Source organism: Oryzias latipes, chromosome 10, assembly GCF_053564925.1.
Source record: "Oryzias latipes strain Hd-rR chromosome 10, Olatipes_Hd-rR_3.1".
Classification (NCBI taxonomy): Eukaryota; Metazoa; Chordata; class Actinopteri; order Beloniformes; family Adrianichthyidae; genus Oryzias; species Oryzias latipes.
Window position 1 is genome coordinate 19,863,122 of NC_136246.1, and position 71,551 is coordinate 19,934,672.

The 71,551-nt window shown below is 39.1% G+C and overlaps 3 protein-coding genes and 1 long non-coding RNA gene across 5 annotated transcripts; 2 read left to right on the plus strand and 2 right to left on the minus strand.

Annotated features, from left to right (window-relative positions):
• Positions 1 to 2,146: 2,146 nt before the first annotated feature.
• adra2db (adrenergic, alpha-2D-, receptor b) lies at positions 2,147 to 6,192 on the minus strand. The gene has a single exon (XM_004073313.4). The coding sequence runs from the start codon at positions 5,757 to 5,759 to the stop codon at positions 4,491 to 4,493; it is 1,269 nt and encodes a 422-aa protein (XP_004073361.1). The 5' UTR covers positions 5,760 to 6,192; the 3' UTR covers positions 2,147 to 4,490.
• Positions 6,193 to 18,664: 12,472 nt separating this feature from the next.
• Positions 18,665 to 20,961, minus strand: LOC144994890 (uncharacterized). The gene is made up of 3 exons (XR_013658571.1): positions 20,832 to 20,961; positions 18,887 to 18,940; positions 18,665 to 18,803 (listed from the first exon to the last, which is right to left on the minus strand). It is a non-coding gene; the product is annotated as an uncharacterized LOC144994890 (long non-coding RNA).
• Positions 20,962 to 21,365: 404 nt separating this feature from the next.
• On the plus strand, positions 21,366 to 34,165 carry simc1 (SUMO interacting motifs containing 1). Its single transcript, XM_004073475.5, has 10 exons — positions 21,366 to 24,801; positions 26,630 to 27,745; positions 27,827 to 28,074; positions 28,185 to 28,254; positions 28,371 to 28,531; positions 29,922 to 30,014; positions 30,126 to 30,257; positions 30,957 to 31,113; positions 31,257 to 31,341; positions 33,607 to 34,165. Exons 1-10 carry the CDS (start codon positions 24,544 to 24,546, stop codon positions 33,816 to 33,818), a joined length of 2,532 nt encoding a protein of 843 aa, XP_004073523.1. The 5' UTR covers positions 21,366 to 24,543; the 3' UTR covers positions 33,819 to 34,165.
• Positions 34,166 to 34,226: 61 nt separating this feature from the next.
• On the plus strand, positions 34,227 to 51,235 carry LOC101160421 (CCR4-NOT transcription complex subunit 6). Of its 2 annotated transcripts, none has more exons than XM_023959230.2 (12): positions 34,227 to 34,553; positions 35,512 to 35,633; positions 40,106 to 40,292; positions 40,507 to 40,592; positions 40,706 to 40,810; positions 40,995 to 41,063; positions 41,852 to 42,009; positions 42,436 to 42,590; positions 43,650 to 43,804; positions 45,244 to 45,477; positions 47,829 to 48,031; positions 48,125 to 51,235. In XM_023959230.2, the coding sequence occupies exons 2-12, from the start codon at positions 35,522 to 35,524 to the stop codon at positions 48,338 to 48,340; spliced, it is 1,680 nt and encodes a 559-aa protein (XP_023814998.1). In that variant the 5' UTR covers positions 34,227 to 34,553; positions 35,512 to 35,521; the 3' UTR covers positions 48,341 to 51,235. The 2 variants fall into 2 exon arrangements, with proteins under 2 accessions (XP_023814998.1, XP_078810378.1); XM_078954252.1 differs by lacking the exon at positions 34,227 to 34,553 and adding an exon at positions 34,619 to 34,800.
• The last annotated feature ends 20,316 nt before the right edge of the window (positions 51,236 to 71,551 follow it).

Here is a 71,551-nt window from a genome sequence, read left to right on the forward strand (position 1 = left end):
ACTAGAATAAAAGTCTTGTTTTTATTTATAAGTAAATGTACATTTATATTTTGATCTGAAACATAGATACTAAAGCAAACTCTGGCTTCCTTCATTGCATTTTTTATAATTATTAGAAAGCTAATATGCTTCTGATTTACCCCAAATTTGAGAAACACAGAGACATCTTTGCAACATGTATATGGAAAATTATTTTGAATGGAGTTTAAGTTTGAATAGTTTGATGAAGCAGCTCTGTTAGTGTTTTGATGCGTATTAAGAATATACGTAACCATTGAGACGGCTCGTCTCGCGCCCCCAGCCATCCCCCAAACTAAATCTGGATGAAGATCATTTGCTGGACTTTGAATATGTGGTAGTAGAGTTAGATAAGCTAATTCTCTCTATGAGTTCTGGAACATCGCCTGTCCGTCCTGGGGGAGGATCCCTCCTTCATGTGGGCACCCCTAAGGTTTCTTCTTTTTTTCAGGATTCCGTTTTTTTTAGGAGTTTTTTCCTTACCGTGTAGGGTCTAAAGGCACGGATGTCCAGTTTAGCTTAGTCTGTTTAGTTAAAGTTTTAGTATTATCCTATTGAATTCTTTGCATTTATTATCCTTTTTGATTTACCTTACAATTACCGGCACGAAGCCCACTGGGATAACTGTTGTTGTGAATTTTGGCTGTATAAATAAAATTGAATTGAATTGAATTGAAAATTTGTGTTATGCTTTGTTCTTATTCCAGACCTGAAAAAACCCAGATAACAGTCTTATTCTTTCTTCTTCTAAAATGTCTGACAATGTTTGAAAACCAAAAAATTATGATTTTATTCCTTAAATAACTGTAAATATTATTTTGTGTTTGCGTGTTTTTAAAAGATTACACAACGCTATACATTTTAAAAAAACTTTGCTCATTTTCTGATGCCCCCATTACTTAAATTGTTGATTCGCTTATCGCTCGGGACATTTTTCATGTTGTTTATTTTTTTTACTTTTTAACTTTCTCACAACAAGCATAACACATAAATAACAGGTCACAAAGTTTACACATCCAGAATTATTTCAGATTTAACAAACAAAATGTTCATTCTTTTTAGTTTAAATACAAATACTGACTATTTTAATAAATGCACCTTTTTGACCTTTTTTGTTGATTTTTTAATGTGTACAGTCTTTAAAAGTGACTATATTGTTAATGTGAAGCGAGAAAGCTTCTCTAAATCATTTAGGTATTTTAAGTGTCTTTACCAACTGCTTCCCTTTGTTTTCAGAATATTAAATATTTAGGTCTTTTTGTAAGGCTGAGAAAAAATATAAGATCGCCAAGTTTGGAGGAGGAAACTACAGAATGTGAGCACAAACTGTATTTTCTTGGATACAGCTTCAAATCCTCAGCGCCGTGGATCGCCCGCCCACAGAACCTGACTGACGGAACATTAAATCTTTGTTTCATAATAATTCTGTTTCCAAAACACAAAGAAAATGTCGTTTGTCAAGACATGTGCAGGATGTAAACATGCACGTTCAAGCGCAAAACCTTGTTATGTAACTGGGGTCTTCACCTTTGTACCTGTCTGGTTCACTTTGACACAGCTGCAGTGAGAAAGAGAAAAGACAAAGAAAGCTGAAGTGGGGGAGCTGCCGTTCCACCCTGACTTGACACCAGCAGATTTACACTAATAACAAAACGGCTCTTCTCTCTGAATCTTGGCCTTGTTCTCCATCAGCGCCTTATCTTGCTTCAGACAATTGAAAAAAAGCAATTATCCGCAGATACGGCAGCAAGCGACAAAGTAATGGAGCAGACAAGTAGAAACTGTTTCTTTCATCTTTGTGCTGCACTCATCACTAAACATTAACAAGCGTTTATTTTCTAACAGTTGGTAGCACAAATAGGCTTTCTCTTCCCTGACCTTAAGGACCTCTAACTCGTCACTCTTCTGCCATAAAGAAAGCGTTTTTCCTTCATCATCCCACTCCTGCAACATTTCAATTTCAGCTCAATCTGCTGATAAAAGCTTTGGACGAGAGTTTAGGACCATTGGAAAGGTACTGTATCCTCCATGAGGATCTCTACATTTGTTTACCGATCGGGATCAATGGAAGACAGGTGGAAGTGTCGACTGCAAAGCGACAGCGTCAAAACGGCCTTGAGTCAGAAAGTAAATATGAGAGTGTTTATTTGATGAACATCAAGGCGACGTGACAATTTGTCTGCTGGAACTCTGACTACAAGGTAAAACTCTAAGGAAGTTGTAAAATTACACACAATACATACATGTAGCAACACTGCACAACCTCCAGGTTCAGCACAGATCCATACAGGAGATCATCTCACTAACTTTCATTTATATTTATATTTTTGGGGTGGATCAACACAGTGTGTACCCTTACTCTTGTTCATTGACATCTGGCGCTCTATATATACTGAGGAGAGTAAAGTTTCTACCGATTGAGTCACTTTTTTGTGTATTCCATGAAGATTTCCATGCTACATCCCATTATTTTTCTTTGCTTTGCTGCAGAAACAAAACAAAAGCAAAGTAATAACGTGCAACAAGATGAGAGCTTTGTTTCGTGCACAAACATGGACAGAGGTGTATTTGACAAGGGAGTTTCCTCGCTCCTGCTGCAGCGGGGGAAACCGATGTGAAAACAACTTTACAGGGAAGTGGGATTCAACGAGGGAGGGGTTTTTTTTTCTGCCAGATACTAATCAGTGCACTGTCAGTAAGAGAATGCCAAATGAGCTTTCATGTAAACATTTCTAGCTTGATTAATGAAACACGAGGACCGCTCCTTGGAGGAATTAGAGTCTAACATCTGTGAGACATGACCGCAATAACTTTCACTTCCTGCTTGAGATGTCCAAGTTGAAGACCCCAATTTATCCGTGAGCGCGGCTGGATTTCCGCTTGATCCTTAAGTTCCCAAATCCCTTTGATAGAGTTTCTCCCCTTGCAGAAGTGCAGATTCTCTTCAACTTTCTTTGCTAATAAATAAAACAGCGGTGCAGATCAAGAGGAAATTAAACATGCAACCACCTTCCCTCCTGCTTCCCTTGGTGATATTTAAACAATGCCCTCATGAATCCTTCACCAAAAACTGCCTCAGATATTTCTCTGTGAGCATGACACCCCTCAGACGGCGTGATTATCTCTGGCAAGGCGCCACTGAGCTGGAGGAGTGCTTTGAAGACATTCCTAAGGCGATATAAATAGTGTATTTTTTTTCCTCAGCACCCCCATGTAGACAATAGGCTAATCTGGAAGTGGCCAGCCCTCCACTTGCTCTCCACCTATTTCCCAGAGAAGTGCAGTGCCTTTTGCATGCAAGCACTGTGATGCATTAGACCACACACTGCCGTCACGTTTAAATATGGCCTTCATAGCACTTATACCACCCTTTTCCTAAAGCTTGTCTCAACATCAAAATCTGTTTTACGATCAAGATTTGCAGTGATAGGAATTCTTTCTGCTGCCTTTTATTTTGAGACACAGTTTAAATAATCTTAATAATGAAAGGCGTTCTGGATTTCCTCTAAAATTCCAGCTTTTGGGAGCAGAGATTTTAGGAGATTTGGCTGACGGATACTAAGCTCCCTCCTTTTACAGCAATGCAAGTCCAGCTTTACCATCAATAAATGGACATGTAATTTGGGTGGGAAGCGGAGAGGATATTACAACCACCAATCAAGGGATGTTAGGAAAGAAATCTCTTATTCCAAGATGACTGATGGATAATAAAAACTTTTTTTGTACCAGAGGCTTTAATGATTAATGTCAACTCGTAAATTGTTGACAGAAAAATTCCAAGAGAAAAATGTCTTTTGAATGTGCAAAACTCTCCACATGGTCTGGTCATTGTTCTGGTGTGAGTTAGTGTGAAATCAGACTCTTATGTAAGTTTGACTGCTCAGTTAAAATAGTTGAGAGGCTTGCAGCAAAGAAGGAGGCTATAACAGTGAAGTACCTGGTGTTGTTTCAGCCTGTTGCTACACGTCTGATAGTAATTTTTTTTTCTTTTTTGGATTAAATGCATTTGCTGCTACGCTGGTCATACGGGGATTATGTCTCTGTTTTTCTCAACACAAAGCACTTTCTGTGAAATGGATGCCAGCTCTGGACATCAGCTTCTTGCTTTTCCTTTGAGATCCAGAACCTTTTTGAATGAAACAGATCTATTGAACTGCAAAGATGATTTTTTTTTATCTGTAATGTGAAGGTTTGCAAGTCCTTTTGTGTTAAAAAAGAACTACAATTTCCCAAGCTATAAATTATTAAACCTTATTTCAGGTAAATGATTCCATCTGAGCCTCACAGCTGAAATGAGCAATGAATATTTCTGCATTACTGCACCAGATTCAATTTATTTAAAGACTTTACTGCTACACAACACTGGACTTTTTTCTCATGATGGTTACAGTATAATGATGGGGCACTACATCAATAATATTACATTTCTAATCCAATTTAATGGGGGCAAAAAATGAAAAGTAAACACCTTTTTATGTGCGCTTTGAAGTTCTGCATACGATTTTCTTAAAGGCTTTTCTGAAATCTCTATTAAAAATCGTGTAAATGATGGGATTGACAGAACTGTTGCAGTAGCCAATCCAAAAGAAGAGGTTGAAAAGGGCGCCGGGGATGTAGCAGCTGTCTCTGCAGATGGCGTGGAGGGTGTAGGTGAAGAAGAAGGGGAACCAGCAGAGCACAAACACCCCCATCACCACAGCCAGCACGAAGGTGAAGCGCTTCTCGCGCATCTGGGCCACTTTAGTCTTGTTTGCCAGCTGCTGTCGCCCGGGTGGGTGTTTCTGCTCCGGGTAGGGCTGTAACGCCCGGGCTGAAGCCCAGGAGAGGCGGCAGCTCTGCGGCGGGCAGCAGTCCGATCCCTCCACCTTCCTGCGCTTGGTGAAGCGGTTGTGGCGCGGTTTAGTATCCGAGGAGGAGTAGCAGCTCTCCTCCAGGTCAATGTCATCCAGCTCGCCCTGCCGCTGCTGCTGGCTGCCGGAGCTCTGGCTGCTCGGGCTCTCAGCCTCAAACCGGTCCTTCCGGACAAAACAAGTCTCTGACTGAGACGGCTGCCTCTCCAGGCCGTTCTTAGCCACGAACACAGTGGAGGAGCGCTGCTTCGCCACTTTATAAATCTTACAGTAAACAAGGATCATGATGAGACCCGGAGCGAAGAACGAGACCATGCAGGAGGAGATGATGTACCAAGTCTCATCGTTCAGCAGACACTCCCTCTCGTCATGCTTGGTCATGAGGAGGGGAGGGAAGGAGATGACAGCAGAAATGACCCACACGATGGCAATCATCGACTTGATGCGCTTCGGCGTGCGCTTCAGGTTGTAGCTCACCGCTTTGGTGACTGACCAGTAGCGGTCCAGGCTGATGGCGCATAGGTGCACTATGGATGAGGTGCAGAACAAGACATCCAGAGCCAGGTAGAAGGCGCACCAAGTACTTCCAAAGTACCAGTAACCCATGACCTCGTTTACTAGAGAAAAGGGGATGACCAGCGTGGCCACCAGGATGTCCGCAGATGCCAAAGAGACTAGGAAAAGGTTCTGGGGCGCACGGAGAGCCCGGCTCGTCAGCACCGCCACAATCACCAGCACATTACCGACAATAGTGACCAAAATGATCACAGTAACCACAAGGATGATGAGCGCAGTCGCTACCTCTGTATGCGGCAGAATAAACGGCGCGTCGGTGGCGTTTTCATCACTGGAGACGTTTTCCACCAGCAGATTAAAATGGCTTAAATCCATTCTTGCTGCGTACAGTCCGTTGGCATCATTTTTTGGGTATTTTGCACCCCGTATTTTTCTTTTCAGAAACAGTTTCTGCAGGGCGCGTTCTGCTGATTTACTAGTGCATGGCGAGTAGCTGCGCGTAACCCTCCAGAGAGAACAAACGGAGCGCAGCCTGGTCCGAACCCATTCCCTGAAGACGCAGGTCCTTCATTAGAAGTCCTTCAGATACTTCAGACTCAAACTACATTCTATTCCCAAAGCCCGACGAGAGTGAGAAGTTCCAAAAGTGTGCGGAGAGGCTCCCCGATCGAATGGCGCTCCACTTTGTCTGTGCGTAATGGTCGGTTTTTGCGTTTTGGCAAATAGCTAGTCTATGGAGAGGGCCATGAGACGCACACTGCGGGTGGAATGAACGTTCTCACGGGACTGAGGTGACATCACTGAGAGAAAGAGAGAGAAAGGGGGGGGGGGGCGCACACATAGGGAGAGTTGGATCTCTGACTTCTGAGAAAAGCAGTTTTTCCTTCAGACCAAACCTCTGGTGGATTTTCTCTCTTTGAGCCTTTCCGTCATTTTCACACAGAATTTCTTTTACGTGTTCATGACTTTAAAGTCCCCCCAAAATTACTATATTATTAAGACTGTGCTTACAGCATTCTTTACACTTAACCCTGTTACGCACTAGAACCGATTCAACAACATCAGTTATTTTTATGATTAGGTCAAAGCTTAAAACAAAAGCATTCAGAAAAAAAGGTTGATGGATTTGGCCAAATAAAACTTTCTGGGCGGACAAGTTTATGTTACAACCTCCAAATACGGTAATTTATTTTTGTTTTTCTCTTTTTTACAGACACTCGTTATGTGAACTGCGCACAGTAACGATACAGTTACATAAATGGATTTACATGCCAGTGAAATCAAGCTAATTTGATCTGTTATTATTATGGTCTGGCACTGCAGGGCCATTGGGCTATACAGAATACAAGCGGCCAGCAGCTGCGCTCTTAGCAATCTATTTTTCACTGATTCATTTTTCTATAGTTATTCTTATGTCACTACAGAGTAAATGAATGTATTTGTTGGTTATGTTTAATTTTGAAAATAGAATAATATAATACATGTTTTTTTCTTATAATGTTTTACTTTATGCTCAGTTTTTTACATATTACATGAATGCTTTTCAAATATTTATTTGAAAATAATTTACATATATTTGATAAATGTGTATATTTTGTTTGTTATTTCTAATAGTGTTTGTGTGTATATTTATGTTATTAATATTTAGTTTAAACACATTACAAATGTTCAAAAGTGGGAATTTTCTGCCCTTTATAATGTTTTTGTACTTCAATTTTAATAAACCAGTATTTTTTTTAAACTTAAAATCAATTCACTGCGACAGACTGGCGACCTGTCCAGGGTGCCCTCTGCCTTCACACACAGGCTCCAGCAGCCCCGTGACCCCAAAAGCGACAAAATGGCTTAGAATATGAACGAATGAATAAAATCAGTTCATGGTTAATTTTCCTAAAGGGGCAATGATAGTAGACCTTCAGAGCTGAAGTCAATTTTTCCTCCCTGTATTGGACTGTATTCGTGGGTCGCCACTGCAAACCAGCTTTCACAGAGACGCACAGATGGTTTGGCAGAGATTTTTACTCCGGAGGGTATTCCTGACACAACCCTGTATCTTATTCAGGCTGGGGACCAGCACAGGGAGACCCTTTTTAAAGTCCAGGTCTTCTGTGAGACATTGATGACTTGTCATCCCTGCCTTGTCCTAAAAACTGCAATGATTAATTCCATAAAATCCCCCAACCACACTTAGTAAAAAGGCAGGTATAGGAAATAGAGGGATAGATGGGAAATCTCAATCTTTCTAAGGGAGACCTTGACTCATTTGTATGACAACGAACCCTCATCTTTATTCAGCAATTATTCCATTTCTCACTGTGAAGATGCGTGTTGTGTTCTGTATGTATTTTCTGTAATTGTATAGTTATGTAAGCTTCGTCAGATACACAGATTTATTGCCAAGAGACCTTTTTCAAGAATATATAGTGCTGGTAACACATAGATGCTGAGTCTGCCTTTGGGTGTCATTGGGAAATAAAAATAAAATTAAAGTGTCAATGAAAGCACTGCCTAAAAAGAGAATTGAACTCCAAAAAAAAAAAAAATTAATAAGGTGTTCAAAAATTGTAAAAGAAAAAAAAAGTACAAACCAAGCTGAATGACTAAAGCTGCAGATTTATATTTGTCTTAGAAATGCTCAGGAAAAGCTCTTCCTGTTGTGAAAAGAGCACGGAAGGAGCTGCAGAGGATTTTGACAAAAGATAGGATACAAGCAGTCTACCTTGTTTTCCTCTTGCTTTTTCTGGCTATGCAAAAACAAAACAAGTAAACAAATGAGAAAGAAAACAGGAAATGTCATCCTTTAACTACTGTCACTTATGTCAGTGTTCATGTGAACACATTTTCTCAAGGCTTAAACCTGCTACTCTCACTGATACGTGGCCACATGAATATAGTCTCTTTAACACACGTATGGGTTTAAACCTGAGAAAAGGTTTTTGTAAGCATGTGACATTTAAAACTAAGAAAAATAAAAGAAAGTGCACATTTGTTATTCTGTATATACAGCTCTCCATCCAACCATCTTCTATGTTTTTGTGCAGGGTTATGGGGCTGCTGGAGCCTCTCCCAGCTGCTTTGGGGTGAAGGCACGGTACTCTGGACAATTTGCCAGTCCATCACAGGGTTCATCACAGGTACACTAAAGGCTCATTTAGAAACATCAATTAACCTGTGCATGTTTTTGGAAAAGCCAGAGTGCCTAAAGAAAACTCATGCGTGCAAAAACAGAAGATGGAAATTCCACACAGAAAGGACCCAGCCATTGCTGTGCCAACTAAGTGCCAACTACTACACCCCCATGGAGCCCTGACGAAAAACAAAACACTCAGTGAAATGATATCAGACCCAAAAGAAGCAGCTGTTGAGTTTGAATTGTTAACTCATGCACCAATGATGTACACGTTTAATGTTATCGTCTCAAGATGGACCTCGCAATAATAGAAAATCTATATAAGCTACAAAAGCAACATATCATTTATTTCTTTTTTTGCTAATAAAAAGTCTAGTGAAAAAACATCAGTCACTGCCTTTGTTCATGTTAGATTATAGCAGACAGTTGCACAAGAGATAAGAACTAAGGTGTCTTAATTATGTCCTTCTCCTCCAATTTCCAGATTCAGTTCAGTGGAAAGTTAACAGTTTCATTAATTAAATATCAGTCCACAAATGTTGCTTGAAGCCTTCAGCTGTTTTTATTTCCATGGAAATGCAATAATACCCAGCATTCCATTAGTCTGGCTTTGGCTTCCTGCTATTTAACAACAGATGCACAATTCTTTCCCCAAAGTCCTTCAGTCGGCTGCAAAAGTTTTTCCACATTTAATAAAGTCACACTAATTAGACATCAAGTAATATTTTCGCACAGCTTATAATGAAACTCAATCCACAGGTTGGTCTCGTTTTGAAACACGAGTAAGCCACAACACGGTTTAAAGCTGCCACAAAGTCCCTGCTCATCAGCTCAATCATTCTCAATTCTCTGTGATTTGACAACTTGTCCCAGAGCCAGCAGGTGAGATTTTGACTGATGTGGCTTTTGCAAAATTTGCTGCCACAAGAAACGATTCATTCTCCCAGCCGTGATCCTCAGTGAACGACAGTTCATTGCCAAAGAGCTGCGACGCGGGTCCTCCAGATTCTCTGAGGTGATTCCTGGCCCGTTTGCTTTTTGGGAAACCTCGCAGGAAGTTAGCAAAAAAAAGGTCGCCACGTCTGATTAGGCTCCATGGGTGGATGTGTTGCAGAAATACATTACTTAGCCTACATGATGATGCTGATAACACTGTTTATTGGCAATAAAAGACTTTGTAGACAGTCTGGGGCCAACAGCTTAAGTCAGCCATTGTTGGTTTTGAAAAAGGGAAGTAGTTTTTAGAAACACATTGAAGCAAATTAATAAAAACTTTATGATGTTTGATTGTCTTGTGGATTTGTCTTTGTATCTTTTTCACTTAGACATCTTTATCCATGCCAGACAATGAGATTACAGTTGTGTCATAACATGCTTCAGTTCATAGAAGCAATAAGTTTGACTAAATCATATCTAAACACGGTTTAGAAATGTCACCTTGATTAAGGTCATTATTTCTGAACCAAAACAAATCAACATATCTAACTATCAAGGTGTTGAAAGGTTGTAATTGTATGTCACACAAGGATATGTTACTGACATTCTGAATGGAGGCAAAAGGGAAAAAGTCAAAGATTTTGGTTAGTGTTGTCATGTGATTAATTTTTTTGTGCAATCGATTAATTATGACCTGTAAGTAATTAATCTAATCTCTTTTGAATTTAATCTAATGATTGCTGTGAAAAGCCTCATTTTGAGGTCATTTTAAATTTTATTTTACATTTGTGACATTGTGGCGCTGTAAAACATTAAAATACAACTAAAAAGTGGCTTTAATAATTTTTTTTTTTAATTACAACAGACTTTCAACTGGTATTTTTACATCAACAAGGGAGATTCTTTTAAATTTTGAACAACTGAGAAAAAAGGAACACATCGGGTCCAGAGTCCTCTAGTTTAACACATCAAAAAACAGTAGGAACCCTTTTAATACAAAAATATTGATAACAAATTCCTTATCATTGCAATAATACAGACATTAACATATCTTATTCTACAGTTTGTCACAACAGCAATACAGTAGAAAAGACATGAGGGATTTTACAGTTTTCTTTAACCTGTTTGGTGAATTTGATCATTTTGAAGACTGAGATGCAGCAGAAGAAAGGAGAGAACATGAGAAGGAGGAGGAGAGACATGAGGAGGTGACACCGGGGGGAGTCGAACAATTTAGACTTGGGGCTTTTTTTCTTTGACAAAAATATTTGCTTCATGATCTGGACAAAAACAAGCGCTAACAGGTGAACTTTCCTTCTGAAATGATTTCTTTAACTCCTCATAATTTTTAGAGGAGCGAGATTGGTGCAGGCGCTGTAGCTGTTACCATGACAACGCATCGTACAACATCGAAATAGCTCACTTATTGTGAAAAATTATTCAAACTTAAAGTGATAACAAGATTAAAGTACTACTAACTGTTTTACTATTTTTTTTCACAAGTGACCTATAAGCAGGATAATAGCCTTCAAGGAGTGCATCATCAGAAATTTGTGGATTTAGCAGAAGCAATCGTCCGACGTGAAAATGAGAGTAACCTGATTTTATAAAAGCATGCTAAGTTGTCTGTAATCAATTAGTTAATTATGATTAACACGATCTTTTGACGCCCCTAACTTTGGCTTGCTTTTCAAAGTCTGTCAGTTTATGTTGAGAAGTTTCCACTCTTGGTCTACATCAGAAGTGGGCACCGAGGGCCTCATTCCTGCATGTTTTCCAACATACCCTGCTCTGGCATGTTCTGATTGGCTCTACACACCTGAACCAGGTAATCAGCCGTGAGTAGGGCAAGACTATTTGGAAATCATGCAAGCACACATCGAGGCCTGGAATTGCCCACCCCTGGTCTACATGGAACTCCTGTACCATTAGTGTTCAGGATGGGGTTTTGATCCAAGGTTATTTGTTATTTACCAAATGTACAGGAAGTAACATTGAGTATTGAAAAATATCAAAGTTGCAGTACTTTCTGAAATGACTCAGAACCCTCAGGTATGATTAAGTTCAGGCAGCCCTGTTTGGAGACAATATCAAAGGTGATTGGTGTGATTATAACACATGCTTATGATAAACTAAAGTTCAGAAAAATGGCTGCTGATTCATAGTCTGCCTGATGAAAGAGCATATATGTAACATCATACTTTGGCAAACCTTCTTCTGGGGTAATACGCCTTTGATGAGGCTCATTAACCCCTCAGTTACCTCTCAATAGGCGTAGCCTGTGTTTACTGTCTCCTCATTTCTTTTTTTAGTAGAGAACAAGGTTTTGGGGTTTGCCTGCACAGCGTAAATCAGGTTTGCACACCTCCAAGCACATTATCACTCCCTTCCTCCAGCTCCTCTCCTCCTAAAAGTTGGCCTATGTATGCAAACCTCATCATGAAAACATTGTTAGGAAAAAGACATTTTTCAGGGAAATCCTCCTCAAATCCAGGTGAGTTTAATCCCCTATTCTGTCAAAAGATGTTGAAATCACATTTAACCCCTTCATGCCTGACTTATTTCCAATTACATAAAAACATATTTTTGTTTTGTTTAACATTCAAGGTGATGATTAAGTGGGAGTCCTGAATTTACATAATGGTACATGCCAATTAGCCACATATGGCATGAAGGAGTTCAGAAACAAAGAACAAAACGATTGTACACTGGTATGTGAGTACCGGTACACCAATCGAGAACAAACGTCTTCATGCAAAAGCTTCTATTCCCAAAGGGCATCCCCTCTAAAAACATGTCAAAATCGTGTCAGTGTGGTAAACATAGCTGTTCTTTCAGAGTCACGTTTTGGCTACATAAAGCACCTACGGTATACTGCATGAACATGTGGAATACGCTATGAAGACATCATGATGCATTATTTATGTCAAACTACTTCAGGTGTAAACTGCTGAAAAAACAGCATAAAAGGTTTCACATATTTCCTGTGTTGCACTGAAGCTAAAAAAAAATCTTAAGAGCCAGAGGTTTGAGCGTGTGAACAAACAGAAATCCTCCGAACGCCTTTTCCTGCACAATAATTTGACTTTAAGTTCTTTACACAGTTTTAGTTTTTCATGTTCTACTAAGTAAATGAATGTTTCCTGCAAAAACACAAAATAAAAGACCTCTTAACTCTTTCATAACATACTTTTATTTATAATTACATTTCCTGTGTAAAATCTGTAAGGAGAAGCAGCTGATGGTGTTTTTCCCCACATCAATCCTCTTACCTTCCTGTTTTTTTCCCCCCGTTTTTTTTTTTTTTTTACAGAGGGTGTTTGGCTGGATGCAAACGGATCCCACTGCTCCGTTATGTAACATTCCAGGAATAAATGCTCGGTGGTGGTGTGTAAAAGCTCCAGCACAGGTTTCAGGTAATTTGCGATGGTTGACATTTTCTTTAGGAATTTCATCCTAAATATTTGTCTAAACCTTGTCTGCATATTTAAACTATTTTAAGAAATGCATATCTTTTTGGAAGTGTGAAAAACGTTATTTATTTATTTATTTTTGGCTCTCACGCATACTTGTAGGAGAGAGAACAAAGGAAGTGTGAAAAGCCTCTACTTGTGTTTCAGAGCTAGAAAAAAAAAAGACTTCTTTTTTTTTTTTTAATACGTTTTTTTTTCTTCAGGTGTTGCCTTTGCTGTTGTCAGGTTGGGAAGGTCAGAGAAAAATGTGCGACCCTTTACAATGACAAACACTGATTTTTCCACACTTTTGAGGGCATAAAAAAATCTCTCTAATTATGAAAATCTGTTCACTGAATCCCATTTGTAAGAACAAATTGGACAAATTTATCAAACTCGATTTAACCTTGAATATACCTCAGAGCATCAAAAAATCTTTATGTTCCTTACAAACTTCTCGAATTATTACCATGACTATAAGATTTGAAAGATTAAATATGACTGCAGAGGATTTAGCGAGAGATTTACAGATTAAAACACTGTAAGACTTCAATCAGGTTGCCGAAGAAATTTTAAATGCAAAGACTCTTCTATGTATAAAAAAAAGTCAGAGTAGAGCTGGTTGGATGAAAAGTGCAAAGCACGCATTTCCTTACTGACCTTGTTGAATAGATTTGTGAAAAATAAAGACTGAATGAAGTTCAAAGCACTCCAAAAGCGTGTCTCCTTTAGAGGGCTTGCTCACAAACGGCTGCAAGCTCACCTCAGATGAGAAATAAACAGACCTGCTTAATTTAGCCCCAGAATTGTGTTCCTCAGAGGTTTGCCTGGTGGTCCATGTTCATCTCAGTAAAAAGGTTAAGATGTGATTACTGAACAGCCTGCAGATGGCTAAATACTTTTGCAGCTCAAGTTGCTATTTCAACTTCAAGGCCGTTGGTGAAACAACTCCCATCAGAATGTGGAAATAAAACCTCCAATCCAGCGAACAACTGGATTCACTTTTGTCTTAGCATGATTAAGTCATATGAGCAGTTTAATAGAAGTCATGGTGAATTCAGGTTCTTCTGTGAGGATGTTGAGGCTTTCAAAAGAATCTTACAGAGTCCTGGTGATTCTTAACTTTTATTCAAGACTCCATAAATGAAAACTTTTCATGTTCGCAGTTGGAGGTTGACCCAAAAACCGACTCCCAACTAAAATCTTCAATTTTCCAACATCTCGCTCAACTTCGAGAAGAACTGAATGAGCCTTAAGGTCCTGTTAGTTGATAAATGAAGATCTGGCTGTAATAATCTGACTGCTCTATTTTTACATGCAGTGATCAAATCAAACGTGTTTGGATAAAATAATAAAATAAAAACTTAGCATAATTAAAAAATACTGGTATGCAGACCTCTTTCTCCTCCACTGCATTCCTGCATCAACTTTCTGACGCATTAGTCTGCAGCCCAGTTCACCCACATAAAGCTCCTTTTTTCTCTCTCCATAAAATCCATGCAGGGTTGTGCAGAAGTGTCACTTGGGACAGCTTCACACGGTGCTCAACGGTGCAGCCACGAGCAGCTTAAATCTTACATTTTTAAGCTGCTCAGCAGTACGTGGTTGTTGTTGACTCATCCCTCACTTCATCATGCACAGGATTGTTGAAGACGCCTGGAGGGAGGCTCAGGGCTGCTTTATCTCGTTGCTTGAGTTGGTAAAGATGATGGATCTTAATCCAGTTGATCTTATTTTGCTGTTCCATAAATTTCATTTTTATACTAAGTTCCTGGAAATTATAGAACAATGCCAAAAAGTGAGTTAGAAGGAATCCATTGTTGAACAGTTACCTAATTGTGAAGTTGAACTTTAAATTCTTGTTAATATAGCTGCTTACTTGAGCAAAAGGAACAAAAAAAGGTTTATTAGAGCAGTGGAATGTGCAAAGCCACATGTCCTATTATTTTTTCCATGTCAAGTTTTTTTTTCTATATTTTTTGTTTGTTTTTATCCGCTCAAACAGGACAGCCCCCACACAGAGCCAGTTTCATTTATCGATTTATTCAATTTTTAAGTCTTCAGTTTGAATAAATGACTAGTGCAAAGATAATGCACTAGCCATTAACACTAACACAATAATACATGTAGATGTTTAGCATCTAAACTAAAGCAGATGTTTCTCTATGACTAATTGTAGACAGCAGAATTTTTTTTCATTTACTCTTGTTTCATCTGAAGAGTTCAGTTTTGTAAAAAAAAAAAACAACTTTTTTTTTAATTAGCCTTTTTAAGTCTCTTTTAACTCTATCTTTTTTTATATCAAAATTTGTTCAATTTATCAATAAAAAAATACTTCATGGTGGACTTGGCCTTTCCAGATGCTAAAGTTATTGAATGGATTTGTGGCATTAAGCCTTTATTTGCTTTTATTTTTATTTTTTTATTTTATGGTTCAACTTATTGCAATGCAGTAATCTTCCAACATTTTGAGAACTAAAATGTTCACTTTGTTTAAAATGTATTGTATTTATTACTATAAACTCAAACGATCTTTTGACTCTGAATGGTTTCTTTATTATCTTCAAAGTTATCCATCAACAATTATTTTCACCACATAACAAGGAGGAATCCTGTTAATTATTAGTATCTGCTTACTTCTGGGTAGCTATTGGATTATTGAGTTAATATTTAGAGCAACAGGAAAAAGCATGGTTTGGTCCAATCAGTGACAGAAGTGTGATCTGTCTATTTGCAATGACTTCATCCTTATCATACTGTGGTGGGTAATATTAAATGCTGCATTGTATAAATTCAGTATTATAACACGTCGGTAGTTAATATTCAAGGCATCTCTCTGCTGTGTAACATTCTCCCTTTGTCTGTATTCAGGAGAACAGCAGAGGAGAGGAGCTGAGAGCCTCTAGTGTGAGTGAGATGCTGAAAATGAAAATACTCAAGAGAAAAACAGCAAAAAGTCCAAGAGTGCAACTGAAGGATTATCATCACTGAAGTTAGAAAAAATTAGATTTTGTTGTAAATTTCATGATGAGATATCCCGCATTTCCTGGGTTATTTTAATATGTTAATTAAACATGGGTGCTGCTTTTCACCGCAGCGGAGTGTTTGGCCACTTCTATCAGTGGGATTCTGAGAGCAGAGAATATTTGGACTCTTTTGACATAAATGACAGTCTAAGTTGGCTCATGTCTGCAAAGTGTTTCAAGGTCTGCTCAAAAAACAGTCAATGCCAGTGCTCCACGACCAAGAATACGACTTAAACTTCTGATCACATGTATTTATCTCCTCAGTCATCCAGTGTAGAGGCGGATTCCTGTGAGGGAGCAGGGATGCTGTCAGACTTTTAGCTATTGCAACCTTTTTGGTTTCTTGTTTGCCATGCAATCTATTTTCTTTACCTCTAAGAATCTAGATCTAAAATCTACTCTGAACCCAAAGGTATGATTAATTCTGTTACTTCATTCATACAGTGATTCATTTATTTATTTAAGGTTGTTCTAAAAACTGAGAGCAGCAAATGCTGCAGGTTTAGGATATTTTCACTTTCTCTGTCTTGAAACTGCTTTTTTTCTAAGGTTTATTTGTGGTGCCAACATGCTAAAAAATAAAAATAAAAAAACAGTCAAAACATTGTTTTTGCCATAAGAATTAATCTTTCATAATTTCTACATTATTTTGTATATGTTAACACATATTACATTCAGATTTTTCTCTTTAAAATTGTGATCATTATTTATTGAAACCTATTTTTTGGTCATTATAGAGTTTTCACAACCCCATAAATTTTGAACCGTCAATTTCTTTGTGTGAAAAAGGTCTGCAGCCAGCCTTAAAGATGATGCTAATACACTGTTTGGCAGTTCAGAGCCGTCCAGTGAAGGATTCTGGTGTGACAGTCATCCTCCTCTGGGGGTCACAGATTGCGGAGTGAGTCATTGGGCTTGAGTCCATGATCAGCCACATCTGTCTCTGGACTTGGCATGCTCTGCCACTCAAAACCACCTTGTTAGAGATACTGCTTCACAGAGGAAGACAAAAATAATAATGCAACATGGATACACTTATGAATCTGTGTAGGAAGTCTGAGCTCAAGAGAAGAGGCGCTGCTTTTACACGGATGCGTGTAGGAATGAAGAAGCGTGAGCGTGTTGTTGCTGGATGCTTTCAGATACTGTGTTTGTTTTGCCTGGTGACAGCTGACATGTGCTGCTTCTGTAAGCTCCTGTTTCCCTTGTGTGTCCTTTCTTCCCACAGACCCACCTCCACCTACAGATCTTCAACAACCCCTAGCATTTGCTGGGGAAATTTGGGACCATCTGCTGGACTCCTTTGCTGTTCTACCCCTGAAGCAACAAACTTGAAGCTGTACACAAAACTCCCTGCCGTCCATCAGCATCTTACAACTTCACGTTCTAAATCTTAACTAAAAATCTTCATCTATTTTTCTTGAGAAATGCTGTGTTTTCTTTCAGGTTGTATTTTTCCTCCTTCTATGCACAACATGCTTGTTTTTCCAAAATGGATGCATTCCTAGTTTCTGAACTGTATCTTCATGTTTGCCTTTTTCATGCTGATCTCTCTGCTGCGTGTCTCTGTGTGCTTTATTTTTGTGGCCTTCTTTTTTGTTGAGAACACAAACCTGGAGCACATTTCTTTGCCAGGTTTTTTTGACATTATTTTGGAATTCCAGCACCTGAGGGCAATGTCTGATCGAGGTTGTGGGTGTTCCCTGAAAGGATCCTCACCAGGAAAAGTTTAAATTCAGAGGCGCTGATGAAGCCAAGAGGATATCTGTGTGTAGCAAGTATCAAAAGTCACTATCTTTACAGAAAATAAGCACTTCTGATGGATCAGTTCTAATCAAACCCAATGAATGTCCATTCAGCCTGCTAGTGGTAATCAATGTATTTTTAAGACTAATGGAAATGACCATGGGAAACCATCAAAAGCCAATTTTTACCTGAAACCTTTTTGCCTTATGATCACATTTTGTTACGTTCTTCTGTTCATGTTATATTTCTATGCATATATACAGTACAGACCAAAAGTTTGGACACACTTTCTCATTCAATTGAATGGGAAGTTGTGTCCAAACTTTTGGTCTGTACTGTATATATATATAAATATACATGTGTACATTTTTTATTATAAAATGAACATGACCGTAACAAACTTTGCTAGCTACAGTAGACGGAGCAACATGCAGCAAGCTTTGCTGACTCCGCATTCTAGGGTAAAAAGCAGATACTCCTGCCTACGAAGAACAACATCAAGTCTGTTTAAATTTATTAAGATGTTCAAGAAGTGTGTTGTGGATGTGAAGGATCCAAGACGTGGTGCCCAAAAGGAAATTTATACCAGGCAGCAGTGGATGCGCTTTATTTATCGGTAAACAACTGCTCGGTTTAGAAAGAATGGTGCTAGGATACTGTATTAAAAAATAGATCTAAAAACTGTTTTTCTAAGCTAAATATATTCTGAGTGAGATGTAACAGGAGTCATGATTTTGAGCACAAAGTAGCAGTTTCTCTGTATTTAAATAAAATCACATTTTGTAAATAAAACAATCTATTAAGAATGAACAGAGAGACCATCAGCCAGATGTTGGCAGGAATTTGCAGGTATTTTCACTCCATCTCTCCCAACAAAGAAACAGAGCACCACAGGAAGCATGCTGATTTCTTGTTTTCCTTTATAACGCGGAAGTTCTTCAGTGGGCCAGACTGTCCTTATGTAAATATGCTTGTACAGTTCACTCGCCGGGGATCTGCTCCAGCACAAGTTTCATGCAGACTAACTTCAAAGCCTATCCTGCATGCTGGGGGGGCCTGCTCCGGTCACTTCATGTTTTCTATGCATCATCAGAGGTACTCCTGTCCTGTAGGGGGGTTGAGACATGCCCTAAAATACCAGGAAAAAAAGACGGATTGTGGTAAAGCTATACAATAATAAATGCCTTTGTGGAAATAGGTACAATTAATCACCATTGTGGTGTTTTTAACATGTTCTTGTGGCATTCTTCTGATTATCTGGGACATCTATACAGAAAATTAAGGTTAAAATTGCATTTCCAAGTATTTCTTTATTCAAACCATTGTGAATCAGGAGCAGACGGAAAAAAAGCAGTTTGAAAAAGATCACATTTGCTAAATAGAAAATACAATCGACAGGGTTCAAGCTCCCAGCTCCGCTTCATTCTGATCCACTTGTAGACAACTAGATCTATAAATATCTTCCTTTTTTCTTTTCCGAGCTGAAATCTGAAAACTGTTCGGATGCATAGCTCCAGTAATGCATGCCATTTTTGCTGCACCGGTAATGTTAGGTTGGGGGCATGAGGGGCAGTAAGGTAGCAGGAGAGTGTGTAAACAGAGAGCTCTCAGCAACAGGGAGGGGAAAGGGGGGGCAGGAATGCTCCATGCAAACGATTCCGCCCACAACTCTCAAGTAATTGTCTAATGAATTACTGCCGCTCTGCAGAAACTATGTCCTAGAAAACGACACAGGTTTTACGATTTTGGCTAAAAACAGCATAATTATAATGAAAAGACCACTAGGAATGCTTTGAAAATAGATTTAAAAAGAATTTGACCAGAGCGGAACTTTAACATAATGTAGTTTTTAAGATAACATGATGTTGTTTTCTTAAAGCTCAACTCTAACTCAAACAAACCAGTTCCAGGGAACATTTTGCAGTTCCTGACAATCATCTATGACTTCGGCCCAATGTTCACCTTCAGGAAAGATTTATTTTATGCCTGAAAATAAAAACTTGCATCTTTATGCAGTATTGTCCTTAATTATGTTCTGTAATTATATAGACCTTTGAATTTACTTTGTGTTGGAAATCAGACATTCTTTCTACTTTTAAGGAGAGCATGAACAAAAATGTGGTTAATAAAACTTCTTGTTAAATGAGGCTGGACAGACAGTATGCTGCAATAAGCTGGGACTGCTGGAGGACCCTTTCCTTACAAGGAGAGCAAGTAAAACCTTTCCTTCACTCTGCTCTCCTTGTCATAAATGCATTCAAAATTTTCTCTCTATCTTTAGAATACCAGGTGTTCCAGTTTTGTGTGTTTCTTTCCTGTCCTTCCTCACACCAACTGGTGAAAGCTGATGGTATCCCCTTTTGATACTGCTGGAGATTACTTCCTGTTAGGAGGAAGTTGCCCCCCCTTCCACAATTGTGACAAGATTCCTTAGATCAAAAGATTTTAAAGAAATCTGTCGGCTTCTTAACCGTTTTTTTAAACAATACAAAAACAGAATACAGAAATAAATTCCTCTGCAAAGGTAAACCTTCCCTGACTTATGGGTTCATTTGTCTTCAAAATTTCATGAGGATCATAACCAAAAAGTTAACCTTCATTTGACCACTGACCAAAGACCACTGCTTTAATTTACTCCTTTTGTTGAGATGAGCTTAACCAAGACAAAATGAGATGAGAAAATCAGGTTAAGACAAGACAAGATGAGAAAAGGTGAGATGGGAGGATAGTAGATGAGATGAAATGAGCTGAAATTATATTAAATCTACTTCTCTTGCTGAGATAAGCTTAAATGAGTTCAAATAAAATAAGATGAGTCAAGATGAGACAAGTCGAAACTAGTCAAGAGGAGACAAGACGAGATCAGATGAGATCATTTTAATGGAGTTAACTTGGGTCAAGACGAGATGCAGAGAGCTGAGTTGAGTCAAGATGAGATGAAATGAGTCGAATCGACTCGAGTCAAGACAACACAAGATAAGATGAGTTTAGTTGAGATGAGATGAGACAAGAGGAGATGAAATTGATTCAGTCTGGAAAAGTCTTTGCTGAAGCAACAATGTGCAAAAACAAAAAACTTTCAAAAATTGAGAAAGCCTGATATCTAAAAGCATTTTTAAACATTGCAGCAAAAAGGTAAAAAGAATAAGGGTTTTACCTATTTACTTTTGGCTGGATATACGGTGTTCCTGAAAAACACACAGGGCATTTGTAAACATATGCCTTTGCAAACAGAGTTGAGGTATTTGATTTCCTTGAACACATTGCATTGGGTGCGTATTGCAGGGCTACTGGGAGCAGCACAGGTTCAACAGTCTAACATCAGCGGTAAGTAAAGCTCGGCAATGCTGTTCCTTCATGCTGCCTGGGTGGAGCAGACAGCTCTTAAAGGAGCAGCCCGGGGTACTTACGGTGCCATGAAGAGGGTGGGATTGGTTTTTCATCAGAAATGATGGTTTTGCTTCCCCTCCTTCTGATTCCCCACCACCAGAACAAGTTTAGTGGAACGTCCCAAGACTTGATGGGTCTAATTATTGTGTGCTGCAGTGGCAGAGAAGCCTCTGCAGACCATCCTATAAAAAACTTCTGCCTCTAATAGGTTTACAGAAGTGCATCCTGTACTGTACTTCTATAAGAAATACACTCCACTCCAGCTCTTCTCAGCACATTTAAGTTGTATTTCTAATTTTGTTTTTTGTTCAGATTAACTGCAATGGTCTGGCAATTTAAATATGATCATCAAAAGAATTTTTTTGTAACCAAAACCTGTTTTCATGACGTGTAAAGCTTTTTGTCTGATCTCAATGCAATGCATCTTGTGGGTTTAATGGACTATGAAGAGTCCAAACTGTCTGAGGAAGAGAGGGCTCTTTGCTTCACAGAGCTTATGTCATCTCAACTGGAGTGAGACTAATACTCTTTAAACGCTAGTGAGAAAGTACACCGGTGTGGTTAAAGCGGCCATTTCTGCTCATGCAGGTGCCTCGCATTAGTGGGAAAAAATGCAACAGTACTTTGCATGAGGTATTTATTATTCAATTGAAGTAAATTAACTGTAGACAGAAAAAATTAACAAATCCAAAGTAAATCAAGTCAATCCTTTGGTCAGGCAGCAAATTCTGAAATCTTAACCTGCAAATATCTTCATTTCTTACTAAATAAAAAACACACACACTTTGAGTATTTATTAAAATAAAAAAATAAAAGGGTACTAAGGTGACATTTATGTTAAACATTTGGAATCTTCCTTCAGCCATCTGTCTTATTTTAGCCCATTCCACGTCACAGATCTCCATAATTGTTTCCAAAGCCAGCTGGCTTCATGGTAAACATCGCTGCCTTCCAATGCAATTAACTGCTAATGAACACAAATAAGCCTTTTGTTCAGGTTTTAAAACAAGAGACTTTACGCTTAGCTGCAGAAATATTTCAAATTCTTGTCCAAATTAGCGCTGCGCAGTATACAGACTGTTTTTCTTGAATTTCACAACCCCCTCCGCCCCCTACCTGTTCTCCCCCTCTTCAAGTTTGAAGAAAAAATGAGACAAAACTAAACTCAAAGGAGGACTTAGTGTCATCTTCTGCGGCTTCTTTGACATTAGCACTCCAACAATAATTTGTTTCTTGACGCTGGAGTACAGGCTGTTGTCAAAGTGCAGCATGTGTGCGCCAGCGTTCATATGCTAAAAAGAAAAGGATGATTTCCAAGGCACAGGCAGCACACAGGCATAAACACAGTCTTTACGTATTAAGTACCCTAATAAAGCCATCGTACTGCTGAATAGGTGTCAGGAGGTTGTGTGTGTCTGCCTGCGATGAGTCATCCTGCCTGATATTCCTCACAGCGTGTAATGATTGTAGACGTTTGAGGTTAATAACCCGTTTCATCCAATTACATGAGACTGGAAGGGGGGAAAAAAATATACATTTCTTTGGAAAAACAAGCACAAAAAATATGATCTCTCTTCCCAGAAAACATGTTGCACATGCAGAAGGAAAGGCTTGAACTCACAAAGTTGTTTAACAGCAACATTTAAAATAGATTTATGTTAATTTAGAGAAATGTTGTCACAACCCCATCAGAGGATGACTGTTTGGCACCGGGCCGTTCCACAGCTTTCTATCAAATAATAGACTTGTCAGTCTGTATGATTTTAGTGAAAGTTGATGTAAAGATAAAAACAATTCTAAACATAATTTAAAAAATGTTTATATCAGTAACATTTTTTAGCCTATAATATTAATGCTTATTCTTTGGATACTATACCATATTGGCTGTTTGTATACATTTTTGTCACTGGCTACCTCCATGGTAAACACATTCATGTGTTGAAACCTGCCCTGTCCATATATAAATGAATATTGTTGCACATTTCTGAATCTTTTGCACAGCCTGAGTACACCCCAGTGGTGAAAAAATGTGACTGCACACAAAGTCAGGGGACTTCAGTGCTGGTTTATTTATGGATGGTAAAGTCTGTACATTGATTTTTTAATATGAAACTGGAAAAGTGCAAAAATGTGATTATCAAACATGATATTAAATGAATGGATTTATTTTACATTGAGTATAATAAATCAGCCAAATTTAGCAAAGGAAGAAATCTGAAACAAAGAATAATATTCCATTATCGAAATTTGTCACAAATACATTTTAAAGATTATGAAAAAACTACGACACATTCAGTGATCAAAACATTATTTATCACTGTATTTTTAAAATATGAAGCACTGTTATCAGGTTATGACATATATTCTGGAGTCAATATCTGGTTGGTTACCCTTCATAGAAAAACACTAATGAGGAATCCTAGATACTGAATTGATTAAGAGTCAATTATTACTTCAAACACTGGATAACAAGTGCTGTAAAATTCAGCAAAGTTATGTTGTGATAAAACTTTATGATGAAGAAAACATGCAATTGCCTGAAATTACTTTAAGGTTCATTAAGCATTGATGCTCTAACATGTGAAAGAGGTCAGCTACATCTTAGAAAAATAAATAAAAATCTTTCAACCAAGACAATGTACTGCATCAATAGTAGTATCTTTCACTCTGATGTGCGAATAAAAATGGTGAATTAATACTCAAAAGACTGGGAAAACGGCAGAAATGAATGATGTTGCATAAAACCTCAAGGTATAAATTTAATTTAACTCCAACAATAAGTCACATTTTTGTAATTGGATGTATACAAAAATACATATAAAATAGATTAAACATTTCAATAATCAAGTACTTTCATATTGAAATTTATTCAGAATTTTTTTTAATCGATTCCATTTGTTGATGTCACGTAGATCAACAGCATTTTTGTTTTGTTGTTTTTTGTATTTATAGAGAAAAATGTTATATGACATTGTCTTTTTTGTATTCTTAATACTCCTTGTTGTATTTTTTTATTGGTTACTCTTTTTTTTAATATTAGTTAATTTGAGGAAATATTACTTTACACTTGGATTAACAGCAAGATTGCATTTAACCCAGTTTTAAGGCATACTCTGTAGTTCCACCCCACAACAGCAGGGGGGGCGCTGGTTGTTAGACAAATCAAAACAAATGAAAAAAAAGGAAGTGTGGAAATGTTGCTTCCTTGTTTTAGTAACATGTACAGCCAGTTTGTCGTTTATCTAATATATAGACTCAATTGTTGCAAAAGATCAGTGACCTTTGGATTTCATACCCGCTAACTCTGTCGGTTGAATGCAATCCAGCATTAGAAAACTCCGACTCTTTGTAGAAGCTACCTCAGAGTCAATGAATTTGAGGGTTGGAACTGAAAGAGGATGCTCATGCTGCTGCTTGTATGCTTCGCGGCTTTGTTAATGCTCCAGCCCAAGACAATTTACTCGTAAAAAGAACTACCGATGAACTTGCGGTGCGACGAAAAGTGCAGAAAAGGACGGAAGCTAAAACGATTCGCGCATGCGGGGTATCGATCCCGTAGCCTTAGAGGTAGGAGGGTACACGGACCAACTGACCCCAGAGAAATGGAGGATGTGATTAGCCTGAGCTCCGACGACTCTGATGTGGAGATAGTTGGTTCTTTTAGTAAGTTCAGCGTCAAATTGCCGCTGTCTGAAGTCCGAGTGGACCTGGAAGCGAAAAACGTCAGTATTCCACCGGTAAGTCACGTGATGTGTATTGATGCTTAAAAACTAGCTTAAAGCTAAAAACAAACAAAAAACTGCTAAAAACAGTCACGGTCAAAATACGTCCTGAACTGTCCAGTTGCTGAAGGTACAAACTTCCCTGTGTGTGTGAGTAATACTGAAAGTTTTGCTATTTTCACCAGGTAATAGTCGAGTTTCGTGTGTCAGTAGTCTCAAAGTTTTTTTTTGAGGATATTTACCGTACTCAAATGCAGTTTTTCCAAACTCATTTTCCAATTTTTTCAACATTATTTTAATTATTTTGATTTTCTCAATGACTTGTTGAGGAATAATAATCCCGATATGTCACATTATGTAATAAAACCTTAAGCGATTCATAAGAAATTGCAATTGCTGCTAAGTTTGGGTGTTATTAAAGGCAAAAATAAATAGCTAATGCATGATAGAAACTACATTTTCACAGCTACCTCATATAATCCATCTATTACTGTCTAGTTCTCCCTGCATCCCTCCCTAATTTTGGTCAGTTTTCCTTATCTGTGTATGTTTTTGAGAACAGTCCCAACTTTCAAAATTCCTTTATCTTTGATGCTGTTCATCTTTTTCAGCAAATCCCTTCAGGGGATCAGCTTTCACTGATTCACACTGGTTTTTGGAGTGTTTTATGCTGGATGCCCTTCCTGACACAACCCTGGATTTGAAGTAGATACAAAATCAAGGTCAATCTGGCGTCAAAGTGGTTTGATACATATTTGCATCAATAGGCATCAGGGGGATAAATGAATTATGGAAAACAAAGATTTTTGTTTGCAGTTTCTTTGCTGAGAGGAGAGTTGGTTAATGCCCTCTTTCAGAATTTTCTAGGATATGGTCTGGATCCTCCGTCCCTTTGCTCATGCTTCACCTCTACATTGAGTTTCATGAAAGTGCTGCCTGGTAGTCATTTTCCTTCAAATCAGACTAGTCATTGGGAAAACACAGGAAGTCAGACTCCAGAATCCTAATATTAACATCAGCTTGACACACCAATGCAGGACCAGGACAGGAAATGCTGCTCTGCCCAGACATGTATTGGTTTCAGGCGAATGATTTCAAGATCCTAGTGGCTGGATGGTTCAGTTCGCTGCGTGTAGGTCTGGTGCGTGGGACACCAGGGTTTGTTTCCCAGGGGGTGTGATGAGCTTAAAACAGTGTGGGCCCCTTGGGCAAGACACTTTGTGCTACTGCCTATGTAGCCACAAAGGGGCCCAAGTCTGGGTCTTCCTGTATAAACTATAGGGTTGTGTCAGGAAGAGCATCCGGCATGACAATCTCTGCCAAACCTCTGGTCAGAATCAGTGGAAGCTGACTTGGTGAGGCGGCCCCTGAAGGGATATGCTGAAACGTTAACATCAAAAGTAAATTAATTTTGCATGTCTATTTTTTTTCTCTACAATTTGGGGCTATTATCAAAATAGCGGGATAGATTTGTACATTGTTTCTTTAAGACTTTTGATCAACCAAAATGAATGTGGCAAAGAAAACCCTTTTTCCTCTCAAATTTTTGTTAAAGTTTACCTGTCAGTTTATCAGCAGTAATTCAATTTTTCTAGTTGTTGGAAACAACTGCAGCTCTAAATGGAAACATTTTTTTTAGCTTTGGTACGATGTGACTTTCTAAATAAACCCAATCATGTTTTCCGTATGGGTTTACTTTTTCCAAAATAAGTGTTTGTGTTCATTCTAAAACGGACCAAAGCATGTATTTTAGGTCAGAACTTCATTGTCAGAATGTGGTTTGTGTTGCCTTCTTCTATATTTCTGTATTTTCTCATTTTTCTTCTGTGTATTTTTTTTCTAGCATTTTATTGACCTCACAGATCCAAGGTGGTCTTTTCCGAAACTGAAGCTGCACAACAGAGAAAATTCCACTGACAGGTCTGTGATCGACTTAACCGCAAGCAATGCCAAAGAGATTTATGTGGACACGGAGAATTTATCGCCAAAACGCGACGATCCGCCGGAACCAGACGATAAGGGTGACTGTAAACTTCTAAAGGATGACGACCGCAACCTGCTGAAAAGGCCTCCCACAGACTGCTTAGTTTTTACTCCACATGCGCCAAAACAGAGACGCTTGAATTCTCCAAGTCAACGCGAGGAACAAGAACCTCTAAAAAGTATTTGTCCTGAAACGCCAGTTGTGAAGTTACTGCGCTCACCTTTTCTTGAGTGTCGTGTCACTGAGCTGAAAAGATCCACTCCTTCTGTGCGGTCAGACAGTCCTTCTGAGATGCCGCTACATTGCACAGAGCTGAACTCTAAAGATGAAGCATTAAAACATGTTGATAATTTGAGGGAACCCATAGCAGCTGTCATTGAAGAAAAGACTGAGGGACTTGCAGTTGCACAGTTGCTTGAGAACGAAGCTCAAAAACTCCAGGGTCTGGTTGACTCTTCGAACCCTGGGGAAGAAAGCTCTGCCGCAACTCCAGGAAAGCAGAACACTAATGAAGATGGTTTCCTCTTATCTGAGTGCAATTCGTCCCGAAGTTCTACCCCGTCATCTCAAGATGAAAGCCAAAGGAACGCCCTCGGCTCCAACCTTAAACAAGCAGGATCAGAAAAAGCTGAATGCAGTCAGAGCTCCCCCTCTGATGTCTCTTCTCCACAGTCCTTAACAACCGGATCCAACTCTTGTTTGGAGTCTTTCTCTCCAGTATCGTTGGATTGTGACAGCCAAAGTGACAAAGTCTGCGGCGATGCACTGGCTGGAAAAACCCCCGAGTGGCAGCTGGAGACAGAGAAGTATGGAGATTTAGGCCCTGACAGTCCAGTGTCTTTGCTGTGGCGAGGGGACAGTGACGGAGAGGACACGGGGGAGGAGGGCAGATTCACCACAGCCAGCACGGAGGACAAGCGCTACGTGTGTCCAACCTTCCTCAGGAGGGTGATGGCCAGACACGCTCACATCTCGGTGAGAAGGTTTTGCTCTCGTTTTCACACCTAGCTAAACGTTGAGCATGTCTTCTGATTGTTTGTCCATTTTGCTTTCCAGAATGAGGACGAAAGTGAGAGCTTGGAAACCCCCGAAGTGTTGTGCCGTCAGAGCCTGAGCTTGGTGTACAGCACCATCGATGAGTGCTACCCAGAGAGCACCTTGCAGCTCCTGTCTGACCTGCTGCAGCCTGGTTATTACCCACCCAAAGATATCCTGGTGCACCTGCTGCGTGGGATTCTGCTTGACCCTCAGTGTCCATACTACCTTTGTGTGCAGGCGTTCAACCTGCTGATGAGGACCCAAAGGTATAAATAAGCAGGAAATGGTGTTGTTAATGCTTTATCTGGCATTTTGTCAAATCTTTTTTCTTTCCTATTTTCAAAATTTGAGTTTTAATTACAGTTTTTTGTTACAGACACCACACAGCCACTAAAAGTAGCGTTCCATGGGACTGGGAGTTACTTACATCCATAATGTCAAATCAGGTACTTCATAGTTGGCAGCAAAAAGTGGGACAAAATAAGAAATGCTGATTAAAATAGTGTCTATTTTATGCCTCAATGAAGCAAAGTCTTCTCTTCCCTCATGCATCTCCAAAAAGGACCAGAGGAGGGAGCGTGGCGGTGAGGTTGTGTGCATGTTCCTGGAGTACATTGTGCAGACTTTGGAGGATGACTTCTATCTCAAACGGTCTTCATCCTCTCTAAGCCACTCCCTCGCAAAGGCGACGCTGTCGTGTGATCAGCAGTTTCCTCGGGTCAGGTGAGTTTGACAGCATGATGTCTGAAACGCGTCATATCAGATGACTGAAACGGTTTTTCTCTCCTCATAGGATGATTGTTTTACCAACCAAATTAGACTAGCTCCGATATTTCCTGTTTCCTGTCAGAACTTGAGCGCTAAAATAACTTTGATAGTCATCATAAGACTGAATTGTCATATTTCCAAGGGAAGACAAAACCAAATCCCCACATAGAACGCCTAAAGCTACTTGTTTTATGAAACGTGTACGACTGATCTGTCATTTCTCAACAGGTTTTTAGCTTTTGGTTGAACTTTTTCTTGATAATTCTTTGACCATTAGCAGTTTGGAGCAGATTTCTGAAAGATGATCTCCACTAACAGCTGCTATGAACACTGATGCATTGTTGCAAACGTTTTGCTATTCAAATAGGCATTTTTAGAACAAACTGACTTGTATGAAGCAGTTATTTTCATGACACAGTGCTGGAAAAGAGGCTGTCCTTTGTATTTGCTTTGCCAAGCACACTAAGTTAGAGCTGCGCTTTAAGGAAAAAATAATTTCAATGCCTGGGTATTTTCAGATAAAATCCAAACTTTTGGTTTGAAGTCTTTTTCTTTTTCCCAAAAAAGAAAAAGGAAAATTGGAATAATCAACCAAATCAATTATTTTGTACAGCTCTAAATAAGAAATGAGCTACTATTACATTTCTATCTTGTATTTTTCTTGTATTTTTAACAAAATATTTAATGTTTCATCTGTAGAAAATTCAAAATAAAGGCTGTTTTGTGAATGTAGCTATAAGCCTTAAACCCCAACTATCGGAAGTGTTTTCATTCATTTTTCTGCTTTAGTGTTTTCTTTTAAACGCTGTGGACATTTTATTAAACATTATCTACTTAGTACTTCAATTACTGGTTTTTTTTTTTTTTTTTTTTTTTTTTTTTTTTACAACAAGCATTTTTTCAGGTAATTTCTTTTCTACTTAACTACAAGATCATTAAAGAAATAAACAAGTTAATTTAGTTTCAGTTTATTTGACTAAAAGTACATTTTAACCATCTAATTATATGACTTTGCTAAAACCTGTGTTTCAAAATAAAATAACAAACAATTGTAAAAGACTTTCCTACATATAAACTAATACATTTTTTATAATATCTTCTTGTGGTTTTAAACTTTATTTTGCACCAAATTATAATCTTTAAAACAGGATTTTTTCAGCGTCCTAATAAAAGTCTGCTGCTCCTTTAATATAATTTGAAATGTCCTCACACAGTTCTTCCGTGTTTATCGAATTATTGGCTCACTTTTTAATGCTAGTTTTTCAAAAATGTCATTGCCATACCGTGACCTATGTAACTGTAACCCCTGTAACAAACCATATTTCTTTTTCTTATTTCTCTACAGGGATGTTATTAAGTGGTTGTTTTCAGCCATCATGAATTCAACAGAACATGGAGCAAATGAGGGAGCTGCCAGAAAGAGAGAAGAACAAATAAGGTTATTTTTGAAGAGCAATGAATTTAAAAGTCTGTGTTTTGAGCTTTAAGGTTTACCTGATGCTTCATCTGAAACGTCCGTTTAGGTTTGCGTCTCTTTGTTTCCCTTCAGAATAGTCTGCATGTTCCAAAAGATGCTGTCCCTGGCTCTGGAGGTGGACCGTTGTCCTGCTCTGAGCTCTGCCAAGCTGTCTCAGGAGCTCTTCCACATGCTCCTCAGTGACGCTCCTCTGAGAGCACGCAGGTAAGCAAAGGATGGGAATAACTTTAAAAAAGAAAATGGAAAAATATAGATGTGTTTAAATATTATCACTGCAATTAAATAACTTTTCTTTTTAACATCACGTTTCTATTCCTGAAGGAGCTTCTTTGAGTCTCCATAGTCTGATGGGAGCTGTTGCTCCTAAAGGATGTTAGCCTGGGTAAAAACAAGCTGTTTGGGTATTAGCTTGTAGTCTGGAGTGCAGCCCAGCACATTACTGACTATTCTTACCAGTTGGTTGAGTCTGTCTCTGTCTGCACTGCCCTTCACCCAGCAGACAAACAGCAGCAGATTTTTGGGGTTTTAAACTGTATCAAATTTAGAGTTGGGTTTAAAAGAATGATACGTCGGAGGAGGAGGAAGAAACTATTTTACTACTTGCCGTACCACTATTTGGGTGTACATCATAAATAATATGAAAGCTGTTTTTATTACCAAGTAATGTTTTTCTTTTGAATGGAAAGATAAACAAACTGAGGTGTTAACTGAAATAAAATGAATTCAGCATTTCGGCAGTGATACCCAACTTGTAGTTTAGACAAAGGACACATAATAGATTTATTGAGGTTGTTGCTTTCATAATCAAATAGTTTAATTTGTATTTGGTGGTCTCTAAAGGCTGATTCCCCCTTTCTGCATCCGTTTTAATTTGCCTGTCTGTCATCTGTTTGGGGTCTGCAGGATGCTGCTGCTGGACAGCCTGCAGAGCAAACTGCTGAGATGTAAGCTGCTGGAACATCTGCTGGACTATGCATGCCCCCAAAAACTTGCTGTGCCCATGTCCCTCACGTTACTGCTTCACTTTATGAAGAACTGCACTCTGGCCCCAGACCCCACGGTAAATATCCAACACCGATTTACCTCATTGAAATATCACAGCGTGTTTGTTAGAGTAGGAAAAAATAAATGAAATAAAAATGGAGGGAGTAAGGAAACCTAAGGCATTTGCTGGCCGAACTAGACTGTGATCGTCTTCAACAGGACGGAACAGAAAGGTGGCTGAAGTGGGAAGAGTTGGTCCATCTGCTGTGGATGCTGTTGCTCAGCTACAACAAAGCAATGAAAGGTGAGCTGGTGGTAAATAAACATGTATTCTGTTGAAAGTAAACTGCACCGCTCTAACAATGAAATGATGCCTTCAGCATGGGTGTTGTTTAATGATCTCAAAATATTTTTAACATTTCAAGAGTGTAGTTTATCACTGCTATCACAATAGACTTGTGTTTGTGTCTCTGTGGGGTTATGAATTTATTTTTTATTAAAATGATTTACGCTACAAAGACTTAGGGGGGAAGGAAACGAAGAATCGCAAACTTGGCTTGACTTTAGTCTAATACTTACAAATCAAAAACAAAAGTAGCCAAGTTCCTTCTAAAGCGCCTTGCACAAGTATTCTCCCCCTTGGATGTTTGTCCCTTTTTTTGCTTTCATAGACACACTTGTGGTCAGTAAAATTTGTCTTTCCTCAAACATATTTACTAAAAAATGATAAATAAAAAAAACCTTCAATGTGAAAACAGATTTCTTCATGCTCCATTCATCTTTGCGTGGATTCCGGGCATGAACAGCCCTTTTCAAGTCCAGCCACAAACTCTATGGGATTTCTGTCTGGGCTCTGACTCGGCCACTCCAGAACACTTACCTGGTTCTTTTTAAACCCTTCCTGTGTAGCTTTTGCAGTGTGCGTTGGATCATTGCCTTGATGGACAAGAAATCTCCTCCTAAGCCGTAGTTCTCTTGCAGACCAAAAAGATTGTCCTCCAAGATTTCAGTGTATTTTCCAGCATTCATTCTGCACTCTATCTTTAAAGCCTTCCAGGGCCTGCTGCTGAGAAACATCCCCACAGCATGATGCTACTGCCACCATGTTTCACAGTGGGGATGGTGTATTTTTGATGTGCAGTGTTTGGTTTCCACCAAACGTATCGTCTTGTCTGATGGCCAAGAAGCTCCATTTTGGTCTCATCAAACCAAAGAATCTTCTTCCACATGCCTTTAGGCGGACTGGTCGAGTTCAAATCTTTTCTTCAACAGTGGCTTTCTCATTGCCACTCTCCCATAGCTTTGACCCGTGAAGAACCCGGGCAGCAGATGCTACATGCACAGCCACAGGGGTCTTGCTGGCTTCTCTCACAAGTCACTCAGTTTCTGAGGGCGGCCTGATCTAGGCGGATTCACCTTCGTGGCATATTCCTTCCATTTCTTGATGATTGATTTCACTGAACTCTGGTGGATGTTCAATGCCTTGGAAACGTTTTTGTGTCCATCCGCTGACTCGTACCTTTAAACAACCCTTTCTCTGAGTTGCTTAGGATGTTCCTCTGACTTCATGGTGAAATGGTAGCCAGGAATACCGCTCCACCAGTATCTGGCCCCTTCATAGACTGCTGTTTTATAACTCAGTCACTTGGGACACACCCACTCCACTCAGGTGATCTTCATTTCACTAATTGTGAGACTATTGGCACTAATTGGATGGACTTCCATTGAATTAGAACATTAAATTTAAAAGGAGGTGAATAATTATGCAAAAAATTATATTTCATTTCATATTTTTGTTTCATTGATTTTACTTTGTAGAAATCTGTTTTCACAATGACATTAAAGTTTTTTTTCTAGTAAATTTTTGTCTGTTTTATTGAATGATTTATGAAAGCAACAAACATCCAAGAGGGTGAATACTTTTGCAAGGTGCTGTACACTGCACAATTTCTGATTTCAGCAAAGTGTTGAAAATGTTTGCCTGTTTTCTTTTTACACTGAGAAATTCCAGAAATCAGGAAGAATTCCCACTGTGTTTTTGTTTCCTGAGTCACATGACAGCTAAAGCAACAGACAGGCAAACAACCATTGATCTTTATTATGGCTGTATATTGCTTTGGGAATGGATGTGGCACAAACATGATGGTGGCAAAGCCAAAACAGGTTCTCTAGAAGTACATTAAAAATAAATGGCTTGATGAAAGAGGAAACAGATTAGTTGTGGAGCTAAACGTCATCCTGAATGAGGAGACAAAAGTCAACCAGGAAGTTGTGTTTTAGACCAATCAATGGGTAGGTCTCTCAAAAAATAGATTTTGTTGACAGTCTTTCTTTTATTTAATATTGATTTTTTAGATACTCATTAAGTTCTAAAAGTTTCTTTTATTTGCCACTATTGAGGAAAGCATATACAGTTTAAATTATAGGGAAACAAGGCAAAATAGAGATGGAAACTCCCAAAACTGTTGTGGAAATATAATTTTATGTATTCGTTTTTTTTACTGGTAAAAAAATTGTATGCACTCGATTGTCCAAGTTTATAGTGTGTGTGTGTGTGTTTTTTTATCAGGCTACCTGTCCAGCTCCTACAGAAAACAAAGCGACAAAGCAGGCCCACCAGTTTACAAGCCGCATGACATGGTATCAAAGGCTGCTGTCCGAGAAGCTGTGGAGGCCTTCCTGTCCAGATCCCAGGCTGATCTGGACCAAGCCTTACCTCTTCATGTGGAGGAGTCTCTAACTTATCTGCAGGATTACCTGCTAGATATCTGTCATAATTAAACTCAAAATGTTCTTGTCTTTTTTTTATGCTGATTTTTTTTTTTTTTAATAAAAATGAACTATATGTTAAAAGAAATAATTTATTAATTTTGTTGTGATTGTACATGTTTTGGAGGCCTTCCTGTCCAGATCCCATGCTGATCTGGGGCTAAAGGCTTTACCTTTTCTGCAGGATCCCCTGCTAGATGTTGAATTCAAAATGCTCCTGTACTTTTTGGTGCAGAATGTGTTCTTTTTTTAAAATCAATTATATATTAAATATGGTTTATTTATTTTGCTATGTTTGTATTATAAAATGTTTTAATGAGTTTAAATATCACTCTTGAATAAATTTTTTATTGTTTGTATCACTGTTGAATACATTTTTTGTTTTGCCCTGAAATACCTTTGTTTATTTTACATGATCTTCCTCCTCCTCCTCCTCTTCCTCCTTACAGATTGGACCATTACATCATTAGCTTGGACTCAGTGATAAACAGCTCATTCCTTTACGTATAGATATTTTCCAAACAACTGGCGGTAAATTTAACCAGAACGTAAAAGTGCGGTGTGGTGACACGGTCCAACACCTGGTTGAACCCTCTGCTCGGTGAACCAATAAGACGCTTCGCTCTTATCGGCACCGAAAAAAAAGTCCTCACAGTCGCCATGATGATATAGCAGCGGAAACGGAGAAGTAGCTAGAAAACAAAAGAGAACACGCAGTTGTCCTCGCGGATTGGTATGCTCTTGCAGGTAAACATGCCATCCTTTCGGTTAGGAGTCAATATAGGTCTATTATTTGGTCACGGCGTCTCCAAGATGTGTAAATCGCCTCCGTCGTGCCACCAAGCTAGAGCTTATTTTTGTGGAAAGGCGCTAAGCTTCAAATAATAGGAACATGTTAGCTTTTAGCTAGTAGGCTAAGCTAAGCTAAAGAGCTCGCCATTTCTTTTAAGCACCGCATGTTTATAGTTTATTTTTGTTTTGATGGTTTTAAATGGTATGTTCAAATTTACATTTAAGTGCAACTGTGAAATTTACCCGAAAAGTTGTTAAATAACGCTAAGTAATGTGTTGTGGCCTCGTGTTTATCATGCGCAATTGTGGTTTGCCATTATGTAAACAAAAAGTGGTAGATAAAGCTACAAAATCTGTTGATATTTTTTTTTCAGGGTTATTTTGGAAAGTTATTGTGGGCTGTAAACGCAATAAACTCCACGAACCCCTTTTCTTTCTCACAGGTGGATAAGGTTGTTGCTTTGTTATGACTAGTTCGATAGCTTAAATTAGGTTAAGCTAGGCTAAAAATCAGTTAGCGACAGCGAGCATAATCGCCAAAACCTCGTTGCATTTTTACTGATATCATACTCTGTTTTCTAATTCTGCTCAGTTTTATCCCTTATACTGGAACATAGTTTTCAGGTTTGTGCAAAAGCGTTGACATGTATTTTTATTGCCTTTATGTAACAGCTGTTAATCAGTGTTTGTGGTTTATGTTTTGCTTCGGAAATGATAGCAGATTGTTCATGATTGGCCAGATGATGAAAACCTTTAGCGTTCTTTGAAGTTCATATAATAAGATGTCACTTCATAAATAAAAACATAATATTTGGGATTTCATCCTCATTTTTGTGTACTTTTAGAAATAGTAACCCTATGAATGTCTCACTTTTTCCATTGATGGGTTTTTAACATGAATTGATTTCTGCAGTGCTATAGGAATGCCCAAGGAAAAATATGACCCGCCGGATCCGAGGCGGATGTACACAATTATGTCCAGCGAGGAGGCAGCAAATGGGAAGAAGTCATACTGGGCTGAGCTGGAAATCAGTGGTGAGTGTCTTTAACCTTTGTAGACACATCTGCTCCTTCTGAGTTTTTGTAGTTTGCATTAAGATGAGAAAACAAAAAGTCATGTTGTATTTGTAAGCATATTCAACAAAATTGGAATATTAAGATGGGTGTATTGTTTGTGTATAGGTGTAATCCTTCATAAATGACAGACCTGATTATTTCTGTTAGTGCAGCAGCATTACACAGTAGTAATTAACGATTACCGGTAGTGAAAAAACAAAACAACCTAAAGCTTTTAGTCATTATCTCCACTCTGTGATTGTTGTAAGTCTTATTCATTGGAGCACACAAGAGCATAAGATGAACTTGTAAACAATTATTAAAAGATAAAAAATTGTGTTCAAATTTGGGGAAACTGTTTTAATCACCTCTAAACCTTTGTGGTCCATTCTTTTGTAGAAGTGTAACAATTATTCGATGAATTGATTTCTATTCTTACGATCCAACCAAATGAATCTGTCTGAGGCAAGTTGTTAATCGAATCAAATCCCATCAACCTCTACGATAATATCGTTTAAGAATGAAAGAAATCAAATCGACATTGGAAAATACCATTTGGATTAAGGTTTATTTTACTATAATGTGAAAAGCACCATCACAGAGGACAACACGCATGTGATGGCAGCAAAAAAAATAAAGTCATCATTTCAGTCCAGTGTGTGGAAACACTTTGAATTTTGCAAAGACGTGACTATTCAATGTGGTGGAATTATCTTAATAACGTTCCCTTGGGATTATTTTGATGTGGAAAAAAAAGAGTGGGCTGAACTTTATGAAACTAAAATGTGAATGATTTGTTATTAAGTCTTGTTTACTTTTTTGTTTGTACACATATTTAATTTACACTTGATTATCTTGCAAGAAATACAAGGAATCTAGAAAACTTCACCTGATCTGTTCAGTACTTTAGTATTTCTTTCTGAGTCACGCTGGTTGAATTGTTGGCTAAAGATATCTTGGACCGATTTTAGGCCAGTGAATCGGATCTTATTGGATTGTTCTAAATGAACCAATATCAGTTTTGAATCATATCTGCAACTACAAATTATGATATGAATTGAATCCTTGTTAAAGTGAATTGTTACACCCCTATTCCTTTGCAATGGATTGCACGGATGCAAAGATGCACTTTCTTCACGATTCGCTTCAAACTTCCTTTTTTGGGCCATGGTTTTATTGCCCTTTGATATATGATTTGTGAATTACAAAACAACAACAAATAGCAAATAACAATGAATAAAAACATTTTTTGGAGGGTTTACTAAGCCTGGTGTGATGGAATTAAACAAGAAATAAAAAAAATTCCTCTTGAATTTAACACCAAAGTGTTTGACACTTTAAACGTAAGCATGCTGGTATGCCGTAGAAATGCAACCATTCATTTTCCACACAATTCGGTCTCGCGGCATCCCAAGTAGATTTTATATTTTCAAAATGAGTTCAGTCAGAAATGTTTGGGTCCTTATTAAAATTAGCCTATTGCGTCTTTGAAAAACATCCTCATTAGAGTGAAATCTCATTTGCTAATAGGTTTTATGCTTTTGATTTTACAGGTTGAACACACAAATGTCAGAGTTTAAAAAAAGAATTGAGTTTCAGACTTTTACTTTAAAAAGTGACACGCGGAGAGCAGTGTTTTTCAACCAGTGTGCCGCGGCACACCAGTGCGCCGTGGGAGATGGTCAAGTGTGCCCTGGAGAAATTGCCCGCATTAGCTGATCTAAAAACATTTTCCATCTCCAGGAAATCAGCTCTTTGTTCATCCAAACAGGCCCTGATAAAACACTGAGAAGTTAGGAATATGAAAGATAGTAAAGTACTTTTTTCTTTGTGTTTATTTGATTCTATTACAGACATTTTGATAAGAATGACTGTACCGCGATTTAGCCGCATCTTAAACTCTGTTTTCTGAAAAGTCCCGCCCCTTTAACTGTCTCCACCAATCATTCTTGAAGGCTTAATCACATGTCATCAGTCTGACCAATCAGAAGTGGTTAAAGTCTTCACCTCCTTGTTTCGATTTAGCTCATAAGTCACTCAGTTCCTACAAAAATCCCAGCTAAAGCTCGTCTTTAGCGGTGTAGCTTTCTACAGAATCCTGTGTCAGACCGTGGAACAAGTGAACAAAACAATGAAGCTCAGAGACGCTAGTCTGTTTGCGTTCTGCGGATTTTTCCACTACATCTCCCATGATGCATTGGGTTAAAGTGACAGCGCAAGTCTTAGCGCACAATGAGTCCCTCCTCTTAACATCTTAAAACAACAACGAACACAAACAGTTTTTGAATCTTATAACTTAACTTTTATTACATCTTTTAGAAAAAACAACTGCAGCTTCCAGCTTTTTCTGCCACAATTATCACAGAAATGCATGTGAGATTGCAGAGGGACTGTAGATCAAAACAGACTATGAGCTTTTCCTTTTTTTCTTTCTTTTTTTTTAAATTTTTAGATGCTGGTGTGCCGCGGGATTTTTGTCAAGGTTAAAGTGTGCCGTGGCTCAAAAAAGGTTGAAAAACACTGGTGTGGAGTATACTGGTATTACAGAAAAGATGTGCTATTCCAGTGTAGGCTTCATTGTTTTTTTAGATGGGACAGGAAATGATTGTTGTCTTTGTTTGCATGTTTTTCTGACGTTGCATAATGTTGCTAAGTGGGTTAGTCTGCTGCTGTTTTTTATACCGGTAGTCCTTTTCTTTGTTGGAAATGGCATATATGAACTCGGGATTTTCTTGACTTTCATTAAGCTGATTGTGCATAAACATTTCATTCATTCATCTTCTACCGTTCATTCCATTTTGGGGTCACGGGGCTGCTGGAGCCTATCCGGCCACTTGTGGGCAAAGGCAGGGGCCGCCCTGGACAGGTCGCCAGTCTGTCGCAGCATAAACATTTCACTACACCTAAAATATTAGACATTTATTTTTTTAAGTTAAAATGTTTTGATGCTGAACTTGCCTCTGTTGAATTTGTGTCATCCTGCTTTTTGTGTTTTCATGTGCACACAGCCAAACAGCTGCTTTAGCTGTACTCTTACACTAACAATACAGACCTACAATCAAAATATAATATTCCATACAATTAGTTTTGTTGTGACCAAAGACTACATTTAGAGGCTATAAATGCATTTCCGGCTGTTCTATTTCAACATGGCTTACAATGGAAAATGTAGTCATCATAGAAAAACAATTCTGGGTGAGAGAACTCCTTTGCTCAGTTAGGCAAGCTTTGTTGAGGCATTACTTTGGTGACCAAAGTAGTGTTCAGTTCAGTGTCACAACAACTGGTTTAATTTTAATATTGGAGGTGCCTATATTTATTCTAGTATTTTAAGAAAAGCCCAAATAAAACACAATTCCATCAGGCGTTCTAGTGCAGAATATCTTCTTTTTTGTTGTTTTTTTTTTTTTATGGTGGTGGTAAATAGATTGGTCCTTTGGTGCCACCTTGTGGCCGGAGTTGCATATAACTACCTGCTGCAATGAGAACATTCATGATTTCTGAGCTGTTAATGAACATTAAAATATGTAAAAAATGTCGCTCTCCCCCGTGACAATTATTCTTTAAAATTCATAAATATTATGAATAAATATTATAAATGTTTTTTTTCTGATGTCTGATATTCAGGGCATTGTTTTCATAGTAAAAGTTTTTATGATCCTTTTTAAATAGTGACAGAAGTTCACAAAATGTTTTCCACTTCTTTGCACTGTTTTATGGGTCATTTAGTAGCAACTGTTCACTTGTAGTGTTTAAATAAGTTTTTTAGAGCATATATTTAGGATGGTTTCTTTGTTTTAATCTCTTCTTTTTAATCGAACAGAAAAAGATCTTTTAGTTTCAGTAAAGTATTGCCACAAACTAAAGCCAATGCTGAAACCAGGTAAGAACAAAAACACGTTTTTATTAAAAATCCTGTTTTTATAGTAAAAAAAATAAAAAAATTTGTACTTCATTTGCAATTATGTTCTTCCTGATCAGTTTTTCCAAACAGTGCAGGCAATAATGAAATCAAATTCGATTTAAAAAGCAATTTTCATACTTTTGTAGAGCTAGAGAATTACCTTCAAACTTGGAAAACCAAAACAAAGACTTCTACACAAAAAATTATCAAAACAATCAACAAGAGGAAAGCTTTGGAAAGATGGAGCCTACTTTTGTCTGTCATGTGACCCTTTTTTGGCCGCTCTCAAAACTGCACCAATTGTAATAGGTTTTTTTTAATTCAGGATTTGCAAAGTCAAAATTTTGGACAACAGATTGCATATGAAGAAAAATGGCAGGGGGGATTTTTGAAATGGCATTGCTGTAATTTTATTTATTTAATTATTTTTAAGTTATACTTGAATGAATTTTTCACACAAACATTTAAACTGATGCATCACAATGAAAGAAGTTGGTTTAGCTTAAACTCTGGTGTATGTGCCCCCCCCCCCCATCTGTTCCTGCAGGCCGAGTAAGGAGTCTCAGCTCAGCCCTGTGGTCCCTCACCCACCTCACTGCCCTACACCTCAGTGACAACTCTCTGTCACGGATCCCGCCAGACATTGCCAAATTACACAACCTGGTGTACCTGGATCTCTCATCCAATAAGATCAGGAGCCTGCCAGCAGAGCTCGGCAACATGGTGTCTCTCAGGTCAGTCTTTGTAGGTTACAGCAAAGAATAATAAGGACGGTGTCATGTGAACCAAGAAATGCTAAATGACCGTAATCCCAACATAAATCAGTGTGATTAATGATTTGATTGTGTCTTTTGTTTTGCTCTTAAAATATTTTTTAAAGTTATAGGCTAAATTATTACAGACCTTTTAGCAAAAATAATAACAGGATCTGTAATTTTTCTTTCACAGGGAATTGCTTTTAAATAACAACCAGTTGCGGGTTCTGCCATTTGAGTTGGGGAAACTTTTTCAGTTACAAACTCTTGGGTTGAAAGGTCAGTGGCTCCTAAATGGTTCTTAGTGGGCATTCAAGCGTTGAAATCCCCAATGTTCTGTTAATGATTGTTTTTTTATTTTTTTTGTTTCTGATGAAATATTTATTCACCAGGAAACCCACTTGCACAAGAAATAATGAGCCTCTACCAGGAACCCGATGGCACACGAAGACTGCTCAGCTACTTGTTAGACAATCTGGCAGGTGCTATTAAACGCAGTAAGTAGCAATCATCCACTTTACTGCAATCTGTCCTTATCCAGCATAGCAAAATAATGACTGCATGCTGTCTGGTTGGGACATTTGTTACTGTGCTAGTGGTGTTTGTGCGGAAATTGTGCCTCATTGAAAAAAGAAAAACAAAAAAACTATATATATTTATTTTTAATTTTAATTTTTGCAGTACCAACAGAGCAGCCTCCAGCCCGGTCATGGATCTCACTCCAGGAACCTGAACGAACGCGCTCCTCAGGTGCAGATGACACACAAACTTCACTTTTTAGATTATTCCTCACTGTCAGGCAGCTGTTTATCCAGTAACATCTGTATTTCAGCCTGCAGTCTATCCAATGTGTGTATTTTATTAGTGAGAAGGAGCAGTAAAAAGAAAAGTGAAGGTGTTGTGGTCTCATTTTTAAGATTGGAGCTATAGCTCCAGTGTTTACATTCTTTCCATTACTGTAACTCTTTAACAGATTTGGAAGCAGAGAACAGAAGCCATGCACTGATAGGCAACACTGCACAGCACTGAAGTGATTACACAATCAGTGTAAATTAAAGCCACTTTACTTTAATACTGTGTTGCATATCGGTGCAAAGCTGATATGAAAAGTTGCTTTTCTCTAAGTCAGAATCAGCTGAGTCATGTTTAAAACACACAGTTGTGCTATTCCAGTCCTGAGAGTGTCACTTCATATTTCACCAAATTCGTGTTGAAATTTGGTGATCACAACTCACACAAGTGTTAAAGTCTTAGAGCCTTGACAAATTTTGGGGAATTTCAGTGTTTGCAGTTCTACTTTGATCTTGTTAGTTTCTGTTTTGATGCTCTCCTCCTTTTTAGCAGCTGTAGAGACGAATGAAGAACCATGTTATTGTGGTTCTACCTTCTGCTGGACACAGTAAAAAGTTGTTTTTTGGCATAAATGCCAAAGGCGATTTTTAAAGCCTCTTAATGTATGAATTGTATTTTAGATGATGAGCATTTTGGAGTTTTTATCCGGCACTTACTTGAATTTTTGTCTTCTTTTCCGGCCCCAGCTTTGTTCTCTGTGATGTGCTACAATGTGCTGTGCGATAAGTACGCCACCCGACAGCTGTACGGCTACTGCCCCTCCTGGGCTCTAAACTGGGAGTACAGGAAGAAATCCATCATACAGGAAATTATGGGCTGCAACTCAGACATCATCAGCTTGCAGGTGAGAACCAACAAAGTATCTGCTGAGGTTTTGCTTTGATCCAAAAAGAACAGCAGTTTTTCTGCTAAAATAATCAACCATAAGTCTCTGCTCAATTTAAAAATAACAATGCATCTTTAATAAAAGTGTCTAAAGTTGATCAGAAAAGGTTTAAGTGACCAACGTTTAAAGCCTTTTTTCAGAAACATGCATTTATGTTTAAGATATTTTATTTCTACACATTTCTTTTTGTTATCTGACTAATTTAGTCAAATCGATCGGGTTTTCAAATATAAAGAAGTCCAGATTGATGTCAAATTATTCTGGATTGAACTTTAGAAAAAGTTCAAACCTGGTTAGCATTTTCCATATTAGCCACAGTCTGTTTATTTCTTTTATTAAATATTCATCTTGAAGGAGATTTTTATTTTTGTGTTGATTTTTTAGGAAGTTGAGACGGAGCAATACTACAACTTCTTCTTGCCTGAGCTGAAAGATCAAGGATATGACGGGTTCTTCAGTCCAAAATCCCGAGCGCGAACGATGTCGGAGTCGGACCGTAAACATGTGGACGGCTGTGCTATTTTTTACAAAACAGAGAAGTAAGTTGCATCATAAATGTAGGATTTATAACATAAACTGAAAGCACACTTCTCTTTGCAATGTGAAGAAATAGCGCTGCTTTCATGTGTCCCCCCCCCCCAGCGTTTCCTCCCTTTTGTCCCTCTTGTGCTTCATAATTCCTGCTTGTAACATTCATGTTGTCTCAGAACAGTAAATCTGTGGCACCAGTGGGCCTTCTGTAAAGAGTGACACCCCCCCCCCCCCCCCCCACCGCTCCGCGCCAGAATGCCTTTACTTTGTATCCGCCTGTTTTCCCTTAATAAGCTCAAACTTCAGAGATGTTTTCTTATTGGAATGCTAACTCTGTCTGTTTATAATTATTGGATGTTTTTAGATGCACTTCAGTCTTAAAAACAGGACAAATGTAGCTTACTTTACTTCTGTTACTTTATTTGAAAAAATCTTTAAATCTGCACATTTTGAATCTGTTTTTTTTTTTCCTTTTAAAAGAAATGCCTAATGGAGTCAAATGTGTTTGACTCTTTGGCTAGAGGAAATAGTTTGTGTTCCAGTGAATGCGTTCTATAGCCTCGGGTGTTGTTTATACAGTGTTTGGAGTTTAAGTAGAAATATTAATGTCTTTCTTCTCATTTTTTAGTTTATTTGACAGGGAACAGAGCATTACTCAAAGAAAAGAGGCTTTGCACCAGACTGTAGGTCTTAGAGCTCACTTCCATCTGAAGTTCCTCCACACTTACTTTGATGAGGAAATGCAGCGTTAGTCATTTGCCACAGTTTTAGACCAATTTTTTAAAACATAAATTTACTTGTTTATCGGCGTGGTTATTTAATAGTTTTTTACTGTTTTGACTGTCCTAACTTGGGTACATAACTTGAAAGGGGTCATGTGGAATTAATAGTGTTTTTAACTGCTTGCAAAGATTTAGTCATCATCACCTGTTGTCACTTTGCAGCTGAAATCTGTGTTTTTTTGTCCTCAATTTGAAGTCTTTCTTTAAGAATGTTCTTTCGACTCTGATTTCTACCCACAAAATGGGTTTTAACTTTCATTGCCTTTGTTCTGGCTTCCTCTCCAGATTCAGCGCCGTGCAAAAACACACGGTAGAGTTCAACCAGCTGGCCATGGCTAACTCCGAGGGCTCAGAGGCCATGCTCAACAGGGTGATGACAAAGGACAACATTGGAGTCGCTGTACTGCTCGAAGTCCGCAAAGAGATGATGGAGCTCTCATGTGAGCCACTGATACTTTTTTCTTCTTCTGATTAGCCGCGTTTACATGGGCAAAAGTAATCGGAATGAACGTCTGATCGGAAAGAAAATGTGTCATGTAAACGCCCCGTTCGGAATACTCTGCCCCGATCAGACTCATTCGGATCAGAATTTCTTTCCGATTGAGATAGGTGGGTTATACCGATCGTTTATCCGATCGTGGAGCATGTAAACGGTCATTCCGATCGTGTGTCACTACTGCTCTGGTTTACGTCACGCATAGACGGTGTTTGGCTGTGAGAAAGCTCATACAGGACCGTCCAGCTCTGCGGACGCCCCGTGAAAAGCGCCGCTCCGCTCTCGCCCCGCTGGCTCTCCCCTCTCTTACACCCCTTACGAAGGGAATGCGGGGAAGGGGCGCTTCGTACCCCCCGACGCTCACTCGGTCCACTGGCACCCGAGTGAACAGAGGAGCTGGATTAATAATTTTGTGTCCGAGGGGGGAGGATGCTTTGTTACGTGTGCGTTTTGTTATGTGTGGGAGAATCCAGACTGCGAGCCGCGCCGCCGCTCTGGTTAGCGGCTGCAGGACTCAGGAGGAACCGTGTTCGAACAGACTGAGCTCCGGCCGCTAGCTCAGAGTGGCTTTGGGGCGGTCTGTGTGAACTTTTCAGAGCAGAAATCAGAGCAGAAATAAATGTCGCGGGGTTTCACGTGGATTTGTGTTTCCAGTTGTGTCCCGACAAAATAAAGGCTGCTGTTATTTCCAGACGTCCAGCTAATATGCAGATTGCTGCGTTTGTCGCACGGTCCTGGATTCTCGTGTCCATCAAGGCTAACGTTGTTAGCCCGTGTTAGCCTGTCCTCAGCCTTCTTCCAGCTGTTTCATTCACAAAACAGCACTGACCACACAGATTAAATATAACGATGAGCGAACAGGCGCTTCATAATATTCATGACATTAATAAAAGCACGTTTGAAAGGTCGTCTCGTATTACGGAGCTGCAGCACGTGCTGTCTCTCTGTGGCAGCGGTTTGTTTACAACGGGATCTAGTTCCGCATCCGGGTGATTTTACACTACTGCGCAGTGCGCATGCCCAGATTATTCATTCCGAACGAAAGCGTGAGCCATGGGAACGTTTGTTCTAATCGGAAAAAGGTTTTCTGTGCCCATGTGCACGGGTGAATTTTAACCCGACCATTGATCCGATCAAGATATTCTGCCCATGTAACCGCGGCTATTGTTCGGATGCCAGATACTCTTTTAATTTAACATTAGCTTACGCTGTTTGTTTTTTTGAATTTGTCTCAGCTGTTTAAACTGCTTACCTCACTAGTGACCATTTTTACTTTACAAGTAAAACTTCTGGAAGCTTTTAAAATTGTTCTAGTTGTTATAAAGAACCTGCCCTTGTTCTTCAGAGCATTCTTCTGAATATTTGTGGCTATGCTTCTGCTAGCTGGTAAGTCGCTCCACGGCATGGAGAAGCAGCTTCTTCTGGTGGCCAACGCCCACATGCACTGGGACCCCGACTACTCTGACGTCAAGCTGGTCCAGACCATGATGTTCCTGTCGGAGGTGAAGAGCATAGTGGACAAGGCCACGCGCAGCCTCAAGTTGTCATCTGTCTCTGGTGAGACCAACGCAATTCCACTGGTGCTGTGTGCTGACCTCAACTCTTTGCCAGACTCTGGTGAGTAAACAAGTGACTATTGGTTGAAGACACATTTTCCTAATGACTTTATGAATGTCTTTGACTGATGTTGGACTGGGTGATTTAAACTAGATAAAATTGTGGAGGACACATTCCCATCTATGGTTGCTGCTTTTTGTACTATTTTGAAACATTTGAATTGCATAAACTGTGGTGTATACTTTACTGAACTGTAACTTAGTGCGTGGCCTACTTTTTCAAAAATGTCTTTAATGTTTACTGATAAATAAGGAATAACAAAAGAACAGTCTTTTATCTACAAATAGACATTTATATCACTTCTTCACAAAGTAAAACGAGTCCTTTCAAAACATGCAGTGGAGTCATATCAGAGTGGCTTTACTTGGATTACTTTTCTGACATTGAAAAGTATAAAAAGACAAACTTTTATTGACTAAACTTTAAACTGCTCCAGCTCCTCCATAACCATGTGATGAGCTTAGAATGATGATTACATCTTTGTTTCCCTTCATGGAGGCTCATTGGAGGGGTGACTTGAAATATTTCCCTCATTATATAATTTGACAACTTAGTTGTCTATTACATAAAAAAGTACCAAACTTGTAATGTGTATGTTTTACAAATGCCTTTACTCAGACAGCTGTTAGCAAATCAGCAAGAAACACCAAGAACTGTCAAATGATTTAAACATCAAATGTCTCTGATTCTACACTTGAAGGGCCAGCAGAGTTGATAGGAAAAAGACAGAGACCAAATCTAAAAACAGAGTTTTGTAGAGAATATATTTATTTATTGTAGGTTTGTCATTCATTAGCAAACTGGCCTCAGTCTCTTGGCTGAGTGTACAATGGGTCAAACAGTGTTTGTCAGTCATCAATTCTGCAAGTTGTCCCACTTAAACAGATGAGAGACGTCTGTAATGTTCATCAACTATGAGAGAACGAATATAAAAAAGACTTGAGGATTCAGTCCCTCACAGACCTGTTGCTACTTCTTTAAGAAGCTCTTCTATCCTCCTCTTCTTACCTGTTTAAAGACATCTAATCTAGTCAGACTGCTACCTCTCCATCACGACCAAAGAGCTGTCAAAAGACACCAGAGACCAGAATGCACACCAGAACAAAGCTGGGATGAACCACTCTACAACCAATGTACTGCTTGGAGAGAAAAGATCAACTATTGGAGCAATTATTACCAAATGAAAGAAATACAAGATTACTGACAATCTCCCTCCACCTGGGGCTCCATGTAAGATCTCACCTGGTGGGGTTCAAATGAGAAAACAGTCCAGAATTACACAGAGGAGAGTTGGGACCACAGTTACTCACACACAATAATAACACACTACGTTGTCATGGATTCAAATTCTGCAGTCCTCCAAAGGTCCTCCACCTTATGTCCAGGTCTGTCTGAAGTTATCCACAAACCATCTGGATGATCCAGGGGAGGATTGTCATGTGATCAGATGAGGCTAAAAAGGAACTCTTTGGCATCAAGGCCACTTGTGTTTGGAAGGGGGGAAAATACTGAGCTGCATCCCAAAAACACCCCACCCATTGTGAAGCATGGAGGTGGAAACATCATGCTTTGGGGCTGTTTCTCTGTAGAGGGAACAGAACAACTGATCTGTATAAAGAAACGGATAAATGGGGTCATGTGTGGTGAGATTTTGAACAAAAACCTTCCATCAGTGAGAGCATAGAGGATAAAACTTTGCTGGATCTTCCAACATGACATTGATCCAAAACACATCACCATGACAACGAAGGAGTGGCTACGTGAAAAGCATTTTAAGGTTCTGAAGTGGTCTAGCCTGTCTCTAGACCTTAATGGAACAGAAAATCTGTGGAGGAACTTGTCTGTGTTACCCAGCAACAGCCCCAAAACATCACAGCTCTTGAGAAGATCTGCATGGAAGGATGGACCAAAATGAGCAGCAACACTGTAGACTGTAACGTCTGTCATTGACTACCAGGGTTACATTACAAAGTATTAAGGTGAACTTTAGTTACTGAGCAAACACTTATTTTTTTCACCAAATTACAAATGAATTCTTTAAAAAAGTAAACTGGATTTCCTTGATTCTTTTTTCTTTACCTCACTCACAGTTGAAGTGAATATGCAATTAACATTACAGATCAAAATCATCTTTTCAGTGAAAAAACTTGCAGATTCAGGGACTGTTTAGTACTTTTTGTTTCACTGTAAAACACTAAAGAACCAAATACAAAATACAAAAGCTGGTATAATCAACTTTTATTGAAGCCCCTTTGTAAAGATCCAGTTGCATGAGTGAGGGACTCTGTGTGGTACTGGAAACGGAGAAGCCCAGGCTTTGACTGAATCTATTTTTTTTACCCCTACTCTAGGTGTAGTGGAATACCTGAGTACTGGTGGAGTGGACTGCACCCATAAGGACTTCAAAGAGCTCCGTTATAGTGACTGCCTGACCAAATTTAACTGCAACGGCAAGAACAGCACGTCGAATGGCAGGATCACCCACGGCTTCAAGCTGAAGAGCGCCTATGAGAATGGCCTGATGCCTTATACCAACTACACCTTTGACTTTAAGGTAACACCTGAAGCTGCAGGGGGAAAAAAAGCTTTAAACGCCTTTCAAAAATGGTGCAAATGTATATACTAATTTAATGTACCTCCCCCTTAGGGTGTCATCGACTACATTTTCTACTCCAAGCCTCACCTGAACGTGCTGGGAATCCTGGGACCGCTGGATCCCCACTGGCTTGTAGAAAACAATGTCACCGGCTGCCCCCACCCCCACATCCCCTCCGACCACTTCTCCCTCTTTGCTCAACTGGAGTTGCTCCTGCCCAACATACCCTCCCAGGTCAATGGGCTTCACCTGCCTGCGCGCAGGTAGTTAGACCCTGCCATACCACTAGGGGGAGCTGCAACCACACCTCCCTCTCAGTTCTGCTCCCTCCCTGTACCAGCTCTTCCCTCCAGCACGCTGGAGGAGAAAGACACCTACACAAATCCACACACACACACACACATACAAAAAACCTGTAAAATATTCGTACAGTGAGGTCTGGCTGACAGGGATTTCGTATAGATACTCTATATTTTTCTTTGTTTTTCTTTTTATGTTCTTTTTTAACTGCTTGATTCAGCCCTGTTTGTGTATCATATTTTGTGTATTGGACTCCCCCTCCTTGTCAAATCCACCCCCGCCCCTCCCACCTGCTTTGCTTCTGTCTCAGACTGCAGAGGATGGTGGCTCTTTCGGCTTCCTCTCATATGTTGTGCTGTGATGTTTTGGAGTTAGAGGAAAGGTTAATGTTGCTGAAAAAAAAAGGACATTTTAAGTGAAAAGCTTGAGAGCTGAAGGTCTGCCGGTCTGTCTGTTCTGTATAAACCTAAAACCAGCAAAGACAGCAGACCCATCCCTTTCAGACCTGCACCGCTGGCTTCTTCTTGTCCTTCGGGTCCATGGTGCACCCCTCTCGGGGGGGGGACACGGAAACAACGTTCTTGTGTTTGGGGTTTTAGAGCAGCTTTTCGAGGGGTTTCTCTGGAGTGATGCAGCTCGCTTTTGTGTGTGTGTGCGTGTGTTGGGGTTTTTTTTTTCCTGCTGTCGTGCTGTGGTGCTGAGGCCTTTTATGAGGTCATGGCCTCTTGTGGTGCTACAAGACAGTCTATGCCTCCCAGCCCCGGCACATTAACCCCACAAGAAGCCCGGAGAACCAGAACCCTTAGCTTACATTTGTCCGATTTCACCGACGCCATGTAGCTTTAAAGAAAGATGGGAGAAACTGAGCGCAGCTGCTATCTGTTCTGCAGACTATTTCACCCCCTGCTTGTGTAGTTGTTAGGTTATTCTTGTGCTAGGAGCTTATGTGGCCTGTGTATCGCCTTTTTTTTTTTTTTTTATTTCCTGGAAGGAGCAAGGGATTCGGCTGATTGGCTGGTCCATCGGGGAGCCATCACGCCCTTTATGGGTTGTGATTGCTTTTTAGGCAGAGATGGACACACCGGAGTAAAACCAGCATCCTTCTCACTGTCGGGAGTTGCCGTCCTACTCCAAACATGCAAGCGTACATGCACTCGCATACACCAAGATCTCTCACGGGCAGATTCTGTAGCACTGTCTCCAAGGCCTGTAGTGACTTTTCTCCCCCCCCCAGCCATGCGTTCCGTTCACAGAAGCAGTGGGTTCTTGGTTTCCTTTTTTTTTTTCCACAAGTCTTTGTACAGAATAGAAACCTAGACTCAGTCTTTACATGATTGTATATGAACCACAAAAGACCTGTTTTCTGGCGTTTTTTGTACAAAGAGTAAATTATGGTCAAATTTGAAAAAGAAAAAAAAGATTGTATTGTAAACTAAGGCTAAATTTTTATCCAGTTGATGTTGAGATGAATTGATATTACCAGCTTGTACAAAAGACGTAAGAAGAGGTTGTTGCAGGCATTCGCTGCCACTACTTTGCACTCCCTAAACATTGACTGTAACTTCAGTCCCCCCCCCATCCCCCACCCCTCTCTTTTGACCCTTGTTTGATTCGCCGACTCTTTGCTATGATGTAAAATGGGCAGCAAGGAAATTCTGCCTGTTGCTTCTTATCCATTAACGACGCCATTTCTTTGTCTTTTCGCCTCGTCGCCAGTAGTTTGGTCAAAGTGACATCCGAGGACGAGTACCATCTCTTCATCATTTAAGTGGTCGATATACACCCAGCCCCCCCCCCCCCCCCCCCCCCCCTCCACCAATGTACATCGTGCCTCGCTGTAGCAGTTGACTTTGTCTTGCACTATTTATAAGCGGCGAACGCCTCAACAACCTTTTCTCTTATTTTTAAATACTGTTGAGACATTTGTGAAGATTTTGTCCTTTCTTTTTTTTTTGTTAATGTTTCCTTTTTTATGAGACGTGACAATGTTATATATACATATATGAATATATATATATATATATATATATATATATACACACATAAACTCTGTCCATTGACCTCTCTAATAATCAGGTATGCTTTGTCCACTGACCCTCTCTGTAAGGAACATGAGTCGTGGGGGCGTCTTCTAAACTCCCCCTTTGATTGCTGTGCTCCCTCTTTGTACCTAAAGCACTGCTCCCACCCCCCACCCCCATCCCAGCCCCCGGCTTCCTTCCTGGCCACGCGTCCCACCCACCAAACCACCCATCGTCTTTGTAACGCCCCCCACCCAACCACTTTGTATAGGTTTTCTACTCTTGTCACTGCAGCTATAGTGCCATTTGTGGAGCCCCCTACCTCTGTGTTGGTAAAAGGTGGAAAGGCCCACTTTTCCTTTACTCTTTGTGGGGGGAAAACTTTAAAAAGAAAAAAGGGTGAGGGTCAGTGAGCTTTCCTGTCAACACGTCGCTGCAAATCCAGTTTGTCTTATTCTGAAAATCCAAGTGAAGTCTGTGAGCAGCAGCGTAATCGTTTGAACGCTCATGTGGATGATGAGCACTTATCAAATTCAGAAACGGCTTTCCTCATTCCTCCCATATTAACCACTAAAAATGAATTCTGTTGCATTTTTAATGCAGGAAAGAAGCAAATCTACAGGAAAAATAATCAATTGGCCCCTCTCTAACTTCCTTTATTATGTTGTTTTAATTGCCCCCCCCCCCCCCCCCCCCCCCCCCGGCGCACCCCAGCGGTAACCAATGTGTTCAATTTTGACATTTTGTTTCTTGAATGGCATTAGTATTGTAGTAGATTTAAAGGGGTAGCTTTTTTTGTAAAGTGTGAATAAAAGATGTATCTCATGTTTCCTTTCTAAAAGATGTTGGATTGTGTTGTTGATGTGCAAATCATGAATTCTTTGACGCATCGTTTTTAACACACCCCTACCCCACACACAAACACACACTTGGCGCCGAATCTACATCTCTGGAGATCATGTAGTCTTGATGGGTTGGTCCTCCTGAACAGAAGGTTTTAGTGCGTTTCCCTAGAAACCTGGATCATTGGTATTAGTTCAACGCCCCTCCCTGTGTTTCTCCTTGATCTTTCATCTTTCTTTTACATGCCTGCACGGCACCAGCTGTAGAGCGCTCGTGCCCACAGGCGAGGGCAGCAGAGCTGTCGTAGCGCCGTTGGTTTCTACGGAAACACTGTTTTGACAGGTGGAAAACGTGTTTGTACAGCAAAGCTAATGATGTGCAACTAGACTGCTTCTGTGATTTTCTTCCCCCCCCCCCCCATTCCTCCATCACTCCCTCAAACCTCTGCCTCTTAGTTTTTTGTGTTTTCTTTACATCATCTGTGTATTTCTATCAAATCAGCTGAATTCTAGAGCCCAGCAGCTTTTTGTTTTTGCTTTCCTTTATTTGGTGGCTTGTTAGGTGTAGGACTCTTTCTCCAGGCGGCTGCATCTCCTCGTCGCGGTGCACACTAAAGTTGCTTGTAGTTCAGCTGCGTCATTTAGTTTTACAAAAAAAAAAAAAATCTTCATCAAACGTAGGGCTGTCAGGAAAAAAACAAGGTACTTTTATTCCATTTTTTTCTCCCCCTTGCTTTGTGCACATTATCCTGTGCGTTGTTCTATGCCATTCTTTTTCCAACCCAACAACTAAACTTGGCAATAATACCCAGAAAACATTCACTTTCCTCGTTTTAGCAAAAAAAAAAAAATGTAGCTGCTTTCGAATTAAATTTAAAAAAAAGACTCTCCATCTTGAATTCTTCACGTCCTTTTGCAACCCTGAGGACATTTTGACACCCCTCTTTATTATTCACTTTGTACATTTGCTCATCTCCTCTCCCTGCCAATGTAGTGGTAGTTGTTCAATGATCAGGATTGTCTATCTGTAGTCAGCTGAGTACATATATTGATCTGTGTCACTGTGTTAATGCACTGGACCAACTATTGTTTACCATTCATCCAATACCAGCAAGATAAGAAGAAGAAAAAAGAGAATTAAGATGAAACACTTGCACAATGTTTTAGAATGTCCATAAATAATCCAGAGGAGAAATCAAGGCAGCTGTTTTCAAATCAATACATACTGTTTTCAATGAAACTGAATGGTAAACAATGCTTTCTGTTGTATCCTTTAGCCGTCCTCTAGATTCTTTTTTTTTTTTTTTTGGACTAGTTTTATCCTTTTTTTTCTTTTTTCTTTTGACTACAGGTTTTTGCTCGTTTCCTTTACACCTGTGTATTTTTCCTACTTTGAAAATAAATTCTGTATTATCTGTTTCAGGCTGTGTCACCTCTTATTCTTTGCAATGGATATTGAAAATAAATTCTATATCTGTTCTTGTTCTGCCTGCTTTTTCATCCCTGTTTTGTTTTAATTTCGAATGCTTAAGTCAAAAAGTTTCTTTGTTTTTGCAAAAATATGTTAAAAGGTTTTAGGAAACGATCTATTGGGCTCATCCTGAAGCCTTATAAGAGTTTTTCTTTTCTTTTTTATTTTATTTTTTAATGTACTTTAGTTCACCTCAATTAAAAAATGCTAATATTAGTACCCATTGGCTTAACATGAAAAAAAAATTGACTCTTAAGTGAAAAAAATTCCTGTTTTAGGGATTTTTATTTTTTTAGGACTGTAAGCATGGCTCCAAAGTGGAAATCCCTAAAGTTTCCTTTAGTCTAGAAATTGAAGTAAATGTTCCTCAAGGACTATCTAAAGCTTAATATTTTGGATCCAAAAACACATGAGGTTTGTGTGGTCTTTGGACACATGGTGGTGCCAGAAGACCAAAAATGGAAAGGAAAGCTGAGCTATTATTTTATTTATTTTTAATTATATACAATCTGACCTAGGAAGGATTTAAAACATCACCTCTGAAACAGCTGCAACTTTACACTTACATAGTAAAAACATACAATTTTAAATCACTTTGAGCATACTGTAAAATATAGATAACTTGTATTAAAGTATTTAGTGGTACCAGCTTAAGCTGCAAAAACCAGCTTTCGTTCTTAGACTAAAGGTCGGAAAATCTAACAAAAACTTGTTACAAGCTTTTAAAAGAAAACAAACCTGGAGATTTAATTTCTGTTTCTGTTCCGTTTCCTTTTCACTTCTTTTTTTTCTCTCGTTTGGTTCCTGTGACTTATATCAACGCTCAGTGTGTCAGTCTACTCCTGTTACAAAACACTGCAAGGTTAGACTATTTGTGCAGGGATGGTGCAGGGGAGGCGGGTCGGGGGCACAGAGGAAACATGCTGCATCTGCTTCTCAGGTGTTTTTTCTTTCTTTGTTTTTTTCAAGGCTGGAGCGATGCCAGACAACTCTAATTTGTAAAAACATGGAGGTTTGCATGAGGGTCAAATCAGCACTTTACAATCAAAGTAAGGTTGAAAAGGTTCAACTCTTGAAAGGTTATTAGCTTCTTGTTTCTCAGGCATAATCTGATATAAATGACATATTTAGGATGTCTTGATGGTTTTTAACTAGTCTCTATGTCCTCATATGTTAAGGTGATGCATTTGGCAGTTTAGCCAATTATTGGAGTAAAAACAATAAGAATATCCACTTGAACTTTGATGTAAATCTAAATTGTATTAGCTGAATCCTTTGCAATATTGATTTTAAGTGTCTCCTGCAGACCTCTAGAATAATCATATTGTTGGTGAAAGGATGACAGTTGTCAGATAGAATCATACTGAATGGAGATGTAGGATTTGACTGGAAGGAAATTTAACAAACATCAATTTAGTTATCTTTAAAGTAGGTCAAGGTGGATCAGGACTGGTTTTGTTCTTGGGTGGTTTAGGACAGGGGTCTGCAATCTTCAACACTAAAAGAGCCATTTAGGTTGATTTCTCTCTTACCAAAATCCAACAACAGCTGCAGTTTTTCTTCACCCTTTAGAAAAGTGAATAAATGTTGTGAATAAAAACAAAAATCCCTCTATAGGTCAATTCTCTAAACTTGCTGAATCTCTTCTGGGGTTGTGGGGTTGCTGGAGCCTATCCTAGCAACTGTTGGGCAAAGGCCGGACACACTCTAAACAGTTTGCCAGCCAGTTGCAGGTTCAAAGCAGAAGTATGATGGGGAAATTTTTCCTTTTTTTCTAAATTAGAAATCATTTTTTGTTTTGAAAAAAATGGTCATAATAATTAATTAGTTTAAAAAAACTTGCAAAACAAGTCAAAAAGGAAAACTTCTCTTGCTATACCTTAAGTCTGCTTTGATGCACCATCAGCCTTTTCCCAACTTACTACTGCTATTAACCTGAAAACAGACAGGACAAGTACTTTACAGGTTTTCCAATTTTAAATAAAAGAGTAGAAGTTAAAAAAATTACCAAAGGTTTGTTCAATATTTGAAATCTGTGCATTCAATGGTTGTTCACACAAACCCTCTTGATTTAAGGCCAGCAGTGGTGTCAAAAACGTCACACAGTATAATTTACAGTTAAAGGAGCTCCTCAGCCATACATTCATAAACCTGACTGATTGAAATGAAATTAATACTCTATAATTGACACTTACTTTTTGAAACTTACTTTTATCATTTATTTTAGCCAGAGAGCCACAATTGGCTTTGGAGCCTCAGGTTGATGACTCCTAAACTTCAAGAGTTCTTTATTAATCTTAGTTTAATCAATTTTATTCAGAAAAATAACGATTTTTAGAGTTAAGTGCATTTGCTTTTATGGACAAATGTAGTAAGCTTAAAAATATAAAGGCAACCCTGAAATAAAGAGCACCAAAATCCCCTTAAAAAATCCTATAAAGCATATATTCTTTTACATTTCCATGGCCTGCAGCTCCGTTATCAGCTCTGGTTCCCGTCACCTCTGCTGCTTTTGCCTCAAAGGTCCTGATAAGAAGCTCTCTCTGCATTCTTTTCTTCATCACGGCGGGCCTCTCCAGCACAAGTGAGGCCCCTTCAGTGATGCCACTTTCATTTTCCTGAAACAGCTCTTCATCCGATTACCTGTAAGGACTCATCAGATTACATGTGCAGCCCACTGTGGATGTCCTCCATACAAAAGCTGCCTGGAGGTTGCTTTCCTGCTGGACGCAATTAAAGCTCCACCAGAACAGCTGTTCTTTCAGATCGCTCCGGGTGCATCCAAAGAGCCGCTAAAACAATCTGTCCATGTACTGCAGGTCTGATCATTAAGATCGTTAAAAAAAAGTGTTAAACAGGAACAGATTGTTAAAAATGATTGAGTTTTCTTATTCGTTAACCCCAAATGAAAGATTTCAATTAAAAATGTTATAAAACATCGTGAATTGAGGGCTTTAGTTTGCTGATCTTCCTTACTTGATATAACTAATGCAGTGGTTTAATATCTTACCTTCTGTGGTTGGGCTGTGGCCAAAAACAAAAATGCTTTTGACCTGCTAAAAATCCTATTTAGGTGTACTACAAATAGTTTATACTAAGAGTGAAGCAGTAGACTTGTAGTGTACTTTTTATATACTATCTATGTAAACTTAAAATGTTCCAATTCAGTCTGAAGAAGTCTTCAACATACATCCTACACTACACATACACGGTCCAAAGTACACCTGCTATACTTAATAAAACAAACTTCAGGTGTATGACAGGAAGAAGGAAGGAAACAGATGAAGTTACTATTCTGTTCAAATATCTGACTGTATAAACCTTCATTTTGGTAAAGTGTCAACCAAAGTTTTAGACAAACTTTTCTGCTTTCAAGAATAACTCGAATTTTGGTGGCCCCTCCTTCAGGCCTCTGTCCATCATGGAGTCTACCAACAGGTTTGAGAAATGGCATCACATTATTTTCCACCAGAATTACAACCACAGCTCTAGTCAGATGTTGAGGGTACAGGGAAACTCTGAGTTACTGTGTCTCGTCTCCATGCTCCTCTGGAGGAGCTTGTTTTTGGGCTCCGATTGGCTTTTTAGCAGGATTTTCCTTCATAATTCAGGTCCAGCAGTCTTCCTTTTTCCAAAGCCATCTGATGCTACATCAGGTTATCAGCTGACAGCTTCACCCCCCATACCTAAGTGTCCAGATCTCAAACCGGTGACTCATAGAGCTTAGTTTTTGTTTGTTTTGCAGTTGTGAAATAGAAAATGTGGGACTCTACTTAAAAATTCAACCAATTTAACGTCTCATTTGTCTTTTAAAAGACTGAAATATTTTTCTGTTTAGTTTTACGTCTAAGAATAAAAAAAGGGGGAGTGGGGGTGGAAACAGTTTTTAGCTCATTAAAACAGTCCTGATATCTGGATTAGCCCAGTGGATAAAACCCTTCAGGCCTTTCCGCCGTCTACATCTAGACGTTAAAACTTTTCCTGACTAATGTTATTGTTCATTTGTCTTTTATCGTCATGGTGACACAGCCATGGAAAACGCACCGCTCCTTCAGAAACACTCCAGCAGTTTCCTTGATTAAAAAAGAAAAGAAAAATCATTGAAGAACATTTTGCAAAGCACATAATCTGAACTGAACCTCACCACTCAGTTTTTGGCTTGTTCGTAAAGCAGTTATACTTCCTGTATTGGACTATTACAGAAAACATTATTCTCACCTGAATGAAATGAAGGAATTGAAAACACGTTGGTTGAGTTTTTTTAGAGTGAGAGTTCAGAAGTGGAGAAAAACATCAAGTCCTTTCCAAGAGCAATTTTCCTTTTCAGGTCATGAACGGTTTTTATTTTGGGTAGAATTTTTTTTATTTATTTATTTTTTTTTAACAGCTGGCCGAATGCGGTTTCAGTTAGTGGGTGAAGATTTTTTTTTCACACTTCCAAAAGAGGTGTAGAGAGAAGAGCACAGATTCCTCTTCCTTTCACCACAATGTTGGCGGGCTGTCTGCCTGCCGTTGACGTGGCAGCAAAGGCTGTAAAGTCGTGCGCAGATGTGCTACCTCCCCTCTCCTGTTTCTTCTCCCTTGTCACTCCTCCTTTCCTTCAATTATATATTTTTCCTCCTTTTTCGTCGAAGTGGCAGTTGTGCGTGTGAGGCTGCGTGCGCGCATGACTGCAAGGTCAGCTTCCTGTGTGATGTTCAGCCAACTCTTCCCTTTCTTTGGGTTCCACGGTTGCAGATTCAGGTTGTAAATATCCAGAAACGAGCGCATAAAATATGGCTGTGCGTGTCTGACTGCCACGGCCAGACACGTTGCTGGAACATATGGGTCTGAGTTCCAACCTGATCTTCTCTGGAAACTTTTGGGAGAAGAAGCTAATGTCAGTGTGATACAGGTGTTTGCTAAACAAGAATCGAACGGACTTTGTAATCTGGAGAAAATGTAACCTACATTTTTAATTATAGGGAAGATTATGGCCCCTGAGCGATGGCTGCCCTGTTAGGAGCACATGCTTGCACTTATGTGCATTTTTACTGCTCTTGTTAAGTTTTGCCGTGTGGTCCTGGCCCTTTCTGGACAGGAAGGTGATACCAGAAATTTACTTGCAGCAGCTTTCAAACACATTTACACTGAAATGCTAGGAGTCTCTTTGAACCCATAGCTTAGGCTGAGATGTGGGTTTTATATTTTTTTCAAATTCGATTAAGTTTAATGGAGCAAAAATGAAACACTAAAATGCTATTTTATGCTTAAATTTGGTAAACTAGCCGTATCTAGTTTATCTGATCTTTGTGTTTGTGAGTCCAAATGCTTTAAATAAAGTCTGATTTTTTAAAGGCAAATTCCACAGTGTTTCCACTTGACATAACGGTGTGTTGAACCATCTGCAGTAAAAGAATGGAAGAATGATCTGGTTTTATGGTCAGGTTCAAGAACCTTCAAAGTTTATCTAGCTTTATTACCGTTTACTGAATGAGCCAAATGTTGCCTAAAAATTGACTAACTTCAACTGAAATCAGCATTTATTTTTTTCACACACATGTACTATTTTTATGGGGGAAAAAAGGAAAAACCACATCTTTGATGTATCACAATTTTTATGATGTTAGCTGACTGTAGAGAGCAGAGATGTAAGGAACTCACTTAGTCATAGTCCTTTTATAGCATTCTTTTCTCCAAATAAATGAGGAAAAATCACACAACCCTGTATGGGATAACTGACAGAGAACAGCAGGCATCCTTTACTTAAAGGTAATCAAATTGGTGATTTTGGGACTGCTTCTATGTGTTTACGTGTGTTATTCCTCATTTCAGTACAGGTTCTTGGTACCAAGGACGTGTTCCGCTTTGTTATTTTCAATTGTTTACGTGGAAAAGCTGATCTAAACTCATTAACAAACAAATCCTATGAACATGGATCTCGGTTCACCTGCAAGTGAATCCTGGTGAGGTTTACCGTAGTGTGAATGGAGGCAGACTCTCCAGCAGACCAAAGCTCAGAAGTAAAATGAAACAAAGTAAATGACAGATAAACTTTGCAGTTCATGTTAGAAAACATGAAAGCCCACAGTGTGAATCCCAAAGATTTGCCAAATGACAAAAATGTTGGAAAACATGTATTTGGGGTCACATGAAGCATTTAGGAGGCGTTTGTGGTGAGATCCTATATCATATAATAAGTAAAAAAATATATGTTCTAAGAATAAGTAAAAATTAACTGGTATTTATGTTGTAACTATACTACTGAACTGCAATTCAAAATATATTTAGCTTTTTTTTGAAAATAAATGACCTCTTTTAGTCTGAAAATCCGTTTTTTTATCACATGATGAGTGATCTTGCCTCCAATTATAGTCATCAGATGAGAAATAAAATTCCTTTTTTACACCTCTGTTCTATCAGAATCAACATTTATCCATTGTTTTTATTTTTTTATACTTTAGGAGAGAACCTACCGGTATACACCCAAAGAGTTCAGATGGAGGCATATGCACACTGACTAACCTTCATTCTCAACATGTGAAATGAATGTCAAACATGGTGGAAAAAATGTTTATATTTTTTTAGATAATAATAAAAAAAAACCTCATATTTTGTGAGCTTCAAAACGTCAATATGAACTGGCAACCATAACAGATTGGAAAGACCACACGTGTGTTTTAGTGCATTTTCCTGGCAGATCCGACTAACCAGGTGTCCTCCTGTAAAAGGAATACCGTGTACGGTTGGGTTCACCTTACCAGACTAGTTTACATCATCCAAAATACTACCTGGCTGAACTCCTGCTTCTTGGTAAACTGTCAGACGTAAGACATTGTTGCTAAGTAGGCTAAACTTTTGTTTTTATTAGAAATAATTTGCAGCTGCAGATTTCTTTTATTTTGACATCCAAAGGTTGTATTGCATCACTGGTTTGTTGTTGTTGTAGTTGATTTTGATGAACCCTTCTTGATTTGATTTATTTTATTTGATGAAATCATGTGGTGTTTATAAAATAGGCTGTAAAAAGATCATAAAAATGTCTGCATGAGGCAGACAGTCACCTTGAACATGCTTCCTGCAGACCAGCGCGGCTGCACAGTCTTTTCCAAAGCAATGTTTCCAGCAGTCAGCCTCAGCATTCATCATTTCAGTCTGACACTTTTACTAATTCAAGCTGTACTATGGCTCTTTTAGGATAAAAGGCTTTTTTTCCCCATCACAAAAACAACTCTATTGGAAAAACAGTTTGGATTTGCGAGATCGTGTCAGCCAGGAAAAAGCAACATAAACTTATCTGAAGAATAAAATAACACGTGATAAAAGTTATGAATAGGCAGAGGAGAGTGCTGCGATAGCTCTGAACTTGCTGGGCATGTAAGAAGAATTGGGGCAGGCGTAAAGACCTTATTAAATAAAAAGAAAAGAAAGAGGATGCACCGACAGACGAGCACACCTGCTCGCAAAAGCACACATGCATGACAACTTGAGCGGTAACAACCCTGCCACCGCCGTATATCCTTCACAGACAGCACAGGAGAACAAGGCTGCTCGTCTGTAAAGCCATGCCAGGAATTCACAGCAGGAATTTCATGCAGAGAAGCAAGAACTATCTGTAAAAACCAACAAGAAGAACAACAATTGCTGCGTGATAACAGCACATTTTTCCCCTTTATCTGGTAAAAAAAAAGTGTTTTCCCTACAGTGTATGTTTGTTCAACTCCAGTGATTTATTGAAAACCCTAAGAGTTAACGACAGTCGCCTTACATTGCCCGACAGCCTTGCTGACTTTTTGTTGTTATTTTCTCCTCACCATCTTGTCGTGAGTCACAGAGCACTGAGCACATGGTGACTGAAACTCTGCAGCCGAGCAGGGTTGCTGTCCCTCATCTCTTCCAGTGAGCTGTCGCCCAGCAAGTTAATTATTTTGTGTTGCGATCTGGCTCAGGTGCTATCTGTGCTAATTGTTGTGAGACTGAACAGCATTTGCCTGTTGCTCCAGGTGTCACGTGTCTGGGTCAGAGGGCTTCTGGGGAGGCTGTTTTACGAGGGTCCTTTTGCAAATTTTTGTCATTTTAGTCAAAAGCCATGAAGAAGTTTCTGCAGCATTATGGAAAGTTTTATCATAACAATTTCTAGCCTGACTACTGTTGGGCAAAGGCAGGGCACACCCTGGACACACAATCCCACACAACTAGGGACAATTTGGAGAACTCAATCAACCTATGAAGCATGTCTTTGGACTTAAGAGGAAGCTGGGGTGTCTGGTGAAAGCCCACATGAGAACATGCAAACTCCACACAGAAATGTCCCAGCTGGGATTTGAACCAGGGCTTTGTCGAGTGACGCAAAGGCGCCAACCACTGCTCACTGCATAGCCAAATAGCGTTTTGGAAGGCAAAAAAAGAAAAGAAAAACAGAGACGACTTTGGTGGGCAAATAGGTAATTTTAAAATCTGAGGTTTTTGAAGGAGTTCAAGACTGATTGTTGAAACTTTCATGCAGCCTCACTCTTCTGCATGACAGGCTGCGGTATCTCCTGCCTGAAAGTAGAATCCATGGGGTGGGTGAGGGGGGGTCCCTGGTGATCTGTGTTGCCCTCGTTAGGGTTTTGCCGGGTTCCTGAATCCTACTGAATTTTCTTTTGCTCCTAACGTGACAAACAGTAAGAAATCCTTCGGGGGTTGACAAACATTTTAAGCATCACTCATTTGTAATTTGCAAAACTGTTGGGTGCAATGTAAGTCCCTCGTTTTTCATCCTCTTACTGCAGCTGCGTTTGGCTACCATGGGCTGTGTTGCAGTGGGCCATGGATGTGCAATCAGCTGCTGGTTTGAGTTGAGGTTTAGTTACAGTTAGATGGAGGATCCTGTGTTAAGCTTCTGCCAGTTCCTCGTGCAAAATACTCTGCTGAACTGTTGAATTGCAAAGAATTTTTTGTTGCAGCATCGAGACCCTATGAAACTGCTTTTTCCTCGATTCTGTTCTCTGGTTTTTGGCCAGCACCAGCCAGTAATGCAGCTTGAAATCACAAACCATGAGGTTAATATTCCTGCATGCTGGTGTGGTCTTTACAACGTTTTGCACAAACTAATCCACATTTCCAAAACTAAGCCAGGCTTTAGATCAGCTTCTCATTGTTTTTTTGAGGCCACGATAGTAAAATAAATATTTGGTTGATCCAGAATGAGGCAGGCAGCATGGAGCCTTCTTAATGAGCACTGTCGCTTGTCAGGTTGTGATTTGAATGTTATTTTCTTCATTTACCTGGTCTTCAGTGTGCCTGCGTGGTTTCTTTCTTCCCACATCTTCCACATCATGCACCTTAGGTTGAATCTAACTGTCTGTAGGCGTTTGTCATGTTTTTTTCGGATGTCGGTTTTGACTGAGGCATGTTTTTTGGTTTTTGTTTGAGGTGGTCCGAAACTTTATAATACAGAAAAGTTATCAAACATAGTCACATTCACCTCAATGTCTTTATTAACTCTATGGAAACATAGGCTTGCAGGGATGTGCAAGTCCCAGTCTCGAGGGCTGGTGTGTCTGCATGCTTTCCAGATATCCAAGCTCTGCTTATGACTGATAACCTGGCTCAAGTGCTCAGCCAATTAGAAAATGCCAGAGCAGGGTGTGTTGGAAAACATGCTAGAATGCGGCCCTCTAGGCCTGGAGTGGCCCAACCTTGGCTGCACAGTTGCGCATTGGTTAGCGTTCTCACCCCACACTGAGAAGTCCAAATGCTTCAGGTTAAATGATTTCTCCAAATTGTCCCAAGATGGGAGTGGGTGGCTGTGCGACAGGCTGGCGATCTGTCTGGGGTGTACCCTCCCTTTAGCCTGGTGAGGCTCTGGCAGCCCTGTAACCCCAGAAGTGGACTAAGAAAACGGATGGATGCATGAAGAAAATATAGGCTAGACATGTGGCTATTTATCTTTATATTAAACCTATTTTAAACTGATTTTAGTTTCACAATTTTTCACTTTAAAGGAGCTTCCCAACCTGCACTCTATCCTGAGTAAAGGACCCTCATTTGGGTTTTTTATTTTCCTCCATTCATTCAGGCCGCAAAAACATTGGAAAGTTGTTAGTGTTTAAGCAGAAATTGAATACTAACAATATTAATGTCATTAAGATCTGTATTGCAAGTAAAAAACAAAAAATAACAGGCATTTAATCACAAAGTGCATTATTGCAGACAGGTTTTCTGTTAGGCCTGATGAAGCTGTTCATTAATGTTGCAGACTGCATGGCGTGATGTGCCTGCCATCTCCAACCTCATCACCCTTTTGGTCTCTCAGAAAAAGTGCAGTATTGCTTTGGCATCCAAAAAAATGAACATGTTGCGACTTGAAGTTAGGTAGTTGGGGGAGAGAGAACTTCTGAAATTCATTGTGCAGCTTTTTAGCGACACTGAACCGTGAACATCTGATTGTTCAATTATTTTGCTGCTGTCACTGAAGCCGTTTGTTGCAGTTGATGCTGCTGCTGTTTGGGTTTGTGGGAGAGAACTGAAGTCCAATGTGAGAGGTTACTGGTTGCGGTTGTCCCTTTGTTTACTGTTGTTGAGTCTGTTATATTTATAGACACAGCAGTGCCTGTTTCCTCTAATTATACCATGGATACCATAGGGACAATTGCAGATATGACTGGCTGGCTTTCCATTGCATTTGCAGCTGTTTTCTTCGCTGTTTGATAACAGACTTTTGGTGCATCTTTTTCTTTTCTGCAGAGGCTGGTTAAGTATCTGAAACATGTAAACATACAAAGTATTATTCCTTCAAAATAAAATAATATTCAGATAGAATTAAAAGCAAGCCACTCAAATAATTACCCAAGTAATAGTTTAACCAATTTTATGGTTTTAAACTTAAAATGAAATATTATTACACAAAACTAAAGTTCTTTTTTAAATTCTGGTATTTCTAAACATTTAAATTTATATATACAAAACAAATGATTCTTTTTTTTTTGTTGATGACCTACATGGTGGTGTTGTGGTCAGGGCTCTTGCCTCACAATGAGAAGAGTCTGTGAAAATCGCATCTGGGTTCTTTTTGTGGGGAGTTTACATGTTCTCACTGTGCATGCCTGGGTTTTCTCTAGGTTCATAGGTTAATGGTGATTCTAAATTATTGTTTTACATCCTTAGATTAATGGTAACTAAACAGACACAGCTCATTAAAGCCAATTAAGAGTGCAATCAATGTTGTTAAATTGTGCTTTAAAACTATTCAAAAGTGTTCCCAGTGGTCTTTTAATTATGGGGATGCCGTTTTTTTTTTTTTTTTTTTTTTTTTTTTTTGCCAAAATCAAAAACCTGCAGGTGTTTTCTAAAATACATTTTCTGCAGAGCGGCAGTAGTTTATTAAAAAATTCAAGTAATGAGATTGGATGAGATGAATGAGATAGTTAGCACGAAGAAACCCCCCTTCCCCTCCCTATTGCTGAGAGCTCTCTGTTTACATGCTGTCCTGTTTACAGTCCTTCACTCCTTCAACCTAACAATATTGGTGCAACAAAAATGGCGAGCAATATTGGAGCTATCCAGTTATATGTTTAAAGCCAGATAGCAGCTCAGACGAGGAATGAAAGATGTCCATGGATCTACAGTGGTTGTCAAAAGTTTCCATACAATTGTAAAGTACATAATGTCATGGGTGTCTTGAGTTTCCAGTTATTTCTTAGACTCTGATTTTTCTCTGATAGAGTGATAGGAACAGGCTTGACTGTGGACACTGACACCTGTGTTCCATCAGCTTCTAATTCTTGGCAGATCTGCTTTTTGGTGGTTCTTGATTGACTCTTCACACTTCTGACCAATTTTCTCTCAGCAGCAGGTAATAGTTTGCATTTTCTTTCCTATCATGGTGGTGATAAAACAGTGCATTTTATACTTAACAAATATTTGCACTGTTGCTCTTGGGACCTAGGCTGCTTTCTAATGGCTCCTGGTGACTTTCCTGACTTGTTCAAGTCAATGACTCGCTTTTTCAGATCCATCCTGATCTCCTTTAACTTTCCCATTGTAGTGTTTCTGGGCATTTTTATCTATTGAGCCCCATTTAACAGTGTGAGAGAAGTCACCAGCTGTAGTCACTCATAATTACAGGCAAAAGGTTAAGAGGCTATGCTATGAAGCTCATTTTCATTGAGACAACTCTCTGAGTAACCAAAATTGCTAATTCATGTTGCTGTATGTATATTTTTGACCCAGCAGATTTGGTTGCATTTTCAATTGACTCATAACAAAATCGTAAAAGAACCAAACTTCATGAATGTGTTTCGTGACCTAAAAGTATCTGTTCCAATCACCGTATCAGAAAAAAATCCGAGTTGCAGAAATAACTGGAAAACCAAGACAACCCTGACTTTGTGTACTTTACAAGTGTATGTAAACATTTGACCACCACTGTCTGCAAGTGGATGCATCAGAATGGAGCTGAGCAGGGAGCTTGAGGCCCACCCAGTGTATTTTCTACATCACAAATAAGCCATTTTTCCAGCTGCTTTTTTTCCATTTGCTCCTGATTCACAACAGATTTAAACAAAGAAATACTCAGAAATGTTAATCTTAATTTTCTTTATATATGTCCTCTATCATGACAAATGCCACAAGCACAATTTTCATTTTAGTGGGTCTTTAAGAAGTACAGGTTTCAGAAAAACAACGTAACCTTTTAAGAACCGAGCTAATATGTGAGCTCACCCTCTACGCATGCAGTCACAGGGCCCTAGTTAAGCAGAATTAACTATAATAATTTATAACCCAAAACGGGATGTCAATGCATGTGGACGCCAGGTCTTAAGAGGTTAAGTAGTATAAATGAGATAATGTTACTTGTCACTACCAACCTCAGCTTTTCTAAACACTAACATTTGAGTGTTTTTAACAGTTTACACGTATTGCTGTGTTTTTCATAAAGACACATATCTGAAATGTTCATGCAATTCAGGAGTGAAAGCCTCCATTATCTTCCAATTCTCAGCTACAGACTCTGGAATGTTCTCTAATCAACCTTAATTATAGTTTCCCAGACTCTACTGCTCTCAGGTCTGTTCCCATCCAGGCTCCAAGCTCAGCAGCTCCTGAAACACCTTATCATATTTATCTCAATGTACAAACCTGCACACAAATACCAAAATGCACAAACTTTTGCAATTGCTTTTCAAGCTCCAGAAACCTAGACACATTTAAGCATTTTGTTGTGTGTTTTACAACTGTTGGCAACAAATGCTGCAAGGCACCAACAGAAACCATGGCCAGATGTCATTTATACATCTCAATTTGACATTGCTGTCTGTGGTGTAAAACTGTTGACCTCACACTAGCATGTAAACAACCGTTTTTTGATCTGGTCAAAAGCCTGAAAGATAATTCAGTCCAGATCAGGCCAAAGCACACATATGTGCAGCACGGATGTTATTGACGCACTTTGGAAGCCCAGCTGACATGTTTTTCAAATAATGCATGCGTTCTGAAGGGGTCCTGGAGGGGTCAGGGAGATCTGACAGGAGGGAAAAAAAAATAGCCTGACATGACTTTAAGATGTACATCAGATCTGTGTCTGTCCACAAACTGACACCCACACGAGGTTTCATGTTCATGCATGATCAATTTGGCTCAGAAAGTCTTTGTTGGAAAAGGGATGAATGCAGTTCAGCAGCTGTAGATAAACAATGCTTCCATATAAGCGCTTAATCGTTTTTTTTTTTGCTGCGTTGGGTTAGATGTGTGATAAATCTTTTGTTAGCAGCCTTCCGCACATCAGGTTCAGAAAGCTCTTTCTTCGCTGTACCTTTCTGCAGCTCTGACAGCTGGCTCACTCCTCTCTATGTTGCCTTGATCTTGGCTTCCAGCCTTCTTCTCCATGGGGGGCACCTCCTTATGTTCTGAGCAGTTCATCTTGTAGCCGAGCATTTCTGGGAGAACTCCTCCAGCAATGCAGATTAACTTTTACAATTCAACAATGGTCCCAGTAGGTTTGTATGTACAATATGTTAACATTTGCAAACTGTCTTTAACAATTTGGGTGTCATTCTTCTGCAGTCACTTGAAAACAGACTAATCTGAGTGGAACAAAAACACTAAATGAACAGGAAAGGGCAGCAGGAAACACATCTTAATGATCAAGATGTGAGAAACTACTGCTCTAACCATATTTAAAAGTTTAAAATCTGGAAAAAAAATTATTTTTATGGGTAAAAAAACAAAAATGTGGCTTTAAAAATGTGGAAAAAATTACATTTTTTGTCTTGTGTATAGGTGTGTTTTTCCCAATCAAACCAAAAGGTTGGAGTTTTGTGCCTTTCATGCTGGCAAATAGACTAACAATTTAGGAGTTACAAGCAATGATTTCTAATTAGCCTAATATGACTCAATGAGTTATGTCAGACACACTGCTGAGCATTAACAAACAGAACAAAAAGCTATTTTAAAGAGAGACAACCATGATATACAAGGCTTACAAGCTCAGAAAAATGTAAAATAGTCCCACAGATCTCAACTTGTGTTTCAACCTTTGGATGGCTTGGTTGGATCCACATGGAAACCAATATTCATCCAGCATTTTAAAAACATTTCATTTCGGTCCTGATACAGTACAGACCAAACGTTTGGACACACCTTCCCATTCATTTGAATGAGAAAGTGTGTGCAAACTTTTGGTCTGTGCTGTACTTCTGGTGTCAGTACAAACACAATATATGTTGATTGCTGGTGTGATTGACACAAATTTGAGTCACACACAAGCTGGTGACAAAGGTTAAGTCATAGCATATTGAAAATTGTCCTATGCCAAAATATGAGCCTATTTTGTAAAATACAAATGACACGATCTGATTCATCTTAACTTGCATAACAAGCCATCTAGTGGTTACCTGGTGAACTGACCAGGTTTCATTTAGTTTTTGTCTTGAAAAACTTCAAACAGGATGAGCAAAAGTTGACTTCAAAGTGTTTAAACTGCTAGGTAGTTGTTCTTGATGTACCAAAGCCTGGTCACAGATGTCTGTTTTGGTGCAGACACTGCACTTTGGGGGGGCTTAGACAGGCAAGAAATGTACATCTTTGGTGTCTTGGTAATGCACGGCAATGCCAGTTGATGTGTGTTGTTTCTTTGCCAGCATCATCCTCCTAGGCTTTTCAGTCGTTTTTTTCTCATAGTGGTTGTTAGAGTTAAATAATTATCATTTGCTTGCACACTATATCTCCATAATATGATTGTCTCATTTCTATCTTTCAGTAAGAAAACAATGACCTGAAAAGTTGTGATTATACGAGAATATGATGTTCTTGTTGTTTCTGATTAAATGACCCACATTCATGTCTGCAACCTTCAGTTTTCAATAAAAGAAGGCTCCATGCACTAGGATGGCAGAACTCCTCTGTGACAGTTCGCGCTGTCACAGACCGATTCTCCTTCTGCAGAAGTCTAGCAAAAGTTCTCATCTCCTGTGTGGTTCTTCTCTTTATTAAGGAAAAAGTCAGAACCCTGACAGTGGTCTAACAATTAAATGAAACTAATGTAACATTTATAAACATTACTTCACTTTAATTGTAGTTGGTGGCCAACCATGATTACTTACTTATTGTAGAACTACAAAAAAATCAAGTTATTGAGTGCATACAGATTATTTAAAATGTGCAACATCTGCTTGTTTTGGTTTAAAATCTATGAGGCGCACTGAAGTGGACTTCAGTTCATAGGCTTCTTCAGAAAAAGCAAATAAAATGGGCTCAATCTACTTCATGCAGATGGAACATTTTGCGTTTGCATTTGGTGGGAGTTTGACTTAAATGCTGCTTTCATGTTTCTTACTGACCAAGGAGTTTCTGACTCTGTCAACAATGGCCAGCCGATGTATCAATATAGTGTCACAAAAACATACCCCCCCCCCACACACACAAAATGACAAAAGCTTGTCAAAAACGTGAAAGAGTTAAACATATTACAATAGGTCTTCAGACTGATGTATGAGTGGTTCACATTGACAGCGTTTACACTCAAAAGCCATAATTACTGTTTTATTTTCTGTTAGGTGCTGCTTCATTACTTAAAATCATAATTACTTTCTGATTCATGGTCCTTATGTTTTAATTCCTTATAGTTCTGTATTTGAATGGGAACAATTTTTCCCAGATAGACATCTATGACAACCCTGAAACAATTGTGACTTAAAATAACATTTCCCCTGCCTTCTGCTACAAGATAGGTCAGATTAGATAACTGCTTTACTGATTATTCCGTCTGTCACACATGCTTAAACTGATAGAGTTTGCTGGCAAGGATCCTGCTCCTGCTCTAGTTATAGTTGACAGGCCTTGAGCATCCTACCTGCGTGTTCCTGCCAGTTCTCTGACTGATGATGTATGGCATCCTAGCAGATGAAGCTGCCAAGTGAGCTTCTCACAATCCTCCTTCGGGACTCTGGCGCTGTGCTGGTAAATTCAGGCATAGAAAGCGGCACCTTTGCCGTTATGAGGCGACTGTGTTTGGCTGAGGACATGGATGCCAGCTGTTGTTTCACAACTGCACTTTCGGTGACTCTAAACCAAACGGTATCCTTTCTTTTTTTAAGCAGGAATTGACAAATTATTTGCTGAGACAGGGAGCTGCAGTAAAAACAAAAAAAAAGTAGCAGAGTAGCTGAGGTGAGAAGAAATAATGATGCAGCTGGCGTGTGAACCTCAGAGAATTCTGGGAAAAGCGCATTTGTGTCCTGTGACAGAGATCAAATGTTGACTCTGCTGTCACGAGAGCAGGGAAAGGGCTTTGACTGCACAAAAAATGCCACTATCGATCACTTATTGCAGCTTCATCTTCCTTTGTTTTGAGGCCGACATTGTCTCCATTCAGCTCATTCAGCTCATTGATCTTTCTTCTCAGCTTTCATGTGTTTGCTGAGTGTAGACGGCTGTTTTGGGGATTTTCTTTGAGTCTGTGTGTGAACAGCTCTGTATTTTCTTATACCCCAGTTGATAAACAGAACAGTAGATTATAGCTTGGGTAAAGGATTACCTAATAGGGTGGCAGGAAAAATCAGTACTTTGACACATCTGGATGATTCTGAATCAACGATTAAAGACCGAATATTAAAATTGAAAAATATTAGAAAAAACAGAAGCAAAAAAAGAGAAAGTTAAATATGCTGAACAGAAGAAATTTGGCTTCAATAAAATTGGTGGTGTGAGTAACTTGGGCATAAGTCATGCTGTATGTAAGATGCAGCACACAAAGATAAAATATGTAGAAAATGCCAACAAAAAAATCATCAATGTCATTTTTGGAGTGATTCTGTCAACTACAGGTCTAATGAAAAAGTATTAGTGAAACTTTCACTCTTTTCATAAATGATCAAACAAATTAAAGCTGTGAGTGGTGTTGTTTGGTCCTCAAGAGCTACCTGCCCCCCTCCTGACCTGGCCTCGCTGGATACACGGCCCTCATTCTCCCCCTGTGTCGCTGCCACCCTAGTAAGCGCTGCATGTGACAAATTCATGGAAAAAAAAACACTTTCTTCCATACTGCAACTTTTCTGTTGGTTTTATTTCCATAGCAACCCGTTTATTTTTGGATCGTCTGGGGGTGAATAACAGGTCAATGTAACTTTTTGAAGAATCTGCTAAATTACATTTTTGGATTTCTCTGGCAACTGAGGTCTTTTTGTTAACCATGTTATGTCATATCATTTTGTTCAGCTCAAGCCAATAATTCATCTTTTAGATTTAAACAATATTCCAAGTCCAAAATGTGCAAACAACATTGAAACTCCATTCTTGGAAGCTCCCCACGCAAACACCATTCTAGATAGATAAATATTTATTTACTGTCATTATCACCAGAACAATGAAACTCAAAATACAACTTTTAAAGCAAAACATTTTCCGAAGTAGCTTCCCAGTAATACTTGAGGAGTTATGATGTTATACATCGAAATTCCTTGGAGGGGTTTAAATTTATAGCTGATACCAAAGGCGATTTAAAAAAAAAAAAACATATCAAGGTTGCAGCATCTTCCTGAGGTCAAAGTTCAATGAAAAACTTCTGTTGTGGTTGTAGACTTGACCTTGTGGCATGCGTGAGAATTCTTTTTAAGATCGCTCCAACTAAAGTTATCTTTTTCATATTGTGTGAAAAGGTGAAAACTGACAAATTTCACACTTTGCCAAAGACTTCCGTCTGTTGGCCATCCTATAATAATTTTTAAACTTCCTTTGGATATTCCATACATCCAACCCTTACATCCATACAACCCTTACATCCAATCCATACTTGTTTTTCAAATGTATTTTTTGAACGTTCACTATGCTTAATCCTACAGCACTATCGCTGAGTGATTTTCCCCCGAGCAAGGAATGGGTGGACCAAAGACCAAGTTTCATTTTATAATTTGTTGGGAATTTTTTGTTCTCAAATTCCAAAATTTTCAGTCATTTTTGAGCATGTTTTTAGGAACTCCCTATGTTTATCTTTTACATTTTGTTACACATACCACAGTTGAAAATGAGAGAAAACCAATCTAGTTTATCCCGTGTTGTCATGTTATGATCTATTTTTTATGGCAAGTACTTTTTGTGGGCATATTATATCTGGTAAAAATTACCTGGCAAAAGTGATGGTGTGACTTTTTATAGCAAAAGTTTTCTAGGGTTAAAATTAATTTTCACAATGTAATAGGTGCATGGATTTTGGTGAGTTTATGACTTTGTGGCAGGGGTGAAATTTTCACTCAAACCCACAGTAGGATAGAAGAATTGCAAAAAATTCTGGTCTTTGTTCTCCATGACTGCTTTGGACCTTAATGAATTCAAGCCAATATAGTGAAGTCAAATTCTGTGAAGGGAAATGAAAGGACCGACAGCT

Coding starts and splice junctions, on each gene's coding strand:
- adra2db (XM_004073313.4), bottom strand. CDS start 5,759: ATGGATTTAAGCCATTTTAATCTGCTGGTGGAAAACGTCTCCAGTGAT.
- simc1 (XM_004073475.5), top strand. CDS start 24,544: ATGAACTTGCGGTGCGACGAAAAGTGCAGAAAAGGACGGAAGCTAAAA. Junction 24,802..26,629: donor AAAACGTCAGTATTCCACCG/GTAAGTCACGTG, acceptor TTTTTTTTCTAG/CATTTTATTGACCTCACAGA. Junction 28,532..29,921: donor CAGCAGTTTCCTCGGGTCAG/GTGAGTTTGACA, acceptor ATTTCTCTACAG/GGATGTTATTAAGTGGTTGT.
- LOC101160421 (XM_078954252.1), top strand. CDS start 34,763: ATGTTTATAGTTTATTTTTGTTTTGATGGTTTTAAATG. Junction 35,634..40,105: donor GGCTGAGCTGGAAATCAGTG/GTGAGTGTCTTT, acceptor CTGTTCCTGCAG/GCCGAGTAAGGAGTCTCAGC. Junction 42,591..43,649: donor ATTTTTTACAAAACAGAGAA/GTAAGTTGCATC, acceptor CTTCCTCTCCAG/ATTCAGCGCCGTGCAAAAAC.